Source organism: Mercurialis annua, linkage group LG2, assembly GCF_937616625.2.
Source record: "Mercurialis annua linkage group LG2, ddMerAnnu1.2, whole genome shotgun sequence".
In the NCBI taxonomy this organism is placed as follows: Eukaryota; Viridiplantae; Streptophyta; class Magnoliopsida; order Malpighiales; family Euphorbiaceae; genus Mercurialis; species Mercurialis annua.
The window spans coordinates 6,663,658-6,735,746 of record NC_065571.1 but is presented as its reverse complement, the minus strand read 5'-3'; the positions used below and the strand labels follow the sequence as shown (position 1 = coordinate 6,735,746).

The 72,089-nt window shown below is 28.8% G+C and overlaps 6 protein-coding genes across 8 annotated transcripts; 3 read left to right on the top strand and 3 right to left on the bottom strand.

Annotated features, from left to right (window-relative positions):
• Positions 1 to 7,089: 7,089 nt before the first annotated feature.
• Positions 7,090 to 8,989, top strand: LOC126668816 (UDP-glucuronate 4-epimerase 6). The gene has a single exon (XM_050362008.2). It carries the CDS (start codon positions 7,240 to 7,242, stop codon positions 8,623 to 8,625), a length of 1,386 nt encoding a protein of 461 aa, XP_050217965.1. The 5' UTR covers positions 7,090 to 7,239; the 3' UTR covers positions 8,626 to 8,989.
• Positions 8,990 to 15,195: 6,206 nt separating this feature from the next.
• Positions 15,196 to 16,908, bottom strand: LOC126670479 (glycine-rich RNA-binding protein 2, mitochondrial-like). Of its 2 annotated transcripts, none has more exons than XM_050364220.2 (5): positions 16,801 to 16,908; positions 16,310 to 16,437; positions 16,146 to 16,214; positions 15,724 to 15,830; positions 15,196 to 15,647 (listed from the first exon to the last, which is right to left on the bottom strand). In XM_050364220.2, exons 2-5 carry the CDS (start codon positions 16,425 to 16,427, stop codon positions 15,516 to 15,518), a joined length of 426 nt encoding a protein of 141 aa, XP_050220177.1. In that variant the 5' UTR covers positions 16,428 to 16,437; positions 16,801 to 16,908; the 3' UTR covers positions 15,196 to 15,515. The 2 variants fall into 2 exon arrangements, with proteins under 2 accessions (XP_050220177.1, XP_050220178.1); XM_050364221.2 differs by having other exon boundaries at positions 16,310 to 16,434; positions 16,801 to 16,894.
• Positions 16,909 to 22,889: 5,981 nt separating this feature from the next.
• On the top strand, positions 22,890 to 25,195 carry LOC126666737 (protein ECERIFERUM 26-like). The gene is made up of 2 exons (XM_050359595.2): positions 22,890 to 23,439; positions 24,131 to 25,195. The coding sequence occupies exons 1-2, from the start codon at positions 23,002 to 23,004 to the stop codon at positions 25,013 to 25,015; spliced, it is 1,323 nt and encodes a 440-aa protein (XP_050215552.1). The 5' UTR covers positions 22,890 to 23,001; the 3' UTR covers positions 25,016 to 25,195.
• Positions 25,196 to 31,959: 6,764 nt separating this feature from the next.
• On the top strand, positions 31,960 to 33,248 carry LOC126669944 (uncharacterized). Its single transcript, XM_050363593.2, has 2 exons — positions 31,960 to 32,581; positions 32,734 to 33,248. The coding sequence occupies exons 1-2, from the start codon at positions 32,537 to 32,539 to the stop codon at positions 32,992 to 32,994; spliced, it is 306 nt and encodes a 101-aa protein (XP_050219550.1). The 5' UTR covers positions 31,960 to 32,536; the 3' UTR covers positions 32,995 to 33,248.
• Positions 33,249 to 41,453: 8,205 nt separating this feature from the next.
• Positions 41,454 to 43,149, bottom strand: LOC126670552 (chaperone protein dnaJ 20, chloroplastic-like). Its single transcript, XM_050364306.1, has 2 exons — positions 42,563 to 43,149; positions 41,454 to 41,825 (listed from the first exon to the last, which is right to left on the bottom strand). The coding sequence occupies exons 1-2, from the start codon at positions 43,010 to 43,012 to the stop codon at positions 41,691 to 41,693; spliced, it is 585 nt and encodes a 194-aa protein (XP_050220263.1). The 5' UTR covers positions 43,013 to 43,149; the 3' UTR covers positions 41,454 to 41,690.
• Positions 43,150 to 62,327: 19,178 nt separating this feature from the next.
• LOC126667262 (uncharacterized) lies at positions 62,328 to 68,771 on the bottom strand. Of its 2 annotated transcripts, XM_050360235.2 has the most exons (7): positions 67,990 to 68,771; positions 66,682 to 67,122; positions 65,955 to 66,468; positions 63,820 to 65,215; positions 63,214 to 63,569; positions 62,802 to 62,873; positions 62,328 to 62,591 (listed from the first exon to the last, which is right to left on the bottom strand). In XM_050360235.2, the coding sequence occupies exons 1-4, from the start codon at positions 68,555 to 68,557 to the stop codon at positions 63,856 to 63,858; spliced, it is 2,883 nt and encodes a 960-aa protein (XP_050216192.1). In that variant the 5' UTR covers positions 68,558 to 68,771; the 3' UTR covers positions 62,328 to 62,591; positions 62,802 to 62,873; positions 63,214 to 63,569; positions 63,820 to 63,855. The 2 variants fall into 2 exon arrangements, with proteins under 2 accessions (XP_050216192.1, XP_050216191.1); XM_050360234.2 differs by lacking the exon at positions 62,328 to 62,591 and having other exon boundaries at positions 62,653 to 62,873.
• Positions 68,772 to 72,089: the final 3,318 nt, after the last annotated feature.

Sequence of the window (72,089 nt, the reverse complement as noted above, 5' to 3'; positions counted from 1 at the left end):
CAACCCATTGAAGATACGTAAAATTGATGAACTTAGATCAATTTAATATATATATATATATAGTGCTTGGTTGTATTTCAATTGGTTGCAATTTGTTTGGTATCGAATTACATACTAGCCTAAATACCCTCGTCATATGCATATTGTTTAAAATGTGATTTCTATGATCATTGCTAATTCTATTAATTTATTATTGTATTTTTTTTTCAGGTGTCAACTAGGTACCCCGAATCCCCTGCTTAAGGTGAAATACTTTGATCTTTAAATACTCGTATTGATTTACTAATTATATGATGTAATTTCTTACTTTGCTTTTTGACTTTGGTGTAGGATACAATCACGCATGACAGAATTTGCCCAAGAAATAGGATTCCGAACTTCGATCTTGATAGTATTAGCAGCAAATTTATTTACACAATTTGAATTATATTTTTAGTGTTTTTAGTATTGTCATTGTTTATATGAATATTTTGATTGGTTAAATATGTATTTGAATTATTAATTATATGATAATTACATTTGTTCCTTTTCATATTTTTATGTTTTTTAATTTGTTTCAGTAAAATACAATTTTGTCTACTAAATATTATCCGCAGCCAATTTTAACTTTTTGAAACATTCGACTAATGTTGTAATAAATCAGTTAAAGGAAGCAACATAAAATTTTAAATAACTCTAGTTAAATGTTATTATATCACTTTGATAAAACATTTTCAAAATATTGTTGTATATATTTTAAATGACATTTTTTATAGTTTAGGCAACATGTATAAAATGTTGCATAAATTCTCTAATGACGTTTCTTACAATGTATGAAGTGATATTTATTAAATGTTGCATTATTATACAAACAATGATATTTAATAAACGTCGTCAAAAATGGTACATGTAATAGAAAATTAGTAGTTACTGCAACACTTTATAAATGTTATTATAAAAATATTCTAACAATATATAATAAGTGTCACAATAAATATTATAAAATGTTAGTGTAGATGGCTACCAACATTTGCATGAAATGTCACTTAAACACATAACGATACCGGAAAATGTAACACTCGAGTAACATTTGCAAAAAGTGTTGGTATAAATTTTAAACGACATTTTTTAGAGATTAAGTAACATTTGTCTAATGTCACAATAGAGTGTTTTTCTTGTAGTGTTAGAGTATATAGATTTTTTATGTTCGGTTTAAGAATGGATATAAGCATTTTTTATAAATTAAAAAGATAATTATTTGTATTTTTTTTAATTTATACTGGTTGACAATGGCATTATAAATTATGATTGGGGTTATAGTCATTAATTTTTTAAAAACAGTGATAATTGTTTAAAATAGGATGGATAGACTATAGTGTGTATTATAAAACTTCCTTTTTTTTTTAGGAAAGGTGTATATTATGTTGATGGAAGGATATTTATGTAAAGCATAATGAAGCTCTTATTACAAACTTATCTATATAGCGATGCAAGCGTTTTTGGATTTTTTTATTACTTCTAAAGAAATTGGCTCTCATTCGATAAATTTTGAAAATGACCATGTACTTGTTTAAAATTACCAAGGTGGTCCAGCATAATTATCCGGTTAGCAAATTTATATAGTGTTTGGTTTGATTATTTATAATTCATTTATTTTTTATAAATGAATTGTTGTACTTAAAATATAAAATAAATAAATTATAATTCATTTTAAGTAAAATAAATAATTAAAAGTATCATGTTTGGAGTAATTATGATTTAGTTAAATATTTTATTTTCTCTTTTAATATATTTTATATGTTTTATATTTATTACTATTTTCTTTTAAATTTCAAGAGCATTTTTTGTCATTATTAAAAAAATCATTTACTAAAATTTAGTTATAATAAGTTGGACTCTATAAAAGTATGAATACATTTTAAAATTTTATAAAAAAATATTCCAAACATATTCTTAATATTTGGAAGATGAATGAGTTAGATGAAATTATTGTTTTAATTCCATTATAGGGAGATTGATTTTTGTTGCTAGAAAACCAAAAAAAATAAAAGAACTATATATTGAGCTAAAAGAGCTATATCTAATAGATTACAAATTGATGGATATACAAAATAGTTTAATTGGGTAAACCGTTTGACCATCTAGATATAATTATCATAAAAAAGAACATAAATTTTCATTATTTCAATTAAATGAAAAGAACAATAAGTCATTTTGAACTAGTTAATTAGTTTAAGTGTCTCAATATTAGAGACAATTTATATTGACCTTTTAAGTCTCGTCTATTTTTATAGTTTCAACTGTCTTTAAATTTTAATTCATACCCCAGTTATTTTTAAAAATTAATTTTAATTTAAAAATATAATTATCTATCTTGGTACTCTTGTTCCACGTCAATTTTAATAGCATGACATACAAACTAAAATTTATAGACATCTAAAATTATAACATGCCGCATCATGATATAAAATTACAATTTTAGACGTTTATATAAAATTACAATTGCCATACCACGTCATTAAAATTGATACAAGCGGCATGTAAATAACCACAAAAATAATCAAGTTACTAAATAAAAAATTTAGACACAAATCAAGTAGTATGAATTCAAGTTTAAGATGGATCAGAGAGATATAGATGATAGTTTAAACATTATTAATGTAAAATTATTTTAATATATAAAATTATTGTAATCAGCTTTACTTATTTCTAATAGTTTAAATAAAAGAGTTAATTTTTTAAGATTGAAAGAAAAGCATGTTTTAGGATGATTAATGCATGTTTTATTATTGTGTTTCAATTTCATTATGTATTGGAATTATTCTTAAGCGTTTTGATTCGTTTTTAGCTTTATTTGCATGTTCCCGAAACTCAAAGTGCGAAACCAAACTTTACTTTTGACTTTATATCTAATTAATAATATTAGACTTAATAATCAATTGATCATAATTATTTGTATTAAACTAAAAATATAAGCTAATATTATTTAATATGTATCACAAATAAAGTTAAAATATTTAGTATTTACAAAAATATTATTAAAAGTTTAATTTTTTATACATAAATGTTGTACTACCGTTGATAATACTCTTATCCCATTAGACATGTTTCAGCTATACATTAATCTTTTTTTTTTTAATCTAACTTTTGCCGTTAAAAAGCAAAAGAATTTATCATTGGCTTTCCCTTTTCTTCAATTTCTGAATAAACAATGGTAGAGCCAATCATGACTTAAACAAAAACAGGAAAAAAGAACTCAACATTCCACCTCAGCAAAAATTATAAAAATCCTACAATAAAAAAATTAGAAAATTGCTATGATTAAGGCCACCGACTATTAGGCTAATTTAAGTGTTAATTAATTAGTGTTGCAGCAACTTTCAAGCTGATTAGAGACAACAGAAACTAACTTTTTAGCTCTACATTAATACTAACTCAAAAATAGCATACACTACATGGCATTCTGTCGGTGACTGACAGTTTTTTACTTATTTAAAATTAGACCAAAAAAAATCAGAATAAATAAATTTTAACGGCTTAATACATAGTTTGACCTCTAAACTTATACCTTTTTATCTATCTAACCCCTAAACTTCATGTCTCACATATCGAACCTCTAAACTTGTTAAATAATTCGATTTGACCCCTGAACTTGATATATACGTAAATATTGAACCCCTCCGTGTCCACCTGTCACTTGAAACATTCTAAAAGAAATTGTGTACTGAGAAGTTCAATGTTTACGCATTTATCAAGTTCGAGGGTCAAATTGGGTGATTTAACAAGTTCAGATGTGCGATAGGTGAGACGTTCAACTTAAGAGTTAGATGGGTAGAAAGGTACAAATTCTAAAGTCAAACTATGTATTCAGCCAATTTTAACTATCTCATGTACTTTCCACAAAATTTTGAATCAACATAGTACTATCCTCTGTTTTTGTTTGGCATTGTAGCAATTTAAAATAAATCGTTAATATTAAAATAGTGTTTTTAAAAAAAATTATAAATTATACATATAATTCTATTTAAGGATAAGGTGCAAAAAGACCCTAATATATAGCATATATCTCATGTTGGCATCTCATGTATTTCGAATTTCAGAAATGATCCTAACGTCTAGAAAAAGTATAAAAATGATACTTCCATTAACATTTCCGTTTAATGCCGTACACATTTTTGTTAACGCCGTCCTTTTTTATGTTTTTTTATACATTTTCACAATGTTATGGTCATATTTGAGATCCGAAATATATGAATTGTCAACAAGAGACACATGGAATACATGAGGATCATTTTTGCACCTTTTCCCTTCTATTTATTTGGTGGTACTATGTTTAGAAATTAACCAGAACGGCGTGTCGATAAAATTTGGATTTTTTTGCGTTTCATTTGAAAGATTAATTTATAAATTTATTCTTTATAGTTTGAATTTTGATATCTATATTTTTTTATAAATCTAGTACTTTCTATCTATTTAACGAAGTGATTCATAATAAAGATAAATTTAAAATATAATTGCATAAGTCATTTAATAGTCCTAAAATGACAACTATTTAATGACCAATACATCCTTTTAAGCAGAAATTAAATTAGAAACGGAGGGATAGATAAATAAAATAATTTTTATATTACTTTTCTTGCACTAATAGTATAATTTAAAATATTAACAATCAAATAATATTTATTTTGATCTAATCACATTTATTTTTATAAAAAAAAAAATCAAACCTATAAATTTATAATTAATAGTGATTTAAATGTAATAACTATAAAAAATAAGTTCTCCCCATAATTAACAAACTCATTTGATTTGTACAAATTAAAAGTTAAATTTTAATTAAAATTATACTAAATACTTATAATATATTTACTAATAATTGATTCATTCGTATTTTTAATGCACTCTTGTCAAATAGCTATTTGAAATGGCTCATAAATCCACATTAAAATTACTAGTATTATTATTAAAAATTATTAATTAATATTCTTATTTAAGCTACAATTAATTAATTAATGAACTAAAACTAATTTAATTAGTTAAAAAATAAATTCAAAATATCAAAAAAAAAATTGATCTATTTTTTTTAGAGAAAAAATAAAAATTAATTTTATTTTGGAGAAAAAATAAAAATTGATCTATTAAATTATAGTAACAGAGAGAATATGAATAATTGACTTATTAATTGTACATTTTAATGTATAAACAGCAAAATCGGTTAGGTCTTAGTACCCTAAGGACCACCTAAAAACTGCCAATTAAGGTTAAAAATCACTTTTAAAACCTCAAATTCTAGTTTATTTTTAAGCACTATGCTAAAAGAATACTTTAAGGATTATTAGAATTTGTATTATAAGAGGATATAGTATTTGCATAAAGGCACGTGAAAATCACATGGGAGGTAAGGTTTATCTTTATTACAAAAGAAAATAGCTGGCACCTTTCCAACGCTGTTTTAATCTTTGTTGTAATTTCGCTTTTTTACTATCTACAATTCCAAACAAGAAAACACCAATGCAATCATTAAATTTTGATAGCTATTGCTCACTTGCTTATATTTTATTTATAAAGGCTAAAGTTATATTCTAATTTATAGTATTAATATTTTAATATGGTCATCGACATCAATAATATAAGTGATCATGTTAAAAAAAAACTACTAATATTCTCTAAAATTAAATTTCAATTTCAATTTTCTCTTTAAAATATGAAAAATTATTATCTTTTACATTGTTCTAATTTTATTTAATTAAAGCCATATTTTAATCAAAAATTTCATTAGTCTAGTATTTAAATATTAAATAAACAATAAAATTATGAAATCCAAAATAAATAAATATTATTTTAAACTAATTATTTATTTTGTTATTTACTTTATACATAGATTTAAATCAATCATATATGATAAATCACAGGATGACCAAACGGGTTATCGGAACTTCTCCAGACTTAAGAACAAAAAAAACATAAGTCAAAACGATGAACCTCATCGGTTGTCTACTCCGGTGCCCAAATCAGTTTAGTGAGAAAACAAAAATATAAGAGAAAGTAAAAAATGGTAAATCAAACGAAATACCTTTAGGGAATGCACATAAGGTGGTTTATATAACCAACCCATGTAAACTTTGCTGAGATTTTCCTTTTCTTTATTTGCTCTCCACCTTCTATTAGCCGAGGTGGCACTATTATGCCTCAAGTTGTGTGTCAGAGACGTGCAATGTAGTGATATTATCGAGTGACAGAGATTTTTCTATAGTCTCGGAAGTTGTTAGCCTCGCATGTTTCTCGAGATATGAAGTATACCGAGATATTGAATATATGATTTATCTCGATCACTCTACTTATGAGGCACCAAGATACCAACTATATGTTTCATCTCGGTTACCCTATTTATGATATATTGAGATATTAGTTATATGCTTTATCTCGAATACCTTGTTATGTACCTCTAGTACCCTCCACCGAGATACTAGCTACATGTCGTATTTCGATAGACTTGTCTAGAGTACGATTATTTGTTTGATTTAGTGACATTATATATCGGTGATATTACTTCACTCTTATGATGCACTACGTTATCAATATGTTAACAAATCAAAAGTTAGCAATATTGAATTAGTTTAGTGCACAAATAAAACATGTATATATATAGATTAGAAATTCACTTAACAAAATGATATATAATATTTTCTTAGAAAAATAATTTTATATATCTATAATTTTATTTCTTTTCACAAATATTTATTTTAAAAAATTAAATATTTTAATCCATCATTTGACAAATTAAAATAATTATATTCAAATATATGTTCAATTAAAATTATAGAGTTTTTTGAATAAATGGAATAGTAAAGTTAATTCATATAAATTGTCCATTTTGAATCAACCACATTTTATATATATTCATTTTAACTAAATAGATCGATCAATAGTCAAAATTACAAATATAATTTTTCATAATTTTTTAATAATATTTGGTTTTTCATATTGCTATTTAATTTATTGATAATAATTATTTTTATTATTATTTCATAGTAAAGAATTAAGAGAAATTAAAAAACAAAAAAACAAAGTGTTCTCCAACCAACAACAACCCCACCCCATAGCCTTCTCTCTCTTTCCTCTTTCTTTTATAATCTTCCTCCACCACTCTACAAACTTTCAGGGCTCAATCACAAACATTTCAGAGCTCTTCCCACATTTTCCTTCTCTTTCTCTCTTCCCAAACACGCCATAACACTATTACTCACACAAAAATACTCAATGGCTTCACCACCGGACACAAGCAAAACCATCAAAATAGAACGATACAACAGCTATATCCGTAAAATCCACAACACTAAACTCCTCAACGCTTCTTCCAAACTTCTTTTCCGATCAACGCTTCTCATAGCAATCGTTCTCATTCTTTTCTTCACCATCAATTACCCTCCACTCTCCGATCACCACCACGATAAAGACCACCACCGCCATTTTCACCATCACAGCTTTCTCTCCACTGCTTTCTTCTCCTCCTCCTCCTCCGCTATCGGCGGCGCCAACTGGGAGAAGCAAGTCCGTCGCTCCGCTACTCCCCGTCGCCCTAATGGGTTCTCCATTTTAGTCACCGGAGCTGCTGGCTTCGTCGGATCGCACAGCTCCCTCGCTTTGAAAAAGCGCGGCGACGGAGTTCTTGGTCTTGATAACTTCAACAACTACTACGACCCGTCGCTGAAAAGAGCTCGTCAGGAATTACTTCACAAGCATGAAATATTCATCGTAGAGGGTGACTTAAACGACGGCGCATTACTCGTTAAGCTTTTCGATGTAGTTCCGTTCACTCACATACTCCACCTCGCCGCTCAGGCCGGCGTTCGTTACGCAATCCAAAACCCACAGTCGTACATTAATTCCAACATCGCCGGCTTCGTCAACCTTCTCGAAGTTTCCAAGAACGCTAAACCCCAGCCGGCGATAGTCTGGGCTTCGTCCAGCTCCGTTTACGGGTTAAACACTCAAGTACCCTTTTCCGAGAGCGACAAAACGGATCAACCCGCTAGTTTATACGCCGCCACTAAAAAAGCCGGCGAAGAAATAGCCCATACTTACAATCACATCTACGGGTTATCCCTAACCGGGTTACGGTTCTTCACAGTATACGGCCCATGGGGAAGACCCGACATGGCTTATTTCTTCTTCACCAAGGATATATTACAAGGAAAAGGAATCGACATATATCAGACGCAAGACGACAAGCAGGTGGCGCGTGACTTCACGTACATTGACGATATAGTAAAAGGGTGTATCGGAGCGCTGGACACGGCGGAGAAAAGTACGGGAAGCGGCGGGAAAAAGAAAGGGCCGGCTCAATTAAGAGTGTACAACCTGGGAAATACTTCACCGGTTCCTGTCGGAAAATTGGTGTCAATTTTGGAAAATTTGTTGAATACAAAAGCGAAAAAACATGTAATAAAAATGCCAAGAAATGGGGATGTTCCGTTTACTCACGCTAATGTAAGTTTGGCATTGAGAGATTTCGGGTACAAACCAACGACAGATTTGAGCACTGGATTGAGAAAATTTGTCAAGTGGTATGTCGGATATTACGGCATTCAATCAAGGGTAAAAAAGGAAAGTGACAATATTAGTGATCACCATGTTCAAGATTGAGGTCTACTATACTCAAGTTTGTTTTCTTTACTTCTTTTAGATTAATTTATAAAATTAATTTCTGTTTTCTTTTATTTTATTTTTGTTGCTGTATTTTGCTGTAATGGTCTTTTTTTTATTGTCGGTGGTGTTGGTTATGTAGAATATAGAAATAGATTTTATACCAAAACAAAAATTGTGAATTAAGAAAAAAATCAAGGACAAAAAGAGGAAATTATGGTTGTAGATCTGTGAAGTTTGTAATAAAATTGGGGGAGATCTGCTAGAAAGGATGTAGATCTCAACCATTAAATTCAATATTTAAAGAAAAAAAAAAGAATTATGATTGAACAACAATGGTGACATCTAGATTTGTGGGTTTTAATTATGTGTTCATTTAATTATTTTTTCTTTTTTGTGTTTATATGCAAGTTGGGAACATGATTTGAGATTTCAAAGAGATGCTTTTAGTTCCAATAATGGAGATATTAAAAAAAAAATGGTTACCGACGTTTTATTTATTATATTTTGATAATCAGACTTTCGTTTTTACGATAATGTGTTTATTTCGAATAACAATCATTAAATGTTTGACAAGTTAATTTTGTGGAAAAGTTAGATTTTCAGCAATCCGTTAATAAAAGATCAGTTTCATTATTAGAATTAAATAAATAAGAAGTCGGTAGCCGTTTTGTAAAAAAATTATAGTTTATTAACTGCAACACTATTTAACCCCAATAATCGAATAGAAAATGGAGGAAATTAAAAAATGATTTATAGTAAAAATTTGACGATTCAATTATTGATTATGAAAGGGATGAAAATGAAAAGAGAGGTAAAAAATTGTTCAATCATGCAAGGTAATGATTTCAGGTTCTGGGTACAAAAAAGCTATTTGCCATTTTAGATACTGTTAAAGAAATTTTAATAAATTTACCAAAAATACATAAGAACAAAAATTAAAAATTGAGAGGTGATGGAAGTTTCTATGGGTACAGTTGGGATCTTATTTTGGAGATAAAAAAGCACATGATTTTGCACTATTCAGTCAAATTGCTCCACTAGTCTTTGTCCCAACTTTCATGGCTATCACACTTAAGGAGTGTGTATATGGTTTTGAATCGAAATAAATCGAATATAATTATAATATAAAAAATATGAATTAAATAGGTTGGTCGGGTTAATAATTTCAGTTCGGTCTCCTTTTCTGGTTTGGGTTGTACTAAAATTTAAATAGTTTTTTTATGTTAAAAAAAGAACTGAATTTAAAATACTAGATTATATATTATTAAACCGAACTAAATTAAATTTATCGATTCATTTTTTTCGATTTTTGCAAACTCCTAATAATACTGTTCCACAAAATGAATTTTTATGATTATGATCAACTCTTTTTGGCTTTGCTGTAATTCCCCATCAGCAAATGTCTAGCCAAAGATGTATATAAATTTACTGGCCAGCAAAACTAACATTTATTGGAAGTACGAAATGCAACTACTATTTATTCACGTAAAACATGTTAGTATATTTTTCTTTATTACAGTTCCAATTTAATTTTACAACTTGTTTTAAGATTCATGAAAAAAAATCTCACCAAACGCTTCAAAGAAAAAGTTTTAAAATGAAGACGTTAGTAGCGGTCAGATTTCACTGACATATCTAACAGTTCCTAACAGCTCACTATATCAAAAAATTATCGAACAAGTCATAACAAAAATAAAATAACTGAATCTAGCAGTTAGTTAAGTTACTGAATTGTGATTGTTAAATTATTTAAACGGATTAATTATTCAAAAATATTTAATTTTTTCTTTTTTTTTAATTTATAAAAAATATCAACTTTAACGTAATTCTAATAAGTACATTTAATTATAACCGACTATTTATTTTTTAAAGGAAAATATAATTATACTACTTTTATAGTATTTATAACCAATCCTTTTAATTTCGTTAATAAATAAAAAATTCAAACAAATTGACTTTTTTTTAGAAACACTTTTTTTGGCTACGATTGTAAGTTGATTACCCAGTTAGGTCAAAATTGATATTATAAATAAATATTTTGTGCAATTGGATAATTATTAGATTATGCTTGTAAGATACATATGATATACTCCTAAATCTCAATATTTATTGATACCACACAAACCCTAAATCTAAAAATTTAAAATGCAAGATTCAAACTGAAATTAATACCTAGGAGATATGAAATTCTGTGAGATCCCCAAAGAAACATGGGTGTAAATTAGAGTACAAGAATTGAGGAGATGTAACCCATTAACGTAATCAGCAACTCAATCTAGCTTGGAATTCCTAAATAAGCCTCAGAATTTGTGAGACAATGATATTTACATCTGTACAGCTGACATTTTACTATTTGTCAACAACAGGCTAGGATTATGAAAATTAAATACTCCCTCCGTCCCACTCTAATTGACAAAATAACTATATTTCAATAACCAAGACAAGCTAATAAATGACATAAAAAATTATTTATATACCCTTCTATTGATAATGGAGCTAATCAATGCCATTAGTATATTAGTCAAATTTTCATTAAATGCTCACTATTTTCCATAAAAGACATGGTTTTAAATGAGGGTAAAGATGGAAAATTAAAGAATAAAATTATAGTTATGTTAGTTTTGTCAATTAGAATGGGACACTAAAAACTCCATATTTTGTCAATTAGAGTGGGACGGAGGGAGTATCATGTATGTATATAGTTTGGTTAATTAGGTCGGTTTGGTTAATTAAAAACATATTTACTAAAATTTAACCAAGTCACATTAACAGAAATACTCAAAATTCTTAACCATAACCAAATTGAATTAACTAAAAATATAACTAAACTGAAACTTTAGTTTATTTCGATTGATTAATTTGGTTAGTATCAGTGTACACTCATAGCCGCATGATACTCATGATCCAAAATTTGAGCTAACGGTTAAAATTTTAGACCAATTGATAAATAATAATAATTTCAAAATATTAATTGATAAAATAAAAATAATCTTTAATGTAAATTATCTATATGGAGAAATTGATATTTGTATAAAATGGAAGACAAAAAAGGATGAAACAAAGAAGATTGATTTGTGGCAGCAGAGTAAATTACAGAAATAAAACGCGTTGAAGTATAAATATTTCCAAAATGGCTTAGCTGTGAAATTGTCATCAATTGCTGACTTTAAAACTCCATTTTTCATAAGAATCTATGGATTGGCTGACCAAAAGAATGTGCTTTTGTGGACTGCCAGCCTATTATTACATGCATTTTTATCCACGTGTAAACTTTATATTATGAGAAAATAATTGATAATACACCGACGATATATTTTCAGTAGCTGAATGTATATTATATGCTTGAAAAATAGAATAAGAACATATGTTAAATTTAATGAGTCTTAAATGGTTTCAGAAATTGTGGATGATGGGCATGTCGTGATTTATATAACAGAATTCCAATAATAGATTTTATGATCGTCAAACGTATGCAATTCAAGTACAAATAAATTAAGAGGTAGATGATTTAAATTATACAGATGTACTGAAACAGTATTTCTCATAGCAAACCAAATAATTTATAGTATATGTATATAATTGATACGTGTCAGTTATATTAGAAACATATATTAATATATTAAATACCAATATTTTAAAAACGTTACAAATGAAATTTTAACATTTTGCGTTTTTACACTCTGCAGCCTAACAAAGATGACAAATTTGCCGAAAAATGAATTGGGACTACAAAATGCAAAAATAGAAAAGATTAGGATTTATTTGTAACATTTTGAATATTGGGATTAAATCGCTATAAATTTGAAACGTTAAGATGTATATTTTACCAATACCCCTATTTATTAATATGTGTGTTTTTAAAAATAGGAATATTATTTTGAGAAGGAGTGAGTAAAATTCAATAGCTTGATAAATTTAAATTATTTAATTGTTACTTCTTTTTTTTTAATTTTTTTTAATTTAATTTTTAAATTTAGTTTTTAAAACTAAAAAATACTACATTAATATTTTTGATATTAGTAAATATTAAAATAATTCGAAGTCATTGACCCATTAATTCTCATAATAATATGATTTTTATGGAGACATTAAAAATATAAATTTAAGAATTTAATTAATTTTTTTTAATTTGATCTTTTGACTTAGTTTACTAACACAAAAAATGGACAGAGGTACTAATTCATTGACGGAAATAATAATAATAATAATTATAATAATATTAATAAGGGACTATATTGTTTGATTTTAAAACAAGATGTACAAAAATATTGATTATGACTTATATGGAGGTCTCAAAGTAATTTGTTCTAATTTTATCTCCACATTTTAGGGGTGAGCATTTGGTCAGTTCGGCCGACACCGAACCAACACTCCCTTAACCGAATTAATTGTTCGGCCGAATAACAATAACCGAATCGATCGAATTAGATTTTTTATACGAAAACTGAACCGACCGAATATGATAGAAAAAATTTCAAAATCAAGCCGACCGAATAAATCAGTAGATTCGGTCAGTTCGGTTAAAACAGACAAACTATGATAAAAAAATTCAAAAACTTTCAAAATTTTGATTAATTCAGTCGGTCGGATAATTTAAAATTAAAACCGAACCGATAACCGAATAACTGAAATTTTTTATATACAACTCCAATTAACCGAATTAACCATTTTAGCAAAACCGTACTGACCGAAATTCATCGGTTCGGTCAGTTAATTCGGTCGGACGGTTATTTTGCTCACCCCTACCACATTTGGTTACTTAGTAACAATTGATGAGTTTAATAAATAGATTATTTATATTAATTAGTATCACAATTGGTGAATTTAATAATTCAACAATTAAGCATTTTATTACAATATTTTTGATATTAGTTAATAATTTTCATTTATTTGTTAATTATTGATTAATATTTTGTTATTATTCAATAATTTAATTTAGAGAAATTAACATTAATTTTAATCTATTTTAAATTAATTAATTAATATTTCATAAATTATAAAAAGAAATTGATGTAATTGATATTTTTCAAAAAAAATTAACAAGGACCGAATTATTGAATAAAATGGATCGGAAAAAAATTTAAAAGAATTTTGTTTTGATGATTTTTTTTTAAAGAATTTGATCAAGCGATATGTTATTTGGTATAACATTTTCTTAAAGATAATCATTTTAGTTTTCAGCAGTTTCAGTTTTAGTAATTTATTTAAATTAGTATAAGAAAAGATTTAGTATACATATCATATTGATTTATATTTAGAATTTTTCTTGGCAAAAGAATATATTGGAACAATATAAAACTATATGAATAGGGGTGAATATCAGTTAGCTCAGTTAGAAACTGAGCAATGACTAAACTAATTTGAAAGATTTTCAAATCGAACTGAAAAGTTCAATCCGGTTAAATTAAAAAACTACAGTTACTTTGTACTTATTTTATTTTAAAATTGGTATCCAATAAATTTACATATGTTTATTAGTATATGTATACATTGTATGAAATTAATTGATTTAGTAATAAAAAAATAAAGACCATAAAATATAAACACATTTATACTTGTATTATTTTTATAAAATAATATTGAATTTATTTTTTTTCAAATGTAGTTTTCAAATTTATTTGATTTTCAAATGTCCAAGCGAAACTAAACACCAAACTTTTAAGTTTTATCTAATTAACCACCGAACCCAACCATTCTCATTGTATAACTAAACCAAACAACAAACTTTAAAGCAGTTCCATTTCTCAAATTGGTTCTGTTTTTTCCTCACTTCTAAATATGGAACACATCTAAATTTTCGTCCACTCCAATTTAAATAAATAGTTACAAATGAAACTAATAACTTAAAATTAATGATCTTAAAAATTTAAATAAAATAAATAAGTCGAGAGAGTTGAATACTTTTAGACATTTAAAACCTAAATTTAAAACATACATTAGCAAAAAAGAAACCACCAAATTGGTTTATTCTTTTAGTAAGATGGGAAAAATTAAATATCACTATTAATTTTGCAGGCTTTTAGTGCACTACACAGTTGGGGATGTAACTAAATAAAACCAGCTTAAGAGTTGCTCAAAATCGACTCAAAAAATACTCAAAACCGACTCCATTAAGTATTGAGTTCAAGCTACACAAACTAGCTACACTTGGCAGTATTTCATCGTGACTGGATTACACCCTTAACTACATAACACCATGCCGAATATGACAAGCGACAAATAAAAATCCAAGACTCAATAAGTCCAAAACATGGGTTTCTCACAATAAAATCCCTTTAGCTGCAATGCGACCCTCAACAGTCCTCACTCCGAGAGGCTCAGATATGTAATGATAAAAAAAGAATACCAAATGCAATCTTTATTTTATAGCTACCACAGAATCAACTACAATATGACACTCAGCCGGCACCCTCACCACTGGATTATGCTAAACACAATTTGTCCTATGACGCCAGCAATTGAAAATGCCACATTCAAAATCTTTGAATGAAAAATTGAAGCACGTTCATGAAACTAGTCCTACAATAAGAAAAACAAACAACAAAAATAGCCATGGCGATAACCAAATATGCTAATGTTCAGGTTTGTGAGTCGATAGCACCACAAATTTTCTATTAATGCTTAAATGTGCCGCATAGCAAGAGAAACATTATGGAAACCATCGCAGCAGAGGGCCTTTTTTAATATAATTATATAGCAACACAGCTAAAATTGACCCACTCCAAATTAACACTTGCCAAGACATATATTATAATAGGCAATTGCCATCAAATATTTTTAAGCTAAAACTTAAGATACGCTTCATATAAAGAAAATTTCATAAGCACACGGACTCCAAACAAGCAGTAACTAGCAACAGAACCAGTCACTTGATGGCACCCAACAGCTTAAAAACCTTCATTACCAAAGCCACTATTGTTCCCACGAAAATTATTGTTGAATGATCGTGGACCACCACCGCCACCACCACCGGTTCTCTCAGTGGCATAACTTACTCGAATGTTCCTCCCATTCAACTCCTGCAGAACAAGAATAAGATGCAATTCAATTAGCTCGCATGAATCTTTCAGAACATTCTATTATTCTAATCCTCACCTGGCCGTCCATAGATGACAATGCGGAGCTTGCACAATCATTGCTCGAGTAGTCAACAAATCCAAAACCCCTTGATCTCCCAGTATCTCTATCAGTGATAACCCTTGCTGTACATCAGAACACAGCATGTAAATCAGTATTAAGACAAAAAAGAACATTAATCTTCAACTTGTTTTTTCTTCACGCAAATGCATGCACATTCTCAGGATATTTTAGTTAATTCCTTTCTTTTTGACAGGAGGCAATAATGGGACTTAAACTGGATACAGATAAAATTGATGGCACATATCATTTTGTTTATCAATGCCAAATTACACTAATTCACCTCCTTAGACAATAAGGAACTAGAGGCTTAAGTAGGCTTCAAAAAAAACCAGCTATACTTATTATATATAAGATAATATAAATGTTAAAAAACATACCGCTAACCACATCACCAAAACCAGAAAACGCCTCCTTTAGAGACTCGTCAGTAGTCCCATACGAAAGACCTAATAGCAGATATAAGAATACCCAAAAACATAAGCAATAGCACAATCTAACGCAACAAAAGAACACGTAATTTGAACAGGTATTTATCAATTACCTCCAACAAAAAGCTTTGAACTGGACATGGCCCTGAAAGAGTTTAACATAACTGGAACTTTTACATTCTGGGACATGCTTTGCCTCACCAAAGCCCCAATTTTGTTGCAGAAAGCCATTTCGATATTACTGGTACAGAGAGACAAGAAAATCATAAACCTTAAACTAATTTAGCTATAATATTAAGCATAAGAAAATCAAAGATTAAAGGGAAAAAAATTAGGGTTTAAAAAAATCAAAGATCAAAACAGAACTCCAACACCATCAATAAGCAATAACTTAATTAACAAAAAAATTGAAAAAAAGAACATTATAAATTCAGGGTTTAAGAAAAATAAATTAGTTTTCAAAAACGCATCACAATAAGTCTTAAAATTTTGACATATTAAGAGGTTACTTAGCTATCAAATGATCATCAGATACAAATAAGAACGTTAATTTGAAAATTAAAAGGCAAAAACAAATTAGGGTTTAAAGAAAGAGTATTATTACCTTGGAGAAAAAACTAGAAGAATGGAGCGGCTAGGGTTTAAGAGTTGAATAGTGTAATTTTCATTTTCACAAAAATCTCTATTATTATAGACTAGTGAAGCAGCTGAGTGGGGAGCCGGGTTAGCCTGTGGCTTGATTTAGAGTTGTACTTTTGACTGATTGGTTTGATGAGTTATTTTTGTCATCGAATGTACAGGTGTCGTTAGGGGTTTAGGATTGTATTGAAGGTGCATCTAAGATTGGCTCACTTGAGTTTATCTTTGCACAATGGCCAATTGGGCCCCAAAACTTATGTCTCTGAATCAAAAAAATTAAAACAAATTAACTTTTTAAGTAAATTAGACTCGATATTTGTGTTTCCAGAGTCAAATAAGTATATTTTAACTTTTTGTGTCGATTATATCCAAAATTCTCTTAATTTAGATTGAGTAAACCTGAAACTGTACACCTTAAAAGTAGACTTATTTGATCCCGATAAGTAAATTTAAAAGTCTAATTGGCTCATGTGACTTATTTGACCTGAAAATATAAATTTTGGATCTATTTGACCCAAAAAAAAAGTTAAAATGAATAGAGGGACTGAATCGTTGATGAAATAAAAATGAAAAACTGTATCGTTTAATTTTTAAAACGGAAGAAACAAAAGTGTGAATTATAATATATATATATGAGAGGGTTCATAGTAATTTATTTTAAATTATATATTAAATATATATCTAACATATATCATAACTTCACACTTATTTAAAAAAAATATTTACAATTTGATTATTTCATATAGAAAAAACAAATTTCATGAACGATTCAAATAACTTTAGAGAATATGCATTTCACATATTAAAAAATTAAACATATAGTAAAAAAGAGAAGTTGTCTATATCTTTATTGTTTATAAAACGTATTTATAATGTATTCGACAAATATTATATATATATATATCTAAAATGTATTTATAATACATTAAAATATTTATGTGGTGGCAAGCTGACACAATTGACAAACTAACACGATTGACTAGCTTGACGCACCAAACAATGTCGCGACACATATCTTTTTAGAAAGGGTATTATTGTAAAATAAATCAACAAGCTAAGTCATAAATTATATATTATAAACTGTAAAAAATCAAAAAAAAATTAATAAATTAACTTTTGAGAAAAGAAAGTCCACATATGAAATTAATTTACAATTTTCTTAATCAATTTATGCATAGGAGAATGCATGGGCCTTCTATTTCTTTGGATCATCTCAAAGTGTATATGAGACCAACACGCGGGATGGGCTGTGGGCCGAGTAGCCTAGCTTTTCTCATTGTATTTATTTAGTTTTTGAGCTGAAACCACCGATTTTGGTTCAAAACTGAGTGGCCAGACCCACTTGTTTGTTAATATGACTAATATTCTACACATTTATGATAAATTGACATTGATAGAGCCAAGGTAGGGCAATGGAGGCCTGGGTTGGTCGGGCAACATGGCGTACGTAAACACCAATTCACGGTAAAATTGCATGCAACAATATTAATTATTGCCCATATTTCTATCTCAAAAATTTATGTCGACTCAGCCAAATAATAAATGTCATAAGTAAATGCAAACCAACCATATTAGATATAGTAGATTACATCCTGCAATGTATACTCCAGTTTTGAACTTGAGAAAATTCATGTTTAATGAATTTGAGAAAATTATATTGAATGGTTTTGAGAATATTTGTCTAATGAACTTGAAAAAAATAATAATTTAATATGTACATATTTTTCTATCCATAAAATTCGAACTAATTTGAATTGAAAATAAGTTGAGCAATTAAATGCTATTTTTGCTACAAAAAAAGTCATTTTACATTGACCAGGACTTTTTATCTCAAAAGTCCAAACCACCAAATAGTTAAACAAATTTATTTTTAATTATCAATTTTGAAATATATTCTCATTGGAGATCGATGTAAATGAACAACGCTATTAATTTGATTATGTTCATGTAAAGATCATATATAGTCTGTAACAACTTTAAAGCCATATAATAATTATTTATTTAGTCTAAATATGTTTCAGTTATAATTCTCAAATCCATAAAAAAATTCACTTTGTTTGCATTGTATCATAGACGTATGAAAACTTTTATCGAAAATGTAAGGGTTAATTTTTAAAAAAATCACGAACTTTACACGAAAATTTGTTTTAATCATGACCTTTAAAAGTTGCCATTTAAAGGCACGAACTTTCATATTGTTTCAAATTCATCATTTCAGTGTATTTTTATTGAGTAAATTCTTCACTAAACCATCAATGAAATATCCAATTTATTAATCAACATCAAATCTTATTATCATTCATTTAGAGTATCTAGAATTAGGAATTTTTAGTCAGATAAAATACACCGAATTTAACTTTGGTGATAGATTTGAAATAAAATGAAAGTTCGTGCCTTTAAATGACAACTTTTAAAGGTCATGATTAAAATGAAATTCCGTGTAAAGTTCGTGATTTTTTTAGGAATTAACCCAAAATGTAATAGCGGTGTATCTTTTAAGTATTTATGATGTATCTTTTGTAGGAATAAATAAAATAAAAATAGTGATAAAAATGAATTTTAGATAAATTTAATTTTTTTTGGAATTAGAACATTTTTTGAAATAAAGTAATTTAATGGATAGTTTTGTGGTTAAACCTCATGTTCATCTGTAAACATTGAAACATTAGAATCATTAAGTTTTTTAAGGTTTGTTCTGCCAATAATTTTTGAAATACAAATTTTGTCCCAACTGGTCCAATACATTTTCTTTTTTGTCGGTTTCTACCCCATCAAAAGAAATTCATCACCATTTCAAGCTCGTTGCATATATAAATCATGTGGCAGGAGGAAAATATTCATTACATGATTAGGCATTGAATGAGTCAAAATTCTAAAACAAATCTCATTTTTCACCGCGAGAAATAAATTTTAAGTTCCAATTATTGATTTTAAGTTCCAATTATTGATTCTAAGGACAGTTGGATTGGGATGTAAGATGTTAAAAACATGTTTTCTGTCAAAAGTGTCTAAAGAAGTTTGAGGATAGAGTTTGAAACCCCATCTTTGATTGACACAATTATTGTCTAAAAGTCGATGGTATTCGACTTTATGTTATCGATGAGGAAGACGGTATATTTGTTATCGATAAGGAAGACGGTACATTTGTTATCGATAAGGAAGACGGTACATTTGTGTAACGTCACCAACCAGATTGGATTAAGGTTGATGTCGATACGAAAACATTATAGACAACATGTCATATAGCTAATAGTTGTGTGGTTCGCAATAGCAAAGGTCATCTTCTCCTAGACAAGTCAATTTTTTTGGCTCTTTCAATCCTAAATCAGCTGAATTGATGATAAGCATACATGAGAAGCTTTAAGTTAGTTAAAAGATTCTTTTCATATTAATAATATGACGAGTTCAAGTTTTGTTGAAGGGGGTGTTTTGTTATCGGAGTTTGTATTTTTCTAGAGAAATAATTTTATAATTCATTTACTTTATCTTTAGATGGCGATTTATGAATTAAATAGTGTACATATTAGTGTAGAATAATTGTTTCTTATCTAGTCATCGGGACTTCTTTAAAAAAAATCCTAATATATTATTTAATGTAACTAATAAAATTTTATCCTAACGAGATTTAATGATTTTAAAAAAATGATTGATGGATGTAACTATCACACTGAGAAATTTTTTATGTAGACTCAGTCCACCACATCATTTGTGGACTAAATCTATTAAATAATGACAAGTCATTAAAATGATGACAATTTTGTAAATTTGTTTGTTATTTATTTACATATTTGAATAGTAATATTACACGATTGTCATTATTTTAATGACATGTCATTATATGATAGGATTAGTTCACGGATGACGTGGTGTACTAATTGTGTTTATAGGAATTTCAATTACTTATAGTTAATAAGATCATTATAACTCATCCCCGTTTAATTAGGATATTTGTTTAAAGTAATTGAAAGAAGAACATGTGCGAGTAACATAAGAAAACAAACAATTAGTACATTGTCTCGTTTGATAATTTAAGTTGTTAAATATTTACTAAATTTAGCTAAAGTGAGATGTGCAAGAAATGATAGTACTACCCTTTTAATATATTGGTTCAGTATTCAGTCACCATATTAGAAATGGCTTAATTTTTTACATATAATTTTAAAAAATAACGCTTATGGAAGGAATTGTATGTACGCTCTATCTATGTTTCCACTTTATATTTAAAACCATTCACTTTACAATGCGTTGTATCAAAATCATAATCTAAAATGTATCAATAGACAATAGTGCATATTTAGGTTGTGTGGTACGCATTTGTGATATTTTTTCTATGGATAAAAATAAAAGCATAAAAGATAAAAATATTTTTTAAAATTGTAAACATATTTGAATTTTTTTTAGGGGTTTTTGAGAAGTTAAATGGTTAATCAAGTGAACTCTCTTAATTAAATCATCATGAAATATTTTGTCATACCGTATATATATATTTTGATAATTTATTATTTTTCTTAGCAGTCTAAAACTATCTTTATAGGAAAATAAATACTCTCATATTTTTAATATCGAATAGTCTATTTTATAAGTCACTACTAGAGATGGCAATGGAAAAGGGATTCTCCAATTTCCATGGGGACCTGCCCCTAATGGAGCAGGAAATCCCCACCAATTACCCTCATGAATACGGGGATGAGGGAAGGTTATTATTCCCCATTCATGGGGATGGAAAGGGAACGGGGGATGTAGCCCCCACCCCATGGGAATTCCTATTCCCGTCTCCATGGGGACCCGATCTATTTTTATATAATTTGTAACAATATTTAAAATATTATTCATATTTTTTAATAATTTTATTTAATTATCAGGATATTGAATAATGACTTTTAACGACTTTTTATTTTATTTTGATTATTTTATTTTAATATTTAAAATTGCTAAATATTTTAGATGATTGATTAATTTTTGGGATAATTTAATTTATATTTTTTATATTATTAATATTGAATAGTCTATATTTTTTTTCAAATATTTTATAAAAATAATAAAAATATTTAAATATTTAAATTAAAATTATACGGAAATATGAAAATTTTTATAGAAATAAAGAATTCACGGATATAAAGATGGGGATGGATTAATCTCCATCAAATAAATGAGGACGGAGATAGAAATTCTCCATACAAACAGGAACGAGAATGGGGATAGCTTCCCCACCCTCACGCCGTCTCATTGGCATCCCTAGTTACTACCTTCTAATTGTAAAGTATCATTTTTTGAAAGAAAAATTGTAAAGCATATGAAAAGTAATTTGATAGTTAACCGTGTGAGCGACCCAATTTTCTTATATTTATTAGAAATGTGACAAATTTCTCGCTGATTAATTAATGAGAGCAATAAAGCTCATCTCAAATGAAAAAATTCGTCTTAATATTTAATAAAAATATCAATAAAATGATTTTTTTGTAAAAATAAAAATATTAATTATATCTTTTAAATTTTATAAAATCAATAAAATTGGCAATTATTTTAGATAGAAAGGAGTAATTTTATTTATTTTTGTGAACTCTAGAGCAAATTATTTTGAAGTCCCTCACGTTTGTCATAATTCACAGTTTGGTATCTTTTTAAAAATCAAACGATTTGTTATCTCAATTTTGATTTTATAACTATAAAACTCTTTTATTAGTTTTGTTAATAATTTAAAATTTACTTTCAAACGATTTGATACCTCACTTTATTATATAAACGCTTTTATATCTCATTTTCAAACGATTTGAGATCTCATATTTTATTTCATTAGTAGTACCTATATTTGATAAAAGAGTTTTATAATTTATAAAATCAAAACTAAGGTAGATAAGTATCATTTAATTTTCAAACAAAATATCAAATCGTAAATTTTAACAAATGTGAAGTTCTTCGGTCTAATATCTATGTTTTCCTGACATTTATTATTGATGTAATAAATGTTTTTATCCAAATAATAATGTATCCACGTGATTGCTCAGAATTTGAAATATTTAGAAAGTGGTCAAGCATTAAAAACCCAACTGCCATCAGAATACCTGTAAGCTCTAACCACAGCTTTGGCATATAAATTGCAATTTTTTCATTCACTCAGTGCCCATAACCAAATATCAATACCCCTCATTCTTAAAATCCCCTAGCCATGGTTGCTTCAACCGATCAAAATTTAGTTTATGATTTAAAAATCTCGTCCGTCGGTCCGAGCCGAGTTACGGGAACAGACATTTTCCATGAGCCGATCGGGGTAGACATAGCCATGAAGCTACATTATTTACATGGTGTCTATTTCTTTAGTAGCCAAGCAAGCCGAGGCCTAGACATAATGCGTATTAAAGAATCACTCTTCTTTTGGTGTTGTGACTACTACACCGCTTGTGGCCGGTTCCGGCGGTCCGATGATACCGGACGACCATTTATCAAGTGTAATGATTGCGGTGTTAGGATAATCGAGGCAGAATGCGATAAGACGATCGATGAATGGCTAAAAATGAAAGATTGTTCATCACTTAATAATAAGTTTCTTATTTATCATCTCCCTATTGGTCCTGAAATTTCATTCTCTCCGTTATGTTACCTTCAGGTAAGCTTTCATGTCAATTTTAACTCTTTGATTATACCCAAAATGACTATAAACTTTAATTAGGATAATGGAATATTTTAACATGAGTTACAAATGTACAACCAATGGTGGATATTTTAGATATCTTTTAAGTACTACTCAATTTACTTTTTTAATCATTTAATCATAATTTGTGAATAATAAACTACTAGACCGCTCTCATTTCTTGTTGTTATTTTATTTTTAAAAGAGTAGATAAACTTTATATGGTATTTAAAGAGGAAAATTGTACCACAAAATAGAAGGAACATTTATTGAGTTCTTTTAAACAAAACCATAGAATTATAATTATAACTAAATTTCTTGCCAAAAATTAACAGTCTTATGTTTCAGTTGAGTCATGGGATTTAATGAACTAATTGCCTTAAAATAGAACAACTTCTAAGATAGACTATCTCAAAATGAAAAACATAAAGTATTTTCTTGATCCACTTTTAATGTAATCTAATATATTAACCTTTTTTTATTCCTTATTAACCCTCACTTAATATCTTTTTTTAAATACTTTTCTGAAAGTATAGTAATAGAGATATAGAAACAAGAAAAAAATTTATAAATGAATTCAAATTAGTTATACTTTTTCACTTGGTTTCCGAAATTAAATACATATTGTTTTTATATTTTTTATAGTTAAGATCTCTTTCTTATGCAGATGACGAAGTTCAAATGTGGAGGAATGTCACTGGGCTTGAGTTGGGCCCATATACTTGGAGACCCATTTTCTGCCTCCGAATGCATTAATACATGGGGCCTATTTCTTTCTTCTCTTAAGTCCAATGGGCCTATAAAAATCATAAAATCACCCAAAAGGCTCAAAAGCTCCGAGGATCCAAAAGAGCCACTTTCACTGAAGCGGGTCGACCCACTTGGTGACCTTTGGGTAACTACCAATAACTGTAAAATGGAAACATTTTCAATTTACTTAACTGCCACAAAGGTATCTCAATTACTCTCAAATATTTGGGGTCAAAGCCCAAATAAAGAAATTCCATTGTTTGAGTCTCTTTGTGCTATAATGTGGCAATCTATTGCCAAAGTTAGAGAAAGCCATGAACCCAAAATAGTCACTATTTGCAAAAAAGACCCCAATCATCCAAAAAGAGGGCTATTAAGCAATAGTCAAATTATAAGTTCTGTTAAGGCAGATTTTCCCATCAAGGATTCAAATTTGAGGGAATTGGCAAACTTGCTAGCACGTCGAGATTCCGATGAAAATGATCTAATTGAAGAATTAGTAGAAAAAGATAATGGAATGGTTGATTATATTTTGTATGGGGCTAATTTGACATTTTTAAATCTAGAGGAGGCTAATTTATATGGACTAGAATGGAATGGACATAAACCAATATTTGTGCACTACAGCATTCAAGGTGTTGGAGATGAGGGTGCAGTTTTGGTGCTTCCATGGCCAGAAAATTGCGGTAAGTATGACGGTGAAGGAAGAGTTATTACCGTGATTTTGCCGGAAAATGAAGCGATGAAGCTTAAATCCGAGCTCAAAGAGAATGGGTTATTGCCTGAAAATGAGTTTGAATGAACAGTTGTCATTAATATTATTTTATTATTTGATCTAAAAAATTATTTAGTGATATTACTGTTTTATTACTTATTGTGATAGAGATAATATGATTGTAACATGGAAGATTTTAATTAATTATGTTCATGAATTATGAGACAGAAAGAATTTAGCTGAATATTTTATTTACTTTTTGTTAAATGGTCTAATCGTTCAAAAGTAATCAATCTTTTCAGTTTTTTTATTTATATTCTATTTTTTTTTTGAGAAACAAGATTGCTTTTATAAATCAGCCAATAGAGTTTACAAGTTCATAAAGGTCAACTTTAACCTAATTATTAAAATATAAGACCAAAAATGGCCATTTAAAATTAATTAAAGCATAATAAAATCCTTTATAAATTAGCATTAGATTAATTAATTTCATATATTAATTTTAGGATGATGTGATGGACATTACCATAAATAAAAATGTTTACAAGTTAATTTTATCTAAACCTTTCAAAATCATCTCATTTAACCCGCTTTGGAAGCTGTGTGTCAATTATAGACAATTTGAAAAATAATCAAACTTTCGTCAATGTGGCATCTAATCAAAGGATCTAAATTTGACAAAAGATCTTACTATTTTCTAAATTTTTTATAATTGACAAACGAACTTCCGAAACATGCTCAACAAAATGCTTTTAAAAGATTTAGTACAATTAACCTCAAAATAAAAGAGATTTAGTATTTTTAAAACAATAAGCTCTATAAATGTTTATGTAAATTGGTCCTTTATCCTTGAAAAACAGAACCTTAATTCCATCAAAAGTCTTAATTAAAAAATTAAGAAAAAAAAGAGAGAAATTGTATGATAAGTCTCTTGCGTATTCAGATAAATTCACTGTCCTAATTATTTGTTGATCATTCCAATTTTAAAGATCCTTCAAATTCTTTTAATAATGTCTGGTTAAAAAAATCTAACATCAATTTTAATAAACACACTTAAATTATACAATGTCATAAAAATTCACAAACTTTACACATTTTTTCAACTTATATACTCCACAAATATAATGGTAGTACTAATATTTAGAGTATCTTTTAAAATTTGTCATAAAATTACATCAACTTTTAAATTATAGCTGGGGTGGAGGTTATTTTAATCAATAAATGAATGCCATGTCAACACCGTGTATGAATTTGAAAGGAAAAAAATTAGTGTATTTTTATAATAAGTTTTAAAAAGCGTGATTAAATTGAAAAAACTTATAAAGTTGATGAATTCAAACCCTTATATTATAGCCTATTATTCAATTTCCTTCTAATAAAGGATCAACCTTTTCATTTTTTTAACATATGACCAACTTTTAAATTTCAGTAAATTAACCTAATTTTAACAAGTACTTTCTATCAAAAAAACGAAGATATTTTTTTTACTACATTTCAAATATATTTTATTAAAATTGGATCAAATTTCACATTATAACAATTTTTTTTTTTTTTTACCAAAGATAGAATTCATTGATGAAGAGTAAATTATATTGGAAAGTCATATAACAAAGTTAATATATGATCTTTCAATTTTGATCTAAAATACTAACAAACAACCCAAGATACAAGCAAAAAATAAATCGAAATTAAGCAAATCTAAACATCGATTCCGCATAAAAGGACCGAACAAGAACTTAAGAGTGAAGTTCCGTTGGAGCGGGTCTTCCGATTTGTCCTTCCGATTTGACCGGCAAACCGCTTGATCCGTTGAAGCTAAGTATTTCCGATCCTCATCTTCAATGAAGTTCTAAAAAGTTAGAACAATACCCATCCAAAAAATTTAGATCTACAAAAAATTGACTATGAAGCTTGAACAATCACTTGAGATTCTTGATAGATCTAAAAACACACACCATAAAAACATAAAAACATAAACTTTCAAGCAAAAAAACACTAAAATCCATACCGAAAAAGCTATTAAACGGATAAATTTATTGAAATAAGGCTTAAGTTTATAAAAGATTAAACTTTTATGGGCGGAAAGGAGGCGATTTCCGATTGAGATCGGAAAATCACCTCCTCCCACCCTTTATTATAACAAAAATTAAAAGCTAAGCTTTTTACAATTATCGCTTATCTATATTTTCTATTTAAAACTTAGAAAGCACGCCCTTATCCACAAGGGTATACTCCTTCTTTAGCAAGTTATTATATTGTTACCCCTTAGGGAGCACTACTCACCTCCTGATCGTACCATCATCTGCAAATTCAACCAACAAAAATTACTTAACTATGATTAATCGAGCTGCTAAGGGTATGTAGTCTGTGGCATGATTCTAAGTAGCTGTCTCGGACATGGTTACCGACATTTTTCGGGCATTCCTCGGCCCTATCGGACTACTTTGTGCGGTATTCATCTCTTGTAAGGGTGATACTAGCAAATCTGTGCCACTGCATTGGACTGTACTACCAAACTTAACAACATCCCTATGGACAGTAATTTGTGAATCAAGCAGCCAGACTTGGACACCCAGCAAAACTTTACCATCTAATTTGCATTCATCCTAACTTTAAACCGTAGTTAAAATTACAGCTTCATTTGTGAATCAGGCTTGAGCTGGGCCCATATACTTAGAGACCCGTTTCCTGTCTCTGCGTGCATTAATACAAGCATGGGGCCCATTTCTTTCTGCTCTAAAGTCCAACGGGCCTTTGAAAATCACAGAGTTACCCAAAATGCTCAAAAGCTCCGAACACCTGAAAGGCTAAAACAATCACTTCCACTGGAGCGGGTCAACCCAGTTGGTAACTGCCAACAATTGTAAAATGGAAGCATTTTCAGTCTTTTTAACTGCCACAAAATATCTCAATTACTCTCAAATATTTGGGGCCAAAGCCCAAATAATGAAGTTCCATTGTTTGAGACTCCGAGTCTCTTTGTGCTACAATCTGGCAATTTATTGTAAAAGTTAGAGAAACGCATGTACCAAAAATAGCCACTATTAGCAAAAAAGACCCCAATCATCCAAAACTAGGCTATTAAGCAATAATCAAATTATAAGTTCTGTTAAGACAGATTATTCCATCAAAGATTCAGATTGAGAAAATTGGCAAGCTTTCTAGTACATCGAGGTACCAATGAAAACGACCTAATCAAATAATTAGTCGGAAAAGGTCAGGGATTTGTCGATTATATTGTGTATGGGGCTAATTTGACATTTTGAAATCTTGAGGAGGCTAAATAAAGAAAATTACTCACATGAATTTATTTCACGAATTTAATAATGTAGTTACTTAATAGTTAATATTATCATGAACAAGCATATGAATTAAAATAGTTGAAGTAGTAGGTATGGTGGTTGCTTAATTAGTTTACTTAATAATAGAATCTTTTTCATTGTTTTAAACGATAAACTATACATAAAATCCCTAAAATGTGATGAATTAAATTTTATACATTGACAATGAAAGTAAATTGTATACATGTTTTAAAATGATGACATTTATATGTTTGATTAGCCTGATTCTGAGCGAATCATTATAACAAATTTTTATCTAAAAATTTAAATAGCTTATAGTGGATATGAACTTATTAATTACTATAATATTTTTATCCAGATTTAGTCTATAGTAAACCTCTCTTACGGGGGCGGAGCCACATGAATAGAATAGTAGTTAATTGACTGTTTTTTTTAAAAAAAAACTATTATATTTTTTTTATATTAATTAGTTTAAATTGCACATGATAGACTTATCTATAATATTCGTCGTATTTAATTTTAATATAAAAAATAAAAAATAATTATTATATTTTCTATCTTAAAATTTATTGATATTTATGACTACTATTTTTATTTTATTATTATATTATTTTAATAAATTAATAAGAAACAAACTTAAAAAAATAACAACTAATGCTTTATTAATATTTTTAAGTGATAAATATTAAAGACTAACAAATATTATGGACCAAATATGTTATTATCAAAAGAGTTTAGTTTAAGGCTCCAAAGAATCTTTATAAATGGTGTTTACATGTTTCAATTAGTTATGATATTAAAAAGAAATTGATGCAATGCAAATTCCAAACAACAATGACTCAATTTCGTAACAATAATAACAAAAAGGCTCGAACTCTGACAATCCATAGATTCAACTGAATCAACAACCCAAACAGAGTTTTTCCGAAGAAGGTTTCGTAATTGTTCGAAATTGGTACCTAACCTAGTGAAGTCATTTTTTTTAATGGAATATTTGCAATTTGCACATTAAAAATTGAATGAAATTAGACTTTTATCTAATTGCATATATTATACCCATGGCCATGGATAATGGCGTAGCAAAAATTCAAATTAAAAGAGACAAAATGTATAGTTTCAAATTAAAAGGGTCAATGATTTTAAAAAACTAACTAACTTAATTCGATTATTAATATATAAGAAAAATAACTAAGAATTAAAAGAGGCAATTGCCCTTCTTTTTCTCTATGCAGTCATGACACTGTCCGTGAACATACTTACATACAGTGTATGGTAAACAATTGTCCATCTTATTATATATATTTAAATAATATAATTATGTCTATTTTATTTTATCTATCTTTATAAAAATTTAATAGAGCACATCTCACTTTATATTTTTATCTAGTTTATGAAGATTTTTTGAGTCCGCCACCTAAACTAAAAACGAGAAGACATATATTAATAGTTATACTAAATACTTTATTCGTCTCATATTGTTAGACATTTTTGGATAAATACCACACTTTTTTTTCTATTAATTTATGAAACGTTTATGCATATTTAATATAGTTATAATTTTGTATTTTTTAGTATCTTGTATTTTTTTAATGTGTCTACTATAATTAATAAGGTTATATATAAAAATTAATTATATACATTTTTGAATAATACATATCATTTGAAAAAAAAAATTATAAATATAATATATTCAAAATATTGTCGTTTATTTAATATTTCCATAAATTTATGACAAATTATGTTGGTTATAAATAAATTGTTATTTTTAAATCTAAACAGTAATAAAAAATTATGCGAACCCTTGTTTCATGTATTATATGTGGAATAAATCAATAACGTTTAATCATTTAATTATTTAGATTTATTAAATTACATTAATATTTTTAGGTTAAAGATGTTAATATTGTTCAATTTAGACCCTTATACGAGCGAGTGAAATAACTATATTAGAAATAATTGGAGATCACAAGCGAATCACCACTCAAGTACCAACATTAGGAACATAATTCTTCTAAATATTATTAATACTACAATATATCACTACAATTACCCTCAATAATAGCTATTAAATAAGCTATAAAAAACGCCAAAGATTTAACTAGGTTCAACCAAATAATATCTTCGAACACTATTAAAAAATCCTCCACTAATATTTATAAGAAAATGCAAATTAAAAAGAAAGAATAAATTAAAAAACCTTAGAAATTTATAAATTTGTTTATTGAATTAGTTTCAAAAGGTAGAGAAGACTCTTTTTTATAAGCAAAAACAATTCATCGCCTCTTTGTTCATAGAAAATGTAAAATTTACTCTCTTTATATATATATAAAGTACACAGGCTTTTTTTTTTTTTAAATAATGCGAGACAAACTTAAAATAAAACCATATTCCACAGATTAAATATTATTTGGTCTATCTATAGATTGAATTTATCTTAAATAGATTTGGAAGTGTAAAATATTACTCCGTATAGGAATGATTTTTGAGGGAAAAAAAGTATTAGATGTTTAAATTTGTAAGAGTAGTAATGAGTTTGATTAGCAACTCAATCATGTTTCCAAAAGCCAGATTCATATCTCAACGTCTTTGTCACCGAATCGATCGCCATTAACTTAACATCCACAAAACATTTAACAATCTGTCCTTGTCGCCCACCGATTACTCATCATTTCAAATATATTATATTTTTCTTTTAATTTTTATGCTGAAACCAAAAAGTACACGTATATAATCTATACTATATATAATAGTACGGATGGAGGGACAGACAAATTTACCGAATAATTCTTTTCAGTTTATTACTAAATAAAGGTTTTATAGTCATTAACTAATTAGTTATTTAATTATGGCTTAATTGCTCCAAAAATCACCAACTTTCGCGTGTTTTTGGTATTTGACACGAACTTTTAATTTTGGCATATAAATACACGAACTATCAATTTTTGCATATATCACATGGGCACCGTTTTTTGACTTAAAACGGCACCGTTTTTGACCTAAAACGGCACCGTTTTATACATAAAACGACATCGTTTTTCACCTAAAATTGAAACTTGGTCATATATGCAAAAAAGTGAAAGTTCGTGTATTTATCTACCAAAATTAAAAGTTCGTGTCAAATACCAAAAACACGCGAAAGTTGGCGATTTTTGGTGCATTTAAGCCTTTAATTAATTACTATTATAATTAAAGTCCTAATTAGAATAGGTAGTTAAATTATCTCAAATTCAGTTTTAGTATATAATAAATAACTAAATTGTCTCCAAATTATTAGGAATACCTATCTTTTAGTTTGATTTAATTACAAAATTAAAATATTGTATTTGGTTAATATGTTATTATTTAAATTTATATCTTATTATTTTTAAAGATATAATTAATAAAATTAAGTTAATTATTTAATTATGGTTATTATAAAACCAAAAGAAGAATAAATTCAGCATGGAAAAAAATTTAATAACCGAATAAATTTACTAATATATTTAGAGAAAATCACATTTTTACCACATTAATTAATCAGTATTTCACAAATTACCACCTAACTCTCCTATTTTACAGTACTACCAAAAACAATCAAAACTTTTCACCACCACCATCCCTATCATATGATGCCACGTGTAATAGATAGCTCATTACTGTTAGTGAGAATCTACCACGGGATCCGCGCCTTATTTGTTGTTGCATTCTCTTAAAACATGGGTTTCTTTCCTAACTGATTCAAATAACACTTGATTTTTTCCTTTTTAAAAGATATCAAATCAAAAACACATCACAAATACACAAAATATACCATCGTCTTCTTCCTCAAAAATAGCATCGTCTTCTTCCTCAAATTTTTTATCTCAAATATTGTATCATCATGGAATCTATTCCAGTGATGATACAACACAAAGGGAAATCGATTTTACTGTGTATCCTCTCTGCATAGTAGTTATCAGTGATACTAACCAGATACAAACAATTCTTCCAGATGCATCATCAAGTGTTTCAACAGCTATTTCACAATCAAAGATAGATCAAGATACCGTATCGATACATGATTGATACATGTCTGATACAATCGTCGAAATAGGTCAGTATACAAAACTTCTTGCAATTGATACAATAGACTGTAACAATGATCAAATCAAGAATCAGTATCAGATCCACTACAAGATATAGATCTGACAGTTGGACAATCTTTCAAAGATAAAGCAACTCTTCAAGCATGCTTACGACTTCATGCAATTAATAATCACTACCAGCAAAAGACAGTTAAATCGTGTCAAAAGAACATTTTTGTAAAATGTATCGATGATACATGTAAATGGTATCTGAAAGCGTCAATTACATTAATTCACTGAAACTACAGGTATGTAAATCTCATATTATAAAGTACAAACACTATTTTGTGTTGTATGTATATTTTATATATCTGACTTGCTGTGAACTTCATAAAATTGTCTCTTCTATGTATCAAATATGTATATAAACGGTATCTTGATATTGTTTTTATTATACTAGGTGAAACCATCTTCAGATGATATCATAACAGTTCTCGAAAATGGTAAAGAATACACGGTCAATATGGTCAAGAGAACATGTACATGCAAAAAGTTTGATATCGATGAAATTCCTTGTAAACATGACGTAGCATTTCTAGCCGACAAGAAGATTGAACCTTATGCGTACTGTTCAAGATACTATACAAATGCAGCTATGTTAGCGACATATTCTGAAACCGTATATCCATTGGAGAAGGAAGAAGAATGGATTATTCCATAACATATCAAGAACATGATTGTCTTACCACCCCAACATAGAACAAGAACTGGAAGGCCTAAAAAGAGTAGGTACACGTCAAAGTGGGAAAATCCGAAAAAAGGGAAATGTGGAAAATGCGGGCAAGCTGGACATAATAGGAAAACATGCCGAAACATGCCTAAAGCTACCTAGATTATCATTTCTTTCAGTATTTTTTATTCTATTATAAATTTCCAAGTATTATATACAATTCTGATACATTAAAGATTGTTGTATGTCAATTTCTAATTGCACAGAACATACATATCTGATATGATATTAATTGCAGATACATATATTATACAAGTCTGATACATAAATGATACACAAGTATTACATTCAGTATCACAAGAACATTTATATATGCATATCCGGTAACATGTTAAGTTTAGATATATTTATTATATATGTAAGATACATACATTATACAACATAATAACTTTCAATATCAGAATAACATACATTATACAACATAATAAATTACAGCCAATTTAACCGCGTCTTCATCCAACTTGAAAACCTTGTTCAAAAATATGACACCCAATCCATCTCGAGTAACTTCACTATTTGGGAAATAGGTATCGATCAACCGATTCTGTAATGGAGTAAAAGAAACAGGATTGAAATCACCAACACAGTATATAATATTTAAAAAAAACACAGATCTTAGAACCTACAAATGTAAACTTAAAATGAAAACAACTGTAAGATACATATAATATACATAAATGATACATGTATTAAAAAAGCTTATTTCATAAACTAATTTTAAAACCGAACATGACCTAACATATCAAAAATGTAAACTTAAAATGAAAACAACTGTAAGATACATATAATATACATAAATGATACATGTATGAAAAAAGCTTATTTAATAAACTAATTTTAAAACAAAACATGACCTAACATATCAAAATACATCTGTTATACATGAAAAATACACATATAAAAAAAAATACCTGAACGAAACGAGTTGGTTCTTCAATATGCAAGGATTTCTCAACTTTCTTAGGATCAAGTACAGCATCAAAAGCCAAACGCCTTCTTTTCAAACCAGTGTCATCCACCTTCTTTCCCTTTGCTTTAACATTCTCAGAGGCAGAAGCAACAACACTTCCTTCAACATCTTTTTGCGCTTTTTTTACTAATTTCCGCTTCATTTTGACAGGAGCAACAGAATCAATTTTTTCTTTTGTAGGAGTTGATCTTGTAGACATAACCATGGTGATATTTATAGAGGTAATATAGTTAATAGCAAATGTGGAGCCCTAAAAATTAAATTCACGTTAGACACTACACTGATAATGGCTAAAAAGTAGGAAGGAACAAGAAAACTGTAAATGGAGAAGCAGAAACGATTGAAATTAGAGAGATCGTGTGAGAGAGGGAAGAAGAAATGAGAGAAATCAGGGAAAATTTGAAAAAATGGTAAAAAAATCAATAAAGAAGGAAAGAACATGAAAATTAGAAGGGCGACACATGTGAGAATTGTATACACGTGTTGGCTAGGGAAGAAGGTGGTGTTGGTTGAAAACTAAGAATGAGAGCTAGTATTTGATGAAAGAATAATTGCAAGGAAGTAAACAAATGAATTGAAATGGTAATTTGTGAAAAAGTGGGTGATTATTCTGGCTTTTCTGTTATTTTCTCATATATTTATTGACGAGTTACGTTACGAGCCACGTGCATAGCACGTAACGCAAAACTAGTATTTTTAAAAGTTACTATCGTTTTTTGTGATTTAAATGTATTATTTGAAATTTGGCAGAAAAAATCTCCATCTTTCATTTTTTTACATAAAAAAACCCATTTTTTTTATTTTTGTTAACATTCCACAGTCTACATGTTTTATCAAATGTTGTTCTAGTCATCCAAAAAGGCCCCAGTGATAATGTTTTTAATGAAAAAAGCTTAAAATGATACTGAACTATAGAATAAAAAGATTAAAATGTGTAACACATTTTGATTAATGTACTTAAATTGCATAAAATGTGAAAAGTTTAGATTGTCCTATTTTTAAATTATGTGTGCTTAAAGGAAATCGGATTGTAAATTAATATTTTAAATATAAACACAATTTTAAATAGTAATGATCTTTGAGAGGGAAAACGGAAAGAGTACTTAAAAGAACATTTTAAATACATAATTACTAGATAAATATTTTACAATATTAAAATATATATGTTGATAGAAAAATTAATAGATATGATATATGTCGATGGAAAAATTAATAGATATGTCTGTTGTTTTCTTCCCTATGTTTCATCTTAGAATAATCATAATTTTTTTTGACAATCGAATAATTTTTCATTAATAATAAAGAGCAGTTACAGGTGTAAGAATTCAGAAAGGGTATAACCGTTTCTAATGACCTGACATGAAACAAGATATAAACCTTGATTCACAGATCCCTTATAAAATAAAATCAAAATTACATAACTGCTCTAACACAAGATCCAATCTTTTCTGTCTAACAGAAGACTCACAAACTTTTCATAAAAAACAACAAATCTTTCATATAGAAAGAACAACAAAACTTCCAAAAAGAATGTAAAATAGTTATAAAAAAACTAATATAACCTATAACGATTTCATCTTCAATCTTGAAAGGTCTTGATCCATCTCTGATTTTTTATTTGTATATATTGAAATTGATGCGCCTCGTCGATAGATTTACCAATCAAAATGAAAAAGAGTGTCATTTATTTTATTCTAAAACAATAAAAAAGAAAATGGCTACCGCCAACGGTAAAAATAAACCATTGATGCCAACCGAAGCGAAAAACAAAGGAGAACGCTTGACGGCTATGATTTTCTATTTGAGAGTAGAATAATTATAGATACTTATCCTTATAGTTACATTATTAGTTCTAACGCTATCTAAATTAAGTCTCTGTAAATTAGAATAAAAATTATAAAAAAAATTTTTGCTTTCCAAAAATCATTATGTTTTTTATTAAAAAGAAAATTTAAACTTGAACCAAATATAATAGTTTTCTCAAAATAAAAAATTATTCTATCTCAAGTAATTTTTGTCCTCACTCTTTATTTTTTATTTGAAAAAAAGGAACATCAGAATTTAAATTTAAGGCTTGTAAAGAGAGAAAGTCTAATGGACATGAATTACTGGTGGCTAATTTAAAATAGATTAAGACTGAAAGAGAAAGATTAAAAAAACTGAACCATAGTTTAGAAAAATGGTTAAATAAATAGAGATTGAAACAAGTTTGCATAGAGACAATAAGAATGGGTCAATAGGACCACAACAATACAATAATCCATGTATTAGGCAGTACAAGACTACCAGAATTTGTTCTACTTTTGCACAGCTGGGGTGGGTTTTTCTTCAATGAAAGGAAAGTCTCCAAATATTAAATTACAACCGAGAATTAGCATTGAATTCATCTCAAACCACTATCTACTCTACTTACCAGTTTTCCTTTTTTTATTAACATATATTGTCCTGAACGGATCCTAACTTTTTTAAACTAAGACGGTATTTTAATTTTTTTTATATTTAAACTAATTCTCATTCGAATCGGATAAGTCTCTTGCGAAAGGTAAAATTTTAACCTTAAAATATTAAACGGTTGAATATATGAGTACAGTTCAAATCTGGTACTTTACTTTAAACATAATGCCTTAGCTATTCACCGGGCCTTAAGGTTTACCAGTTTTCTTTTAAATATACTTGAACTCTCTTTAATTTAAATGTTGAAAATGTTATGTAAGATAAATTTATTATTTACATTATAAATAAATTGAATTATTTTATATTAAAATAATAATTTGTAAAATTTAAAACTTAGAAAATAAGATTTTTTTTTAAAAATGTACTTAACTTATAAGATTAATTAAATTATAACTAATATAATATAATCGTTTTTAATATTATGGAATTTTATAATTAATTGGATTCTTAAATAAGACCATATATTACAGAAACAATTTATTTTAATATGAATAATTATATCTTAATATTTAGTAAAATTAAATCAGTTATCAATCATTATATAAACAACCTTAAAATAGAATTTTGTTTATCAGTACAGATTTAAAAGTTTAACAATGAATTATATAATTGTTATTGTCATGAAAAAAGTCTTCACCTTTCGTTTTTTTATTTAAGCATGTTTTTTTAAACGTGGTACACCGCATTTTAAGCTTTTCATGCTATAAGTCAATGCCATTTTAGACATTTTCTTTCTGTAAAAAACGATATCATTTTGACCATGTTAAATGACTATAACGACATCAGATGAGAAACTTGATTTGTGAAGTTTTAAAAATAAAAGGTTGAACTTTCTTATACTAAAAAATTAAAAACTGGAATGTCGAGTGCTAAAATGTGCTTAAATTGAAAAAATAAACACAAAAAATGAAGGTTCTTTTATGACAATAATTCATTAATTTATCAGACATTTAAATTAGATTATTCGGTAAAAACATTTCTTAGTTAAGCTTGAAACAGTTGAATTGAACACTGACTTGATTTCTCAATAGGGGAGCAGTCATGTATATAGCTTATTCATTTTATTTTATTTGTTGATAATTTGGGGAGGGGGAAGCGCTTGTGGGAAGAATCGAACCCACGACCTAGCAGTTTGCTGTTTAGCGCTTATACCATTTGAGCTATAACTCATTGGTTACAACATTAATTGTTTATCTTTCTTTGTTATCTTTTTTTTTAATAATCGTAAAGGAGAAACGCTTTAAAGAAAGCCAAAATAAATGCTCGCTAGCAGTTCAAAGGGATTGAAAATCCTTGTGAAAAGAATTAAATCCATGGTATAATATCTTACTGCCCAGCGCTCATATTATTTGAATTCTAAATTATTAATTTTTTTGTTATACTTAAATGGTGCCACAACAATATCTATATTTAATTCATCCGCTACTTATGCTTCAATTCAGCAACAAAAATGCAAAAGAAAGCTATGAGCTAATGTTATTTTAATAGTCTCTATTTATTTTTTAATAAATAGGTCTGATCTTTAGAGTTAAGAACTAATTAAATACACAAGCACATGAGAAACTGTATTACCCCATTGGCATTCTGATATGGTGGAAAATGTTGAGCAATTATAGTACCTTTTTCTTTATTGTATATAAAAACATTTCACCTGCCCTCTTTTTTCTAAATAGATTTGACTCGTTCTTTACCAATTTTAGTGTCTTTTGCTTTGTTTTGTGATCTTCTCCCCTATCTTCCAAAAAAAAAAAGACCACGCCCAATGGACCAATTTTTGCAAAAGAGAAGAATATTAAATTTCAAAATAAGAAATTATTTATATGTAAATTTTGAAAATATGCAATTAACTCACAGGATTAATTGAATTATACTACTATTTTGATGTAATAGTTTTTTAATTTTATATAATTTTTAACTAATTAGATTATTTAAAACTATTTAAATAAGACCATACAGTATAGGAACAATGAATTTAATTATGAAATAACTATATCAAAATGACTATAACTTTAAAACAAAATTTGGCTTCTCAGTAAATTTTTTACATTTAAAAAATTAATAGTTGATTATATTAGTTCATCAAACATTTCTTTTTTTAAACTTGACACAGTTGAACTAAACTTAAATAGTACCACACCGATAAACTATAATTTAAATGGTACAAACATTTGATATCAAACTGTTAGATCGTGTGTTCAATTATTTCCACAGATATCCTCCTACCCCAATTAGAAAAAGAAAAAATACTTAAATATTACCATAACATTGTCTATATTTAATTCACCAGCTAGTTCTGGTTTCAATTCAACAATAAAGAAAAGCTGTGAATTCAATTTTGTTTCTTGATAGTTTCAAATTATTTAAAAATATATATAGGCCTAATCTTCAGGGCAGTGTTTTAAAAACCGGACCGGCCGGTCGGACCGGTTGAACCGCAAACCGGCCAGTGGTCCGGTCTGAAACTGTGAAAAATCGGATTTTTTGGTTGGATCGAGTTGAACCGAAATGAACCGGTAAAAAATCGGATATTGAACCGGATCGGACCGGATTGAATCGGTATAAAACTGGTGAATCGGAATTTTTTTAATTTTTTTTAAATTTATTAAACCGGTTAAACCGGTCATTAAACCAGTTCAACCGGTTAAACCGGAAACCGGTGACTGAACCAGTTCGGCCACCGGTTCGGTTTTTAAAACACTGCTTTAGGGTACACAGCCACATGAGAGAAAGAAAGAAAAAATTTATTTTGGCCCTCAATTTGCCTAAACTATTAATTAAAGACAAGCTCATTGCTTTAAACAAAACCATTTATATAGTAATTAATATGGCTAACTTTACCTCATAAGTTGATGGGATAGATATAATCAGAATATTATGTATAAATTGAAATTGATGCGGCTAAAAAACTTATTTTGAAAGTGAAAAACCGACGGATTTTTTAATATGAGAAGATGGATTATATTGAATTAATTTTTTTTTCTATTAATAAAGGGGTAATTCACTACAAATATCACAATCTATTTTCTTTTAAGACGGCAATAATGTATTTTAAAATCTAGATTTATTTTTGGAGTCTAATTTTATTCTTTTTTTGCCTTTCATGCTTTGTGGATATGCTAATATAATCATCATTTATTCAAAAAAAAGTATATAATATTTTTATTCAAAATATCTATTTTAATAGGGTTTTATTCAAAACATCTATTTTTATTTATTTTTATTTAACATTATAATTTTAATGTTATTTAATCTTTAATTCCAAATTTAATAGTCATAATGAACCTTTGGTGGAGACAATAAAAGCAAGTGAGATAATACCCGTTCTGATGTGGTGGAAAATCTTGAGCGATTAATTTAATATTTAAAAACATTTAACCTGCCATCTTTTTCTAATATATTGACTCTTTAGACTTTACAGTGTCTGTTGCTTTGTGATCTTCTCCACTATCCTCCAAAAAGACCCAACCGATTCACAACCAGAAACATTTCAATTATTTTTTAGGACACATAATACTATTTATCGCATTTAAAATTAATAAAAATTAAAAAATAATCACTACATTTTAATGTATAATATTTTAAAAAATATACTACATTTTAAAATTTATTGATGCTTATAATTGTTATTTTTATTTTTATATTTGTACTTTTTTTGATAAATTAATAAAATGAATTTTAAAAAATAGCAACAAATGCTCTTTTAATCTTTTAAATGAAAAATATTATAATAAAAAAGATACGAAAAAATATTATAAACCACAAGAGAATCAAATTTTATTTGGCCAAACAACATCCTGTTTTTTTTCTCATCGAATGAAATATTGTTTGGTATTTTTTTTGTTTTTTTAGTTTAAATGACATTGTTTGAGACAATTTTTAAATAACAAATCATCCAGTCATTTTTAAAATTTCAAAAATAATAGCAATTGTATTAAATTATTAATAATTAGGTGTAATGGTATTAAAGCTAAATTCTTTTAACTTTTTGGAAATATATCCGAACATTTTAAAAGGTATAAATATATTGTAATTTGACTAATCTATTGATAATATATCTAATTTTTTTAAATTGATTTATCCGAATCATGTGCCATTTAAATTGACAATTTTTTTTTCTTTTAATTTAAAGAAAAAACTTCAATTGCTATTGTAGGCACAATTAAATTAATTTTGATAAAACTAATAAATTTCCAATAAATTTGTCAAATTTGAATAAATTTACAATTTATAAAAGACTTGAATATGTTTACAAAAAGTCGAAAAGATTTAACCTTTTGACACCTTTAGGCCTAATATTTATAATGCCAGTTGAACAACATATATAATTTGTTTCTTCAGAGTTTAATAATTCAAAATCTATTTCAAAATCCTTAATAGTGGTAAAGCTTTTATTTCACTCGACCCTTACCAAGTATTTTACATTTAAATTATCTCTTAACTATTTATTTTATACACATATAATCCTTAAATGGATGAAATTACAAAAAAAAAAAACATTGTCGTCTTGATTCGCATGAAACAACGGCAATTCATGTTAAAGAGAACCAAGAGTGTGCAAAATAGTTAAAAATTTATTTAAATATAAATGTTTATGAAGAACCGGATAAAATAAAAGCTAATAAAATAAGGACTTAAGATGTGTTTAGCCCTTTTTTTTCTCCTTGTTTTAAAAGTTATTGACAACCCCTTCTCCAGGGGCAGAGTCTCTAGTTAGGGGGCAACTCAGCCGCATGTCGACTCTATATGAATATATTTTCGGCAGAGGGGTGTGGCCGCCACCTTTACACCCCAGATCCGCCCCTAAACACTAGAACTGTGAATTTTCAAGCTCAATTTGTATCAAGATCACAAGTTTTCAAGCTTGGTCTTAAGGCTAATGCGAACAAAGGAACACAAACATTAAACAAAGCTAGGATGCTCTATAATAACTATTTGAAGTATGCATGCGTGTGCATGAAAACAAAGGTGAGTACCGTAATACTAACATTATGAACATCATAATTTACTAGTAGATGTTATTGAAATGGCGAAAAAGAAACAGCTATACAAGATTTTTCGATACCTACTCCATTAGCATGTGCATATATTTTTGCTTGTTCATGCAACAATGCTAACCGGATATCTTTCTCCATACTAACTAAGTATACAGTTTAAAGACTCGTATATACAGAATTAGATAAGGACCTATTTTAAGTTCTTTCGATCATCTTTGGCGTCGCTTGCGCATCCTAGCTGCCCATGACATGTTCTCTTCAGAATCCTTATTCATGCTTCTTATCTTCAACTCCGATAGCTGAGCTTCCCAGCGATTCTTCCAGTCACTACTCACTTCCATTTCCTGAATTATAAAGAGAAACCAAATCAATATAAATTGATAATAATGCAAAGCCAAGTCCAATTAAACATCAAGCTCTTTCCGGTATATAAGAGATCTTGTCAGATTTTCGATGAACGGATAAATGAAATAAAGTAACTTGAATAAAATATAGAGCAAAGTAATGACTACACAGAACACAAATTCTATGGATCTTGAAAAAAAGGTCTACATAGAAAGGAATAGAAGAAATCAGAATATGAAATTTAATATTTCAAAACAAGATAGGAGTCTTTGCTGAGCTTTTGCAGGGAGAAACTTAAAGAGTTGAAGTCTATGAGAAACTAAAAGATTCAACTCTATTTCTTTCTTAATTTAAGCCAAATTTTCTAACACAAAGTCATAAACCAAAGGCTTAATTTTTTATTAGTATCAAGATTCACCAAGCACCACCATTTTTAACCATTAAACAATCATTAAAATCACAAGTACATCCAAGTCAAATTATCCATATTTGACAAGTACAAAATAAGAACTCTCACAAACCTTAATTCAATAGCAAAAGCTTAAAATTTCTCAAAAACCCACCAAAAAAGAACCAAATTTACACACCCACATCAAAAATAAACCTTAAAACCAATCCAACAACTACAAAAACATCACTAGATTGTTATTCTCAAATACCCACAAACAAAAAACCAAAATTTACATCAAATTACAAAAACCCACATAAAAAAAAATCAAAAATTTCCAAAATTTACCTCATCATTTTGGTAAGTTCTTCGAGCAGAAAAGGCAAGGTGAAGACCTCGAGCCATATCCCTATCATAAACAGCTTTTCTTCTGGGATCAGACAGAGTCTCATAAGCCTCTTGAACCTGGATAAACCGTTGGGTATACTCTTGAACCCGATCCGGTGGGGACACATCCGGGTGATATTTTCTAGCTAATTGTTTATAAGCCTGTTTTATTTCAAGTAAATTACCCGACTCGGGTATTCCGAGTAACTCATAAAAGCTCAACTCAGTGGTTATAGCTTCGGTAACGGCAGCTTTTGTTGTTTTGAACGACGTGTTTCGGAATCGGTTGGCGGGTTTGAATCGGAGAAAAGAGTCGGGTTTGGATGTCGGTAAAGCGGTGGCGTTGGTGGCGGTGGCGAAGTGGAAGCGAACGGTGTCGCAACCAGGAGAGGTTAAGGTAGTGCAATGCATTTTGTCTGATTTGAAGTGGGTTGCGTGTGGGATTTGGGTTTGGTTTCTAATTTTGGATTGAGTAATTTGTTTTTGATGAGTGGGGGAAGGGGAAAGTTAGGAGATGAGGATCGATAAATTTGAGGATGAGAGTTTAGGAAATGTTTTCTGATATTTATAGTTGGTTTATGGTTTAATATATAATTTGATCCTTAAATTTATATATTTGTATCTATTTAATTCTTAAATTTAACATCTCAGCTAGCAAACTTCTGAACTTGTTAAATAATTTTATTTGATCTTTAAACTTGATAAATAAATAAATACTAAATCCATCCTTATTCACCTGACAATTAAAATACTTTAAAAGATTGTGCGTATGAAAAGATTTAATGTTTATTTATTTATTAAGTTCAGTAGTTAAATATGATTATTTAATAAATTCAGAAATTCGACAGTTGAAAAGTTAAGTTTAAAGATTAGAGGGCTATAAGAATGCAAATTTAAAGGTCAAACTATTAAGCCGTTGGTTTATTGATTGCCAGTTGTCATTTTTTATTGGTTTCTCTTTTTATGAAAAGTACATGTAAAATTTGTATGAATTGTAAGTATTTTTCCGGAAAAAAAAAAGAATTGTAAGTATTTATGTTTATTACGTAAGAAAATAGCTAATGTTTATCTTTGTATATCACGTGTGTGTGTGTATACTTTTGTTTTTGACTTTTAAATATAATAGTTTTAAATATTTTTTAAATTAATAATTACATTAGTATGAAAGATTACTCTATAGACTTACTAAAAAGTCATTCTTTTATTATATTATTTATAATGAATTACAAAAAATGGACAAAAGATTGTATAAATGTAGAATATAAAATAACTTGAATTTTAATAAATATAGTACCTTAAACTTGTTTTTGATCAAAACCTTAAACTTGGTCTCTAATTAATATAATAATGAAGAGTGATTGAAGACTGCACTTAATTCATGAAACAATTATTAATTTATTTTTATTTTCGTAAGTAAGGTCTGCAAATTAGGCAGCATGTTACCTGTTTCATGTCAGGTCATTGGGTTTAGTTTTCAAATTATCCCAAGTTTCTTACAAATGTAACTGTTTCATATTCAATTTTAATGAGATCCGATGAATTAAAAAAAATTAATATACTAATAATTTAATTTAAAGTAAAGTTATTATTTTTTAAAAACATTTATAAAAACACTATTTTTAGTTTTATTATATACAAAGTATTTATTATTTTACATCGAAGTATGAAAAATGCTCTTATATATTTATTTGGTCTTCAATTTATATGTGAATGACGAGTAATTAATAATTTTCTCTCTAATTTTTATTCCATTTTCTTTACAATTTTTCTCTTTTCTTTTGGGTTGAGAGGGTGAAAAGGGGTGTTTTCGGTTTTAATCGGAAATTGCATTTTCTCAACAATATTACTATGTATTACTCTTTGTTTTTATATTTTTCTTGTTTTCTTCAAAAAAAAATCCAACAAAGAGTTTATTTTGTTTCGATATTGTATTTTTAAATTTAATTTCAAATCACATGTATTGATTTTTTGATGATTCTGCATTTCTTTAGTGACAAAATGAAATGTGATCTGAAATGAAACAAATTATGAAAGTTTCATATTGTAAATGAAATATGCGGGTTCTCGTTATTATTGTTGTGTCAAAAACTTTGATTTCACTAATTTATATTGTTTTGTTTTATTCTATAGATCAAGTGTCAGTTTTATTTTATTTTATATATCTATTGTTGCATTTAATTTATTAAAGATATGTTTTAACTTGATTTTATATATATATAATTTATTTCTAATTTTTGGCCAAAATTAACGTTTATATATTTTTGTAATTATTACTTATTCACTTAGATGTCACTTATTATGCTTTAGTATTTCTTGAAAACGAGTTGTACCTTAATTAGTTGAAAATAATAATATAGATTATTGAGAAAATAACAAAAAAAATCATAAATCACAATTCTTTTTCACCAATTACCATTTTAGTTAGAGTTATTTCTTTGTTATCATTATTATATCAATTAATACCACAAAACCTATATAGTTTTCATTTAGTGCCACCGTCCACAAGATGACACATGTCCAAGAATAAACACATTGTGTATGTTTTGTGCAGGTGGTTAGGGGGAGCCAGTTGTTGCTGCTACACCTACGCACATCTCCCCATGGATTAAACCTTCTGATATGAAACTAAAGCACAGACTCACGGACGTGCCATTTCTGGTGATGTTTGGTTAGCTACTCATCATTAGCCCGCTCATGATTTTGAGAAACATCATGAAGTTGTTTTTAAAATGTTGCATCCATTAAAGGAGGATCTCAGGCAAATATTTGTAGATAAGTTTAAAAAGCTGTTTTTCAAGTTGAGAGAAAGTTCAGGTGTTGGTTGCATGGTATCTCAATTATTAATAGACATACATGTATTGCTATGAAATTTTAGAGTCCCTGATTTGATGAGAAAATCAATAATTAATTAAGTGGTTTTAATTTCTTATTTTTAATTTGTTTGTTTTTGATTTGTCATTTCAGTTGGAAGAGAATAAATCAATAATTAATTAATTATACAAGTAACATTGGGTGGTTATTATTTTGTTGATTTTTTTTTTGCCAGAAAAAAAAATCAATAATTTCTTATTGTTAATTTGTTTGTTTTTGATTTGTCATTTCAGATGGAAGAGAATAAATCAATAATTAATTAATTATACAAGTAACATTGGGTGGTTATTATTTTTGTTGATTAAACTTATGGGTATCGAGAAAATGTTTTTGTTGCTTTGGTAGATCTACTGCACACATTTTCTTATTTTCCGAGGGATCTTAATGTCATTGATCATACAAGTAACATTTGATGGAAAGCGTGAGTTGAAAAATTGATACTTTATTATTTATATTGAATCAATAGACTAATTATTACTGATCATACGAATATTGAATTATTATCGAGTTAATTGAATTAACCGACTAATTCGAACAGTTCATTTATATATTTATACATTTCAGATACATATTTTATACATTTCAGATACATATTTTATACATGATAGATACAATTTTTAAATGAACTTCATAAATACATCGTTGATACATAATTTATACATGATATATACATTGTTTTACTACATAATTTATATATGATAGATACATTTTTGTTTTTTGAGTTGTATAAAATGTGTATCAATGTTGTATATTAGATACATCTCCAATACATTTTGATACATCTTCAATGCATAATTTATATATGTTTGATGCATATTAGATTCATCTCAGATACAATTTTTGATACATTTTTTATGTACTTATTATCAGTTTGTAATTTATGCTATATATAAATGATAGATACATTTTTTAAAATATACTTAATAGATATATCGACGATACATAATTTATACATAATAGATACATTTTTCAAATGTATTAAACGGATATATTGTTAATACATAATTTATACATGATGGTTACATCTTTTACCACATAATTTATACATAATATATATTTTTTAAATATATTTAATAGATACATCTTTGATACATAATTATACACGATAAATAAATTAGTTATACATTAAACCCGTGTTCGGTATGTACGTATCAATAGTTTATCCGATAAATAATTTATAAAATTATATTTTTTTAAATTATATTATTTGTGTATTTATGTATTTTTTAAATTTAAAATATTTTTTAAAATTAGAATTTTTATAAACTTTAAATTAATAAATGTATAAATGAATTATTATTTTTACAATCATGAGACACATTCTCGTTATCCAATGTGAATTATCTATAAAATGGGAGAAAAGGTAGAAATTTTGTTCATCATGGGCAAAAATTATTTTGAAAGTAGGTCAATAAATAAGCCAACAATTACCATAACCAACTGTCTTCATTTACTCGAAGAGAATCAGAGCCTCTTCGCCAAATCCATGCCTCGCCATATAACCATAAATAGGAGTGACGCGTGCGTCATTAGCTATGACGTCTGCGTCAATATTAAGCTCTAACGCGCGTCAGACCCATTGATGGTACAAAATGTAAAGAAAAATTATTTTCTGGTACGAATGTAATGTTCAGGTTTTTGGTTGTATTCAGTGTAAATAACATCAATTTTTTGACAATTTTGTTATTTTCTCTAGATTATTTGGAGCAGCCATGTTCATGCCAGTTTGATGAAAATTTGCAAACCTTTGGCAAAAGCTAAAGCAACTCATACCCCTTAATTAAAACATAAAAGCTTTACCTCGACCAATGACTTGAGGTTTGATCGGTAACTTGTTAACATTGTGGGTTCAATTTTTTTTGGCTTAATTTCTTAAAAAAACTCTCACCTTACACTTTTTTTCGTTTATACTCTGATCTTATAAAAACACTATTTGTACCCAATTTTGAATTTTTGTGTTTCATCCCTACCCAAAAGCATTAAATTGTACTTTTTTCATTTGAAAAAGAGTTTAAAACATATTTTTTTCTATTTTAAAAAATACAAATAAATTCTTAAAATTAAAAAATAATCAAATACATCCAAATAATTAATTAATTTTTTTAATTTTATAAAATAAAAAAAAATTATTCTTATTTTTAATTTTTTGTCGGAAATATTTTTAAATAAAATTTAAAAAAATTTAAAAAAATCGGAAATATTTTTTAAAAAAATAAAAAAAATTATTATTATTTTTAATTTTTTTGAAGAAGATGATATTTTTGTACTATTAATAACATTAATATATAATTAGTATATAAATTAAAAATGAAGGATTGTTTTAAACTCTTTTTCAAATGAAAAGAGTACACTTTAATGTTTTTGGTTTTAAACTCTTTTTCAAATGAAAAGAGTACACTTTAATGTATTTGGGTAGAGATGAAACATAAAAACTCAAAATTGAGTACAAATGGTATTTTTATAAGGTCAGGGTATAAACGAAAACAAAATGCAAGGTGGGTTTTTTTTAAGAAATTAAGCTTTTTTTTACGAATGCTCTCACCTTTTTAATTATTAGAAAAAAATTACCTCACACCTTCACATTAAATGACATAGTTATAGAAATATCAAAGAAATAAAAAAAAAACAGACAACACCACAAATGAAACAATAGATATTTCGAATAAAGGATCTATGCACCCCCTCAACTTGACAAAAATAGATCAAATGAGTCACTATTAAACGAACAAACTCGATCATTCAATCCACAAATTGGTAAAACCGAACCATAGAGACTCTCTCCAATTACATCTCCCTACATGTGTAATTATAGAATAAAATAAATTCAAAAAAGCCCTTAATATTTTGTTAGTTTTTCAAATTGACACTCATTCATTTTCAAAATGCAATTATAGCCATATAACTTCAAAATTCCAGAAATCGTTTATTCTTAAAATAAAATTTTAAGGACCTTTTTTTTTTTATCTTTTTTCCATTTTATCTAGTTGTTATTCTTCTTCTCTATTTCTTTTCATTGTTGTCCAACATTCCTCCGCCAATATGCCTCTGCCGGATCAAAACAACACTAAACCAAAACAAGACGTACTCATGTCTGTTTGAACCCTGTTGGGTTCAAATTGACGTATCATTGTTCGTCAGTTCGTCGACGAACCACCATCGATGGGACTAGCATTCTTGTGGTAAGGAGCAGCCGACGACGATTTGAGGAGCGGGGTCGGCGTTTTTGTTGTTGTAAATTGGGTTTAATTCAATTTTTAGATTAATTTTTAATTAGGTTTTAATTCAATTTAGTTAAGGTTTTATTACGTCTAATTAGGTTTTCATTCAGTTTGATTGGGATTTAATTATGTTTAATTAGAATTTCAATTTTTTTTTCCAAAGTTAGAATATATTGATGAAGATGTAAATACAAACAATGAAAGTCATATCACAATGATCTCAATATGATCTTTCAAATTTGAACAACCAATTACTACTAAACAACAATCCAAGATAAGCAAAAAATAATCGAAAAATAAGGATAAATCCATGACATGAATCCCGATAAATTTAACACAACAAAGAACTATATTCCCGTTGGACGGGGTACTTAGATCATCCTTTTTCCGATTTGACAAGAAATCCGCTCTATCCGACGAAACTTAGCATTTTCGGTTCATCTTCAAAGATATTCTAAAGAGATAGATTTAGAAACCTCCCCAATGTTTAGATTTACAAGAACTTGGATTTAAAACTCGAACGAACACTAAATAGTATTGAACGATCTACAACATCGGATCAAAGAGGTAAGAAAACAAACCATAACAATTTATTTCATAAGATAAAATTCCAAACCATAAAAAACATCTTAAAAAAAAGTCTTATTCAATCAACAAAGAATAGATCTATACTAAATAAAACTATGGGCGGAGAGAAGATAATTTTCCGGCGACTGGAAAAATCATCTTCTTCCACCCTCACCAAAAACAAGATGAAGAAGATTAATTTTGTTTAGAGAGAAGGGAGAGCAAATTTTGTTAAGAGAGAAAGTTTGAAAAAAAAATATTATGACAATATAATTAGAATTTCAATTAATTAGAATTAGTTAGGGTTTTAATTAAGGTTAATTATGTCTAATTAAAAATCTCACTCTTTGCTTTTGTCACATGGATGAATTTAATCTGATTCTATCTGACTTCTAAATTGAAATGGTCTGATCTGTTTGAGAATGATTTTTTTTTATCTTTTATGCTAAACTGAGGGAGTGAAATGATCCTCTATTTAAAACAATTTTCACCAAAAAACAACAACAAAAGGAAACCTAATACCCTACATTAGAGTTATGCATGATCTTCAAGATTTCCAAACTCAAACTAAAAGGGTTTTACTATTCGCCATCCAGTATTACTTAACACCGCCCACGCAAAAAACATGTCTGCCCTTCTAGCAAAATTTTTTAAAAAAAAGTTCTCTCAACTCATTCGAATACATTCGAACAAATACGTAAAAAGTTGATTAAAATGACGGACAACGAGTACAATTCGTCGGATAACGAGTATCGACGTTCGGAAACAATTTATTCCGGTTTTTCCGAGATAAAAAATAATTTTTAAATTTTTTTTTCTATTTTTCCGGCGTCCCCTCCGCCTGAAAAGGGGACGTCCAGCGTCCCCTCCGGAGGAGAGGACGCCGGACGTGAAATGGGGAGCCCCCCCCCCCCCCCCAAAAAAAAAAAATTGGAAAAAAATTATTTATTTCGAATTTTTTTAAAAAAAAAACTTATCGGGGGTTGTCGATCTTTATCTCGTTCAGAATCCGACATTGCCGTATAATATGAGGTTGAATATGGTTGAATGAGTTGAGATGATTTAGATTTTTTTTATGATTTGGTTTTCTATTCAAAAATTAAAAAGGGTAAAAGGGTAATGTGCCTATGCGGTGTTAAGTAAAAACGGACGGTGTTTTGCAATCCAGAACTAAAAACCGAAGTAATAGTATTCAAAAGGCCTAATAATTTGAATTATTTCCACCTTCTCATTTTTTTATAATGGATGGAGCATGTCTTTTGATTCGGTTGATAACTGTAAAATAAGGTAGAAATTTACTGGACGGTGGAGGTCCGATTAACTCTCCGATGATTAAGTCAGTTTAGCCTTGATTAGCGTTTTCAGTATATAAACTTAGTTGTGTTTTTAGGCATATCTCAAACTCTTTATACAGCAGTCTTTATACAGTAGTGGAGTGAATACCTAATAAACTTTGAATATGAAAGTGATTCTTATTTAGTAGGGTTTGAAATTAAATAGAAAAGAGATTTTTTATTCAAGTGATAGTCTTATTCAGGATTATCTTCCTAAATCAACTTATCTTTTTAAGTTATAATTTTTGTCTAATTAGGAAAGATATTCCGTAGATCTGGTTCTTGGGCGAATCCCTCAAGCGACGCGCTTTTTCCGCTTCTTCGGAAATTCTGGTTTACCCTGAGAATTCGTATGATTCTTCATTTGATATTCGGTCAAAGCGAATTTCATAGATTCGGCTGCCGATATTGTTTGGTTCTTACCCTTTGGGCGAGAACTGATATTCTTTTGAAGAATATATCTTGTGCGACTCGGTTTCACTATAGTTATGATATGATTCAGTATCTATCAATAATTTAAATTTTCAAAATCTTTAATTTTATTCTATTCTTTAATTTTAAATTTCAATTGTACCTATTTTTATAAATTAAAATTTTACTAGAAAAAATAAATCAAATGTCCTTTATATTTGACATATAGTCTCAGTTTTTAATACTTTTTTAAATATTATGAGTTTATTTAGACCACATGCTATATATGAAAGAAATGTTTGAACTTTTTTTAAAGTTGAAAAACCTTGATTACAAAAATGGATAACAATTGAAACTGAATATTGGAAAATATGATAAAATTGACGATATTAAAAGTTTGATATATAAATAAAGAAAGATAAAAAAATGAAATATTTATAAATGATTAGATTTATTTAAATTTAAAAGAATATTATATCATTGTTAACTGTATTTATATTGTACTAAAAAGAACTGGCACGATTCTATATTAGATACTGTTCGCTAGATTTTCACCTTGCTCAAACCTTTGAATTTATTAATGGGTAACTTTAGGTACTGATGCTTTAACCGGTATGATTCTAGAAGAGGTAAACAGGATTTGAATGACGTAACCCTAATTCAAGTGACGTAACTCGAATTCAAGTAACGTTGTTCAAATTGTGAATGACGTCGCCGTCGTTCGATTAAACTAACAGTATTAATCTGGGAATCCTGAGATCCAAGCGAGATTAATGTCAATTCTACTCCTAAACTAAGATTCAATCCGGAGATTGGGATAAAAAGCCTGAGCTTTGGTTTTTTTTGATTAATGATGTGTTGATAAAAATAATAATACAAAACTACTGACTATTTATAGGGAACAAACCCTAATAAAGAGACCTAATTCTAATGAGATTCTATCTCCTAATTAATGAAGAAAAACTAAATAATAAAAGGCTAAAATAAACATAGCTCATGTTGGGCTGAAATCCCCTATGAGCCCATTCAGCTTTTTTTCCTTCCCAGATCTCTGGGCCGGTGCAAACAGATAGATATTTCTACCGAGAGTCGTATCGAACTATCCAAACCGTAATAAATTGAAGAAGCAAAATTATAATTGAATTAAATATAATATCTTGTCAAGCCCTAAAATGGATGATTGATTATAATCTTTTTATTGATAAATATGAATGATTGAATCTTGCCACATTTTTTTATTAAATTTGTATAGTAATTTGATAATATTTTTTACTTTCTATTTAGTAATGTGATTTTTTGAATTTTTTAATATAGTATTATTTAACTTTTGTTTTATACTTTCTACTTGTCTATAACTTCATGTGTGAACCAACACAAAATGTCAATATTTCGTTGAATTAATGGTGCGTACGTATAGCTTTCCACTTAAATATTGATATGCTTTTTAAACTTGTACGTTTTGTAGCCAATTAAAGTATAAATTAATTTACTAGATGAATTAAATTAAATATTTATCCATTCATATAACTAAAATGATAAACAAAAAAGAGATAAATTATTAATAGTTGATAAATTAAATTAATTTAATATAAAATTACTTTTTAATTAATTGATCCGTATCGTAGGAAAAGAAAATAAATTGAAATTAATATCTAAATGGACCTGTTTTTTCAATAAAAAGTTGGCAAATTATAATGTTTATCTAACCAGAAATCACAATTATATATCTGACTTTTTATGTCAACGTCTAATTTATTGGCCTTACACAGAAATGTATTGAATTCTTATAAATTTGAATTGCAACGTACTGATTATTATAAAATGTCAAAACTAGTAGTAATTTAGACTAAAGTGATTTAATTTAAAAAGGTATCAAGTGAAGAGGCGTTGCAATAATTAATCTAAATAATTACATTATAATTATAAACTCACTATATATTAATTTCTGGATTTAATATTATACTAACGAATATAGATAGACTTATTAAGAAGTGCTAATGACGAGCCATGCAAAATAAAATTAGATATGGATGTGCAAAATTCGAATTGAGTCAAAAATATAAGTTTAATTCGATCTTTTAATTATTTGAATTGATTTTAATTTTATATTCTAAAATTAAAATCACCAAACCGAACTAATTGTTTTTACATATTTGAATATCTTAATTATCTTATATTACACATTTTTGAAGTACTTGACTGACATATTTTTTTAATATCTTTTACAGATTAGGGTTTCAAACTTTCAAGTCTTAAGAGTAGAATTGTAGGAGTAAATCTTTTTTTTTTTTTATCAAAATGATAATGTATTAAGGTAATAAAACCATTAACAGCCTAATGGAATGACAAAACAGAATAGCATAAAATCTTTTACAAGCTTGAGCTAAACTATGAGCCATTTTATTAAACCGACGAGACACCTAAACTATCCGTGATTCTTGAAATCTAAATTGGTGATGCATAATATCCTCGCAAATCTAAATTGGTGATGCATAATATCCTCGCAAATACCCCAAATTGAAGGATTGTAACTCCACTTTCAGAAAATTAAACTCAAAATTGTGAATAAATACTAAACATAGTAATAATATACTCATCTAATCAATCTCTTTTTTTGCATTTAAAATAGGGTTTTTACTCAAATAATCAACATTCATGTTTGATTTACTTTTATATCAACACATATTTGACATTTTAAAACTACCATGTAAGGGAAAAATTATTACTTATATACCATCCATATAAATAGAACCCTAATAACACAAACCTCATAATGACAATTATTTTCTCTCTCCTCAAATTTCTCTCTCATTTCTCTTTCAATTCACCTTTCACACAAGAATAATTATTGGGTACAACCGTTGCGCCATGTCATTCGTGCAACAAACCAATCATGCGCTAGCCATGTGGAAAAATTAATGATAAAAAAAATAAGTGATAATTAAAAGATTCCCTATCGCAAACTCTCATTGGCTTGTTGTAAAAATGACGTGGCGCAACGGTTGTGTGGGATAAACACTCTTCACACAAATCTAAGATTTGTTTTTCGCACCAATCCGCCTCCGCCGTTCCATTTTTGCCGTTTTGCCTCCGCCATTTCGCCTCTGCCGTTTCGCCTCCGCCATTTCGCCTCCGCCGTTTCGCCTCTGCCGTTCCGTTTCCGCCGTTCCGCCATCTTTCTTTTATCATTTTGATTTCAGATCTGAAGTTTTTAATTCTTTTTTTTTTTCATTTTCAGATCTGTAATTTGTTTATTTTTACTGTTGTTTTCACCATTAAACATGTATAAAGATTATCTTTAAAGAATCTAATACTCATTTCCATGTAATGTAGAATAATTTTGTGATTTTATGGAATAAAATTCTGTTATTTCTGCATTTTTCTTGTGTTTCTGCGTTTTTTTTATTATGCAGAACGATTTGTTGATGATGATTGATTGCTGAATTATTATAATGTTACAGTGTTGTTGATTTTATGTTGATATCAACTGATTTTTATTTTATTTTACACTGACAATTAAGATAATATTGTCTGTGAAATAAACTAAAAAAATTAAATTGAATTAAATTGAGACTAGATAATGATATGGTAGCATCGGGGAAGAAGACATATAATGATGTTGCATTATTGTAATGTTACAATGTTGATATGGTGTTGATTTTCGGTTGATATTTTTTTGATTTTAGCATCGGTGAAGAAGACAATAATGATGTTAAATTATTGTAATGTTACAATGTTGATCTTATGTTGATATAGTGTTGACATGGTGTTGATTTTGGTATTGGTAAAAAATATAAATAATGATTTTGAATTATTATAATATTACACAAATTTGAATTTATGTTGATATTATATTGATTTTATGTTGGTATTTTAGATTGGAAAAATAATTTATTAATCTTTGGTTAATTTAATGTTGATTTAATGTTGATTTTATATTGACATATATATAAAAAATTAAATATATGATAAATAATAAATTTTGATTAATTATTAGCAAAAATAAAGGTAAATAAATATTAAAAATAAAAAATAGTGTTAAAAAAGATTTATAAAATTAATACTATCCAGTTTATCAAATGTTGTTGATATTATGTTGATATTATGTTGATATTAAAACTGACAAAAATGTCAACAATAAATAATGTACACAATGTTGATTTTATAATGATTTTGTGTTGATTTTGAGTTGATATTTGATTAATTTTAATGACAAATAGTATACATATGTTGATTTTATGTTGATTTTGTGTTGATCTTCAATTAATTTTAGGGATATGCGCATGTTAAATTTAGGTTGATTTTAGGTTGACATCGATTTAATTTTGCGTTGATTTTAATTAATACAACTTAAATAATTGTACATCAATAAAATTCAACATTGATTTTATAATAAAATTTGTACGTAGAAAATAATATAAGGAGCAAAAAAACCAACCAAATTTCAAAAACACCGAAATGAATTTCGTACATTCTAATAAATTAACACTCTAAAAAATGAAAGTTATAAAAAAAATGGCTGAATACCAATAGTATATGTTTATGTAGGAAATTGCAGAACGTTTATCGAGAAAAAAACACAAAGAGATCAATCATTTAAATAAATATGTGCACTCCACATTCCATCCTGCTGCTTTTCAAATAAACATCTATTCCGCAAACTTACAGGAGGCATTTATTTCAGAGACAATATTATCTTGTTTGTCAATGTTAAAATAAAAAAATTAGTTGATATCAACATAATATCAACATTAAGTCAACATAAAATCAACAACACTGTAACATTACAATAATTCAGCAATCAATCATCAGCTACAAATCGTTCAGCAGAATAAAAAAAACGCAGAAATACAACAAAACACAAAAAAATGCAGAGTTAACAGAATTTTATTACATAAAATATAAAATTATTCTATGAAATAAGTATTAGATTCTTTAAAAATACTCTTTATACATGTTTAATAGTGAATAAACAGTAAAAGATAAACAAATTACAGATCTGAAAATAAAAAAAAAAGAACAAAAAATTTCAGATCTAAAATCAAAAAGAGAAAAGAAAGATGGCACGGCGAGACAAAGGTGGAACGATGGAGGCGAAACGACGGAGATGGAACAGCAAAAACGGAACGGCGGAGGTGGAACGGCGGAAGCGAAGGAATAAGAACGTGGAGAAAACTGTTGGACTCGTGGAGAAGAAGGAGCCGCCAAAATTTAAGAGAAAAAGAAGAAACAGTAAAAAAGTAAGAATTTAAAGAAATTAGGTTACAATTTTCATTTTGGATGGTATGAAATGTAAACTTTAGCCACTGTATAAAAATAAACTTGGGCCAATTTTCTATTGAGTAAAAAGCCCTTTAAAATATCAACATCTTTATTTGTTGGAGTAATATAAAATTCGGCACATATTATTAAGAAATGAAAAACAGAATCAAATCGAATTTCAAAAGAAACGAAAATTTCGATTTGTTCATTTTAGTCCAACCGACCAATAAATACACTATCCCCTGGAAATAAGGCTACTGGGCCTACTGGCTATGCATGTATTTGGCGGTTCAAGCAAGCGATGAAATGCAACATTTTGATTTAAAATAAATAAAAAATAAAAAAAAGATAATATATATTGAGATTTTCAGATAAATACCTGCCAAATAGCTAAATAATCTCACAAATATTCATTGACTAAAATAATTACTGATGGATACCGAATCCTACTGTAAGTACAATGGAGCCGAGTTGCAGGAGATCCACTCTCAGGCGACACCGGACTCCCCCCTGAAGATCGAAAGATATGAAGGAGATGCCGAATCTCTAAGATTCGATAACACGTTAATAAAGACCGAATCCCGCGTGATCCGCCGAGAGCGCTTCGAGTCCGGGATTCGGGTAAACGACTAAATATGGAAATCTTGTCCTATTTGGACACAAACACTACATATGGAAGGATAAGCTCTACTTTAGGAAGATAAGACTATTTAGGAAGATAAGACTATTTAGGAAGACGTTCCTAAATAGGACTCTTATCAGATTAAGGTAGATCCCGACAAATCAGGAGAATCTCTACGATACGGCCGAATCCCTACAAAGTAGGATTCACCTGCCTAATACAACTCTACTAGGTATATTCGACTACTATAAAAGGAGCACGAGGTATGCCTAGAATCACAATTACATTCAGATACTCAAAACACTGCTCAAAGCTCTAGACTGACTTTAGCATCGGAGAGTTAATCGGACAACCACCGTCCGGTTAGCTTCTACCCTGTTTTGCAGGTTCACTCACCGGTTCAGAAGGCAGACTCTATCAATTACAAACATATATTTTGACCGAAACATCTTGCAATGTTTTACACAAATACGGTTCCTTTAAATAGAAAACCAAACTCCTTCAAAATTATAATTTTCAAATTACAGAAATCCTCTCAACTTCAAACAACAAACTCAAAATTTATAAACAGAGCATTGATCAATTACAGAAATAAAGCATCGATCAATTACAGTTAAAAATCAATTGAAATAACCGGATCAAATCCAAGCCGATCAGACGTATTTCTGATGTTATTTTACCGTAAAAACAGAAAATAAAAGATAATTATGAAAGGAAATCAGTTTGTACCGTATTTATGCAAGAAATTTTGCCGGTTTGTATGAGTGAGGATATACAGGTCTTTTGTGGTGATGGATCTAATTTCCTCTAATTTTTTTAAAGCTTTTTTATTTGATTTTGAATCTAAAATTACAGGCTTCTCAATAAGTTCAAACCGAATACAAAAACAAAAATTGAACCGGATCGATCAAAAAATTGATAAGACCATTTACAAAATTTTGGCATGTCGATTTTAGTCGATTTAAAACCGAATGAATCCAACCACCGATGCTCAATCTTGTAAACACATGATATAACATTGTAATAAAAAGGGTTAAATGCAAATTAATACACCAATTCTGACCTAATTTACAACAACTTGGCAATGTCGGTAACCAACTTTCATTTTTTGGCAAATTGGTACACCGACCAATCATGCAACGACACATGGCGGTATATTACAATGTTCACGTTAGTGTTTTTTGAGTTTGGTGTATCGATTTGCTAAAAGTGTAAATTTGGTTACTCACATTGTCAAGTTTCAGAATTTATACTATAATTGCAAATTAGGTCAAATTTGGTATATGAATTTGTATTTAACCCTAATAAAAATGTTTATTTTATCCTAAATTTAATGTTTAGTATTGTGAGATTAATTTAGCACTGCAGTAGAAATGCTCGTAAAATAGCCAACAACTGTTGATCATATAACTTTATCAAAATTAAGGCTTAATTGCATAAAAAATCACCAACTTTTGCGTGTTTTTGGTATTTAACATAATCTTTTTTCCTTGGCATAAAAAATCACCAACTTTCATTTTTTGGCATATTTGTCCACGGGATGTGAAACGGCGCCGTTTTGAATGTAAAGCGGCACCGTTTTGCGCTAAAACGGCATCATTTTGAGTTTAATTTTTCAAAGGAAATGGTTATGTGGACAAATATGCCAAAAAATGAAAGTTGATGATTTTTTATGCCAAGAAAAAAAGATTATGTTAAATACCAAAAACACGCAAAAGTTGGTGATTTTTGGTTCAATTAAGCCAATAAATAAGTAGCTGTTGGAAGTTAAAAGATAGTTATTCGAAACAGTTAAACAGCTGAACCAAACACCTAATTAAATTTATATGATTTATTAATCTTCTAAGAGACTGAACTAATCAACATGTCCATAAAGCTGATATAAACACCATACACTGTTATTATGTGTCCATTGAGATTTGAATACTATTCATCATTAGATGCAACTCTTGCTGGCATGTAAATAATGGTAGCTCAGTATACATTTTAATAGACATTTAACCCTAAACCGAAGATGAGTTAGTAAGTCACTTTCTAGCTTAAGTGAGGTTGCAGGTTCGAACCGTACTCATGTATGCAGCCGTTTAAAATTTGAGCCCAGAGTTTTGTCTCCCGCAAGGGACCTGTCCGACTCGAATGGGAATTAGTCTGAATGTAGAAAGTTTAAAGATACCGTTTCATAGTTGGGACCCGTTCAGGACACCTCATGTAGTTTGTACCAAAAAATATACACTTGATCATGAAAAAAAAAACATGAGATTTTGTCATCAATTAAAATAGTGTTGAATTTTTCAAAGCTATAATTGATACAAAATTCAATTTTTTTTTAATCTAAACAACATATAACTTTGATAATTTTGAAAATTAACAGCAATTTTTATACGAATTTAAAATTACTTAATTAACATGTAACATAATTAATTTTTAAAAGTTATGTATATGAAACTACAAAAATTAAGCAAAGTTTCAGAAAAAGAAAACATAATAATTTTTTTAATTCGTCATTGAAATACTAAAATTACATATCAAATTGAACAATTAGTGAAATTAAAATAAAAATTTTAATAACTTTTACATTAATTTAAAATGAACAAAAATTTAAAAAGTAATTACAATTGCAAAAAGGCAACAAAAATGAAATTGAATTTTATTGAACCATCTTCCCTTCCCTAAAAAAATGAAACTACAGGGTATTATTTACAATAATAATTGACGGGTTCATATATGCATGAGAAATTCTTATATAAATTTATGCCCCCAATATTATCCGCAAACTAATCTAATGTTATTTCTATCACATCATCAAAAATAGACAAATAAAAGATGGATGGGGCTAACTTTTTTCCAACATTGGCATTTTCATAAACTATGAATTAACATCAATCAAAACTCAAGTCCATACAACCCAGACGAAAAGATTAGATAGCTTTATTTTTAAATTATTTTAAGTTTTTTTCCATTACCTTAACATAGAGTATATCAAATGAGAAAAATATTTTAATATTTCAGAAATTTGTGGACTGTATATATAAAATCAGAAAAATCCAATAGTAAGGATCTTTATATTGACAAGACATGAATGAATTAAAAAAAATCAAATTGTAAAGCATTCACTTAAGATATGGTTTAGCTAATAATATAGGTTGTTTGTTTCATTTTTCTTTTTCATGAAGTACAAAATTAATTATAATATAAAATATAATTTCATTAAATTAAAAAAAAAATCTTTTGTGTTTTATATTGTTAAAAATAGTTATTATCTTTTATTTCTTCTATATACAATCAATAACTAATTAAGTTGCCATTTATCGATTCTTGACTAATGATTCAAGCACTATTAGAGTGGTTGCCTATGTATTGAAATAATGAATATTCTGATAGTTCGATTATGCAATACAGAGATTGTCAGCATAATATTAATTAAAATATAGTAGTAATTTTGTTATAGATAATGATTATAAAAGAAAATAAACATATTTTGAAAAATAAAATAAAATAAACGTACTTTTTGTATGAGTTTTAAAAAGGTTAAAAAGTTGGATAGTAGAAAAATAATTAAAATGACTCCGTAAATTTGTTAGAAAAGTCATTTTTTTTAATTAAAAGAAAATTGAACTCTAAATCTTCCGAAAATTAAAATATAAATATCAAATCCAATAATTTTTTTATTATTTCTCAAAAAAAATTACTTATTTAATCTATTTACCCCAGCCAAACCGACTCAAAGGTTCACTTATTCTAACGACATAGTAATATTTTTATTGAGGTTTTTTTAAACTAATGAATCATAACAAGACCGCAACTACTAAATAGTAAATAGTAAATAGTGTTCACTTGTAGCATTATGTCAGTCATAACCAGTTTTTTTTTTAGGAAATGTCACAGACTCATTATCAGTTATTTGAAACTCCCTGACTTTGACAAATTCTGCTTCCATCAAAATAAATATATAGAAAAAAAAAACACTTGTTTGCTAGTTGGATTCAATAATCCAATTAATTCGATTAAAAATTGATTGAAAGCGAAATAAAATGTAAAATCTCTTAATCAATGAAAGTGAAATGACATTTGAAATCCTTTTATCTACTATGCTTACTCCTCATTCTCATCACCTCCAATGTTTTTGCTTGATTTTGTTTGGACTAAAAAGATGAGGAAAAAAATCCTATACAATTCTATTTATGAATATTTACAAGAGAACATTTATTTTTATACTAAAACTATATATACAAATAATCGAGTCGAACCAACATGGGTTCTTAATTATTCTACCAAGTATGCGCTCAATTTCCTAAAATAAAAATCAAACGAATTTGATTCAAATTGAATTTCAAACTTTAATGTCAAGTCCAACTCGTGTTATAATTATACATATCCAGAACACGAAACAACGGCTCTGCGACCACCATGATCGATGATAGTCCTACCAAAAAAAGGAAAATAAAAGAACAAACTTCGGAGGTTGGATGGGGGAATTATTTGAGTTAAAAACAAATGAGAAAATATAAATGATTTTTTGAACATACAGATTCAGATAATACCATAAAGAAGTCTAATAGCCAACAATCATAATAATTTAATTCAGATACTTGACGCTCAAATTACTTAAACTATTTCAGTCAAACCATGAATCGTAGTTATTAAAGAGAAAAGGCGCTCCCAAGTGGCAAGGGGTCCTGGGGCCTACGCCTTTCGGAAAAAAGGCATGGGAAAAAATCACATAATTTATAAAAACTATAAACACATTTTTAAAATATAAAAAAGACAATCACAAACTCCCAATAAAATTAACAAAAAAAGCCAACGAATTAATCACAAGTCCAACAAAAACATTATTAAAATAGAAAAATTAATTACTATATAATAGAAAAGTACTAAAAGTTGAAAGAAAGGAAATTAATGTATAAAAAAAGAGTGGGATTAGAATACAAGTGGAATAAATATTAACAAAAAGAATAGAACAGAAAGAAAAGAAGGCAAAGGAGTAAAAATAATGAAAGCTAAAATAAATAAAATAAAGAGAAGAATAGGTAGAATAGAGAAAAGGCATAAAATGAAGGTGATTATTTCCTATTTTTCTCTATACCTTTAGATTTTTTTATGTTTTTAAGTTTTGTTTTTCTCTGTACTACAATTAGGTATCTTCGTTTATAAGTTTTTTTTGTAAATAGAGTATAATAATTATTTTATAGAGGCGTGCAATTGAAGTTTAGTTATTTTAAATTTGCAAAAAGAACCTAACTTTCCAAAAGGCGCGCGTCGGAGCGGGCGCCTTTCGGGAACTCGCCAGCATCTCAGCTGGTGAGGCGCCTTTGATAACACTGCTATGAATGATATTTTCATAATGTTCGCTCTGCTACTCTAAGCATCAAGGCACCGACCCCCAAAATAAACTCTAGTGCAGTTATATTCTTACCAGCAAAATATATAATGCATGCACATAGCAGAAATCATGAACATTTCAAATTACTGCATAGACATTGAACTGAGAATTTGGGCCACAACTAGTAGTTAAGATACATAATTATGCAAGATAATTATAGCTGAAATTTATCAGAAAGCACAATAATTCCAGCAACTTAACCAAAGTTTACCTGTCAAAAACCAATTTGGCAGTTGTGCTCATATTCAACAAATGCTACTCATTGCAGCAACATCTGGTTTCACTTGACTTCAAAAATGGCTTCAATAACCAAAGACAATACCTTGACAAGAAGAAAAGGAAAAAAGAAAAAAAGGGAAAAAAAGAAGGAAAAAGAAAGGGGAAAAGAGTAAGGCACGAGGTTTTATAACATTGTCGCACAAGGCAAGTATTGGCAAATACAACAAACCCGATTCACTATCAACAGTCTCAAAAAGCTCTGAGATATACGAAAAGCTTAACGCACAAACTCGCCACTCTAATGACTGCATACCTTCATCTCCATCAGTAAATCTTAATTGAGCCGAATTGATCCCTTTGCTCCAATGCAAACGCCATGTATGACCTGCATGTATTTGGCAGATGACAGGCCCACCACACCATCAAAGGTAAATAAAGCTGAGCCTATGATCAGTCCACTACATACACTATAAGCTATCACCTTAACAGTTATGAAGGAAATGAAAATCTAATTCAAAACGGTTCATTCGGATTGCAAGCAGAAGATAACATAGCTAACTATCAACTATTAAACCACTTTTGTCCAACATATCCAGAACTTGAGGTCTTGTTAAGATTTTATCTTAATGAACAAATTGCGCAAAATTTAAAGAAAAAAATAGCAAAACAACTGGAAATAATCCTGTAAATGAACTTTTTAATCAAGAGGTAATAGTCAAACATACATTCAGAAGATATAGAAGCTTGCTACATTGATGAAGACATCAGCAGAATACCTCCTCAAAATTTAATCCATATCAAAGGTCAGAATGCCTGAAACCCTAGTTCCAATTGTTACAAGTGAACCTGCAAAAGATAAACAAACACGAAGTGCACCAAAGAAACACTGAGAATATTTTAGAGAATCACCCTAGCAAGGATGAATACTCAGAATTTAAAGTTCATGCATCTAAACAACTTCTAAAAATATGTGATTTGCTCATTCAGATTGTTGACCGATTGAACATTTCTTCCTTCATCTCATCTCTTCTACATTGGAGAAGAACTTCAAACTGCATAAGCCCAGTTGAATCCTACCATCCTGCAATTCAACCAGGCAACTTGTGAGTTGAGAGTAATATCAATCAGAACAATCAACCCTAATATTGAGGAAATTCCGGGTCCTAATTTGGTTCACATGTGTTGGACTAGTCATGTAAATAAAATCAAGATAACATGATAAATATTTACAAAAATGTGGAAAATTTCAAAGATATTTTTTCCAATCCATTAAATTGAGTTTAGAGAACTGATTGAGTTGTGGTTGTGGTTACTTAAGTTTGGTGACAAACCTTTTTGGCTTTTGAAAATTGGAACACGGTAGACCCTCATTCTTTGTTATCATCCACCATCATATTTTCCTCCAAGTTTTTTGAATAGTCGTCATTTTTTGAAGACAACATTCTGTCATCAAAGATATTACCTGCATTGCTCACTGCGGATAATTGCTCGTCGGTCACAATTTCAGCTTCATCTGATATACAGTTATCAGGTACTGGATTTTCAGTTGTGTACATGTTCTTTATATCACTTGAATGACGCAATCCTTCTGCAGATCTTGACCTAGAGCGCCTTTTATGTTTTGACTTCTTCTCTTCTAAGCTCCTTGGAGACCTGTAATGCTTACCTTCAGCAGACAGAGACCTTCTTCTGCTACGAGGCTTCAATTTTTCCTCTCCATTTCCATCCTTCTTGTGACCAGAATGGTGCTTTCTTTCTTGAGATTTTGACCTCGAGTGCCTCCTGTGCTTTGATCTATTCTCATCTCCAACTCGTGGGGATGACCTGCTTCCTCTGTAACGCTTAACCTCAGGAGACACTGATCTAGACCGCTTTCTCTCATGATATTTTGATTTTCTATCTCTGTTATCAGGAGACACCGATCTAGACCGCTTTCTCTCATGATGCTTTGATTTTCTATCTCTGCTCTCGTTCCCTTTCTCCCTGGAACAGCCCTTAACTTCAACAGATTTTGACCTGGACCTCTTCCTATCACGATGTTTCAATCTATCATTCCTGGTTTCACTCGCTTTCTCATTGGAGCAGTGCCTTGCTTCAACAGATCTTGATCTCGATTGCCTCCTCTGTTTAGGTTCATTGTCATCTGTACTTTTGGGGGAAGACTTATTTCCATTGTTCCTTTCATCCGCAGATAATGACCTTGATCTCCTATCCTGTTGCTTGGATTTTTCATTCTGGGATTCTTTTGCTTTGTCACTGGAATTTTCCACAGACTTGGACCTAGAGCGCTTTCTGTATTTCAGTTTGTAATCGATGTCATTTCTTGGGGATGACCTGCTTCCTCCATGATGCCTTGGTGACCTTGAACCACCATGGGATGATTTTCTAGGTCTGCGAGGTGAACTATCCCGATGACGCTTTGGTGAACCTGAATCAGCTCTGGATGACCTTTTCAATCGAGGGCTCACACTCCTACTCCTATTTCTCCTCGAAACAGGGGAACGATCATAAGGCTCATCCCTTCTTCTAGATCTCCCAATAACATCCCTACTGTCTCTATACGACCGCCTTCCGTTATCATACCTAAAATGATGGCGAGATCTCAAAGGCGATCTGAATCTATGACCTCGACGGCGCCGAGGAGGTGAATAAGAAGGAGACATTTGCCTTCGTCTATAATTCACTGGTGATTTTGACTTAGATCTTGCTCGAGATGGGGATGGTGATCTTCATAACACAGTAAAAGTTATTAGTCATGAAAATTGATTCCCAAACAGTATATACTCTTCATCTAAAAATTGTTCCATATAATATGTAACTATCAAGAAATTACAAACACAAGAATCCTAAGACGTCAAGAATAGAATTCATATAAATGTACATCCATAGCAAATGGGAACCATACACTCCTAATTTGGTATCTTCTCTAACCCGACAATAATTGAACTTTTACCATAATTTAATACATCTACGCAAGTGGTATAAAATAAATGTATACATATTGAAATATATGACTTGTTAGACAACAAATTCAAGTTTCTCTTTTATATTGTTTTTTGACAATGAGATATTAAAATAATATCATCCCAATTACAAGAAGAGAGATAAAAAAAAAAAAGAGGCCAGGGTAATTAAGAGTGTTTGTTTTACATATTCATTATTTACCACACAAAAATATATGATTTCTCATATAACCTTACTGCATTTAAAAATAATTTTCTTTGAAAAGAAAACAGCAGAAATGTCAGACACAAGGAAAATAAGCAAGCTGTAGATGTCCCATCTCTTGCAACAGATTAGCATCAGCAGCACATTGAGCAAAGACAATAAACAAATAAAAGCAACAATGATGTAAAACAAGATCCTGACAAGAAAGACTTCTTGTTGTAAGATTAAGTGATGGAAAAGCTTAACAAAAGAATCTATACCAGCCCTCTATTTTAAAAGAAAATAAAATGGCATTTACCTGGATTTTATTTCTTCCTTCTCTTCGACAACATGTCCATCAGCTTTTAACTTATTACTAATTTCTAAGGCTCTAGCTGTTGCTAGCTCTGTTGCAGACTTCATTGTTGCAGCTCGGTTAGCTGCCTGCTGTGCAGTCATAGTTTGTTGCATAAGCAAAGCCTGTTGAAATTGCATCTGTTGCATGGCAACAGCTTGCTGCATCATCATCGGCAGAGAAGACGAAGACATTGATGAATTCAAATGTGACTTCTGAGGAAGTGTTTTAGCCATCTCAACATTCAATGGCCGACCCCCAACATCCATACTGTTCAAAGCTAAAGCAGCAGTTGCTTCCTCAGGTTTTGAGAATTCTATGTAAGCAAAATGCTTTGAATCAGTGATACTACAGTCAACTACTGAACCAAAAAATCCAAACAGTTGTTTCAGCTGTTCCACTGTCAGAAGCGCACTGAGATTGCTAACTTGGAGTGTCTTCTTCAGGGCGTCTTCTCTCCCGGCTTTGTCAGGTGAACCTAGCAAAAAGAGAAACAAACACTCTGTTGAAACATGCTCCACTAAATAAAGATAAAATCAATAAAACCATGAAAGGGAGAGGATAATCTATATTACACTTCAAAGGCGGGAAAATCCTAAAAACATCAGGTGTGAAAGCACTGAAAAACAAAGAAAAAGGCAGCACACAAGTTGCTGCTATATGCATAGCCAAATTAAAGAGATAAAATTACCATATGAGTCCTTCGTAGATTGAGATTGTGCTTGAACCTGAGCAGCATGAGCTTGAAGGGCTTGGGCAGCAACAATGGCCTGAGCAGCAGCCATTGCAGCTGCTGAAGGTGCCATGGGCACCTGACTGAGTGTCCCCATTGTGGTTGTAGCAGCTAATGCTGTCATTAGTAAATTGTGCGGAGGATGGTTCAACTTGCAGTCGGTTTTTGCACACCGGCCATTAAGATACTCTCGACAAACTTCCCCAAGGGATGCCCCTATTCCAGGCAAAACAGCACCACCTGAAGCACCTGCAACAATTCCGGGAATCATTCCCAGTAATCCAGGGAATGCACCAGAAACGGAACCTGAATAATTTGGCATGTTTGGCATGGTCTGGTTAATTAAGTTTGGAAATGTGGATGTGGGAGCCATACCAAGCACTCCTCCAGTTGCAGTACCTGCACAATCACTTCAGAACGTCAAAAAAAATCCACTCGTGAATATCATTTAACACTATATACAATGACGGCAAGTAAAAAGAATTATGAAATGACTAAGTGGCATGCAGGCAATGGCACTTCATTTTCCTGAAATTATTAAGCAGCATCCATGCACTTAACCCCCAGATGAAATGTTCCCAACCTTTTCACCATAGTTACTTCCAAAAAATGATTTGTTAGGTTCTATAGAATTCATCTAACTGGATCAATTTGTTCAAAAATAAAATTCTCATACAATCAAAATCGATGCAAAATTTACAAGTTTTAAATCCAGACAACAAAACAAGAACATTAAGGGGAGTTCATGAATTACCAAATGTATGCATATCAGGATAATGTGAGCCTATGATAGGTTACCTATCATCTCCAAAAAATAAAAATAAAAGAATGCACTTCATAACAATGGGGAATGTACAGCAGATACCAGGTATAAAGAAATATACTTTACCATAACATCACCTATTTAATATCTACTTAGCTAGCATAAATGCTATATCACTAGTAACTGAACCAAAGAATAATCCAAAAGCAGTTATAAAATAAGCCACCTTAAAACTTCCCAAGAAAGGACAACTCAAATCCACTGCACAAGAATGGAAAACAACAGCACGTATAAAGAATAATACTTAGCCTAATAAGATAACCAACATGGCACTGACATCCCCTTAAATTTGCAAGAATACTATCCTACCAAGTATCTAAACTATTAAAAAAAAACATTTAATTGAAAGATAACAAATTAACAAATGTAAATACATAAAAATAGATGCAATTCTACAATACAACGTATGGAATGAGATATTACATTTCAAGAATGCAATATACCTGCACTGAAGAACACGGGAAACGGACTACCCATGATAGCTTTCCCATTACACTCAATATTTACCATATAATTCCCTCTTTTAGGCACAACATAAGTCACTGTATAACTCCCATCTCCAATATCCTTCACTATCCCTTCCTGTTCCGTCCCTCCAACGCCCACTCCGGGCGCCACCTTCACCTTAATCTGCGCGCCTCCATGCGTCACCTTCCTCCCATCGGAATCTTTCGTCACAACCATGAACGTAGACGGCGCGCAAGCCGTTCCTCCAGCTATACCAGCACCCACGGCTGTGCATTTTGTCGGGTCAACTGGTCCCACTGGTTTGTTAGCTAAGTAATGCTCTGATTCCTCTTCTTCAGAATCCGAATCCGAGGGCTTCTCTGGTTTGTTTGCAGTTAGGGTTTTGAATGTGGCTTCGAATGCGGCTTTCGCTGCGGCGGCTTTCTCGGCTTCACTTTTCAGCTTAGCTTCGTCGGCTTGCTTCATCCATATGGGCTTAGAAGCAGCCGCAGCGGCGGCGGTTGAGATGGTGGCGGTAGTGATGATACTGCGATCGGCGGCCATTGTATATTATATGACGAATTTTACAACAAATTGTTAGAAGATCAAGCTCGTGGGGTTAGAAACGGAAAACATATCTTTAACGAGGAATATTGAATTGAAATTGAAACCCTAAAAAATTGGGGATTTCTTTTAACGGGAATATGAGATTACAGGGAAAAAAGAAGCGACCTATATCTTATGTGGCTGCGTAGAATTGGTTGGGAATTGGGATATATGAGCTGAGCTGCGATGAAATGAATATATATTTTGGATAAAGTGTACTTTTAGTATCTAAAGTTTCTAATTTTTTACTTTCAGTGCTTGCTTTATCTTTTTAGTCAAAAGGAAAAATTCAATTTTTTACTTAAAATAAAATAATTATTTAATGCAACGGTTGTCTCTTTTTATTTATACAAACCAATGAGATGTTTGCAATTTTATTGTTTTTTGGATTGTTGCATGAAAATTTACCATTTATACATTTTTTTCCGATTTAATTACGTTTTTTTAAGTGTCATAATTGGATACCAATATTAATTTTTTTTTCAAATCAATACATAAGATCGGATTTCTTTAAGGCGACATCCATTATCTGGTGTAATTTGATGAGGCGAAAGTCATTTTTCGACTGTCATATCGGCAAATTAATTTATATTATAATCTGACGTATCGATTTGGGAAAACAAGTTGGTGTCTAAATATGATATTTTTAAAAAACGTGATTAAATTGAAAAAGCATATAAAATTTATATAATTTTTATGACATTAATTCTTGTTTTAATCACTATTTTAATACAAATGTTTAATTTGTATATTTACATTCTTTTAGGGGGCATATGTAGATGTCTCTTCTTACTCTTTCTTTCTCTCTTTCGTTTCTCTTGTTTTTTTACTTTTTTTTTTCTATAATAGAACATGATTCATTTTAATCTTTTTCTTCTACTACGTTTTTACATGATAATTTCTTTTTAATTATTGATCATTTCGTTTATATTTTATTTTTAAATAATTCGGCGTATTCATCCATTTATTCATGATAATTATTTGTTATATTATTTTGTATTGTTCTAGTAATGTTTTTAAAAGTATCCACGCTTAGTTTTGGCAATTATTGAGAAACTTTTGATGGTTTCGTCATATTCTCCATGAATGACGTTTTGACATGTTGATGAACATTTTAGTAAATATTGTTGAATTCATGTGAAACTATTTGAAACTATTTTTAAAAAAATGTTTAAAACCGCTTAAAAGCATTTGAAACTATTTTTTAGCATTTTTTTATAGATTGTTTTTAAGAACCACAAAAAAATTGTTTAGAATTTGTTGTAATGTATTTTTTGATTTTATTATTTACAAATATTTAAATAAACTTTGATAAACTACTAGAAAACATATTTAAAAACTTGTTAAAAATTGTTTGAAACGGTTTTTTGAAAGAGTTACAATTATTATTTCTCATATAAAAATATTATGTAAACGTCGTTCAAAACTATTTTTCAAAATTGTTTAAAAACTGTTTAAAATTGTTTGAACTGTTTGAAACTACTGTTTCATTATTTTTCAAAATTGAGAAATATTATTTAGAAGCTGTTGAAAATTGTTTTATAAAACAATTATTTTTAAATTTCAAAATATATAAAAATAATTTTGATTTTATAAAATTATTTAAAACTCTTTTTAGAAAAAGATTGTAAATTGTATTTTTATAAAATGTTTGACTCTCTTTTATAAACTGTTTTTTATAAATAGTTGTAAAAATGTATTTCATAAACCATATGAAACTATTTTAAACCATTTTTTGGCATAATCACTCAAACCCCCCTACTGTAGCCCTTTTTGCAATTTTATCCTGACGTAGAAAAATCCTCAATTTTCCCCTAATTTGCCCTTTCGTAATTCAATTGTTTATTCAATTAGAAAATGGTTTAAAATAGTTCTTCAGTTTAGGCACATATTCTAAATAGACGCTAATTTTATTATTATATAAAACGCCTTCTTCCTCACTAAAATCAGCAAACAATAATTACTTTTATATTAATTGTTGATAACTTTTAAAAATTAACATCGTTAAAGCATACATTTTACACAAAACAAAGACAAAATCGATTTACAAAAAAAAAATTAAAAACATTTTACCAAAAAAAAAAAACAATGGTCTTCAACCTCGACCAGCCGAAGCTCCTTCTTCAATAGAAAAAGAGTTGTTGCTTCTCTGATGGAGAAGGAGCGAGCGCTTGCTCCTTCTCAAATTGAGAAGAAAGCAACATCGCTCCTTCGCAAATATGAGAAAGAGCTGCTCTCATTCTCCCATTTGGAAAAAGAGCGAGTAGCTCCTTCTCCAGATCGGAGAAGGCGGAGCGACAACTCCTTCTACATCGGAAAAGGAACTCTAGCGGGTCGCAGTGAGATTAGAATGGTGCCGTTGGTAGGGACGAAAGCGGTTTTAATAAAATTTTGGTTTTAAATTTATTTAGTTTTTAATAAAATTTTAAAAAATAATTAATTATTCATTTAAAACTTATTTGAAAGTTTTAAAAGATTAAGGATTTATTTGCATGTTTCAAATATTATAGAATATGATATTATCCTTTTATTTAATTGTTAAATTTTTTTCATCCTTAAAGTAATTAAATTGTCAAAGGTTTTTAATTTAGGGTACAATTGAAACACAGAAAGACAAATTAGAATAAAATTGAAAATTTTTCTACGTCGGTTTAAAATTGCAAAAAGAGTTTTTTTTTAGTGATTAAGCCCCATTTGTTTTTAAAAATAAGCTAGAACAAATTTTAGAGTAAAAAAATCAAAACACAAGAATAAAAAAATAAACTCCAAAACGGCTCGGATATAACTTTCAATTCATGATTTTCAGCTTAAATTTTTGTTGATATTTTATTTTTTTAGGTTACTTTGCGGTGTAAATTGTAAAACCCAGAAATAGAAGGAATCAAAATATCAAATTGAAAAAAATAGAAGTAGCGCCGAGTAATAATCGGTTAAGAATTCGATTACTGGTTCAGTTATGAGAAAAAAAACCATATAACCGAACGTTTAAATATCTAGGCTTAATTCCTTAAAAAACCCTCACCTTGCACTTTTTCTTCGTTTATACCCTGACCTTGTAAAAACACCATTTGTAACCAATTTTGGGTTTTTATGTTTCATCTCTACCCAAAAGCATTAAATTGTACTTTTTTCATTTGGAAAAGAGTTTAAAACATACTTTTTCTATTTTAAAATATACAAATAAATCCTTAAACTTAAAAAATAATCAAATACATCCAAATAATTAATTAATTTTTTTAATTTGATAAAATAATAAAAAATTAAAAAAAAATTATTATTTTTAATTTTTTTTTGTCGGAAATATTTTTAAAAAAGTTAAAAAAATTAAAAAAAAATCGAAATATTTTTAAAAAAACTAAAAAAAATTATTATTATTTTTAATTTTTTTTGTCGGAAATATTTTTAAAAAAGTTGAAAAAATTAAAAAAAATTCGAAATATTTTTTAAAAAAACTAAAAAAAATTATTATTATTTTTAATTTTTTGAAAAA

Bases quoted from the DNA above. Each gene is read 5' to 3' on its own strand.
- LOC126670552 (XM_050364306.1), bottom strand. From the start codon at position 43,012: ATGCATTGCACTACCTTAACCTCTCCTGGTTGCGACACCGTTCGCTTC. The intron at 41,826-42,562 runs GTAAATTTTGGA...TTTATAATTCAG, and splicing joins GAACTTACCAAAATGATGAG to GAAATGGAAGTGAGTAGTGA.
- LOC126670479 (XM_050364220.2), bottom strand. From the start codon at position 16,427: ATGGCTTTCTGCAACAAAATTGGGGCTTTGGTGAGGCAAAGCATGTCC. The intron at 16,215-16,309 runs GTAATTGATAAA...ATCTGCTATTAG, and splicing joins TTCAAAGCTTTTTGTTGGAG to GTCTTTCGTATGGGACTACT. The intron at 15,831-16,145 runs GTATGTTTTTTA...TCTGATGTACAG, and splicing joins TTTTGGTGATGTGGTTAGCG to CAAGGGTTATCACTGATAGA.
- LOC126666737 (XM_050359595.2), top strand. From the start codon at position 23,002: ATGGTTGCTTCAACCGATCAAAATTTAGTTTATGATTTAAAAATCTCG. The intron at 23,440-24,130 runs GTAAGCTTTCAT...TTTCTTATGCAG, and splicing joins CTCCGTTATGTTACCTTCAG to ATGACGAAGTTCAAATGTGG.
- LOC126669944 (XM_050363593.2), top strand. From the start codon at position 32,537: ATGGTATCTGAAAGCGTCAATTACATTAATTCACTGAAACTACAG. The intron at 32,582-32,733 runs GTATGTAAATCT...TTATTATACTAG, and splicing joins TTAATTCACTGAAACTACAG to GTGAAACCATCTTCAGATGA.
- LOC126668816 (XM_050362008.2), top strand. From the start codon at position 7,240: ATGGCTTCACCACCGGACACAAGCAAAACCATCAAAATAGAACGATAC.
- LOC126667262 (XM_050360235.2), bottom strand. From the start codon at position 68,557: ATGGCCGCCGATCGCAGTATCATCACTACCGCCACCATCTCAACCGCC. The intron at 66,469-66,681 runs GTAATTTTATCT...TCTTTTTGCTAG, and splicing joins ATCTACGAAGGACTCATATG to GTTCACCTGACAAAGCCGGG. The intron at 65,216-65,954 runs GTAAATGCCATT...TGTGTTATGAAG, and splicing joins AAGGAAGAAATAAAATCCAG to ATCACCATCCCCATCTCGAG.